We start from the raw sequence: 54,668 nt of genomic DNA on the forward strand, positions 1-54,668 counted from the left end.
ATTCCATCTAACTTCTATTCCAAGGCCTCCAATATAATACTAGTAATCACGGTACCCCTAAAGAGCATCTAGTCTGACCCCCATTCTATCCAACTTCTACTTCAAGGCCCCCAATATAATAATAATAATAATAATAATAATGGGACCCCTAAGGGGCATCTAGTCTGACCCCAAATTCCATCCAACTTATATTTCAAGACCTTCAATATAATAATAAAAGTAATAGTAATAAGGGGACCCCTAAAGGACATCTAGTCTGATCTCCAGCCATCTAACTTCTATTCTAATGACTCCAATATAATAATAATAATAATAATGGGACCTCAGTGTTCATCTAAATTTGAATTTAAATGGCTAGAATTATGTACGAGAACAGGATTTATAATCCCAGCGGATGTATAATGGCTTGGTTTTAAGCGCAATCGAGGGAATTCTTGCTCAGTCCTTAACATTTACCTCAGCGTTGGCCTGGTTTCTAGAAACTCGATTGAACCATTTAAATCAATGGTAGCCAGCCATCGTTCAGGACTTCAAATTTACCTCAGCGTTCATCTAAATTTGAATTTAAATGGCTAGAATTATGCACGAGAATAGGATTTATGATCCCAGCGAATGTACAACAGTTTGATTTCAAGCGAAATCGAGGGAATTCTTGCTCAATCTTTAACATTTGCCTCAGCTTGTGGAAATTGTCCAGGCCTAAGCTCACTTTGAAGCCTGACTCGAGTGAACCATTTAAATCCATGTTAGCCTTCACTCAATACTTAAAATTTACCTCAGTGTTCATCTAAATTTGAATGTAAATGGCTAGAATTTTGCACGAGAACAGGATTTATAATCCCAGCGAATTTACAATGGCTTGATTTTAACTGAAATCGAGAGAATTATTGCTCAAATCCTTAATATTTACCTCAGCTTTTAGGAAACCTAAGATCAGTTTGAAGCCTGACTCGATTGAACTATTGAAATCAATGGTAGCCATCACTTAGGACTTAAAATTTACCTCAGTGTTCATCTAAATTTGAATTTAATTGGCTAGAATTATGCACGAGAACCGGATTTATAATCCCAGCCAATGTACAACGGCTTGATTTCAAGCAAAATCGAGGGAATTCTTGCTCAATCTTTAACATTTACCTCAGCTTGTGGAAATTGTCCAGGCCTAAGCTCACTTTGAAGCCTGATTCGAGTGAACCGTTTAAATCAATGTTAGCCTTCACTCAATACTTAAAATTTACCTCAGTGTTCATCTAAATTTGAATTTAAATGGCTAGAATTATGCACGAGAATAGGATTTATAATCCCAGCCAATGTACAACGGCTTTTTAAGAAGTGAAATCGAGGGAATTCTTGCTCAATCCTTAACATTTACCTCAGCGTTGGCCTGACTTTTGGAAACTGTCCAGGCCTAAGCTCACTTTGAAGCCTGGCTCGACTGAAGCATTGAAATCAATGTTAGCTTTCACTCACGACTTCAAATTTACCTCAACTTTGGTCTGAATTTTGGCTGAAATGGTTTAGAATAGAATGGATAATCCTGCCCAGATTTGCATCCTTTCGCAATGGTCTCAGGAAGTAAGTAAAAGTACTGCAAATCCCATCGTCCGTGGCAAGTGTGGTCCAGATCCAACCTTGGTTGGGTTCACGGTGCTCTCTGGATGGGGGTGAACTACAACTCCTATAAAAATCAAGGTCAATTCCCCCCCACAAACCTTTTGTTCAGTTCCCAATCAATTCCTGTTCACTGTATGCCATAGAAAAGGGTTAACGGAGAGGCAGTGGGCGGGGTCATGCACATTCCACACCAATGGAGAGAGAAAGGAACCCTGGGGTGCCTGTGGTGGAGGAGACTGTCTATGTAATTGGGCACCTCTACCGCATACACATATTCACTTTTATTATGTATATATAGATTATGTGTGTAGATAGATAGATAATTAGATGAGCGGCAAGAATGGCTCACTCCGTCTTCGTTGGCCACTTTCTAGGATCTCTGGATGTAGGTGAACTACAACTCCTAGAAATCATGCTGAGTTCTTCCCAAACCTTTCCAGTATTTTTCGTTAAGGAACCCTGGGATGTCCAATCAAGGTCAATTCCACTTCAAACCTCTTGTTCAGTTCCTAATCAATTCCTTTCCGCTGTATGCCATAGGAAAGAGTTAACGGAGAGGCAGTGGGCGGGGTCATGCACATTCCACACCCATGGAGAGAGAGAAAGGAACCCTGGGATGTCCAATCAAGGTCAATTCCCCCTAAACCTCTTGTTCAGTTCCTGATCAATTCCTTTCCGCTGTATGCCATAGGAAAGTGTTAACGGAGAGGCAGTGGGCGGGGCCATGCACATTCCACACCCATGGAGAGAGAAAGGAACCCTGGGATGTCCAATCAAGGTCAATTCCCCCCCCCCCTAAAAAAAACCCTCTTGTTCAGTCCCTGATCAATTCCTGTTCGCTGCACGCCGTAGGAAAGGGTTAAGGGGGAGGCAGTGGGCGGGGTCATGAAAATTCCACAGCCATGGAGAGAGAGGAAGGAACCCTGAGATGTCCCATCAAGGTCAATTCCACCCCCCCCCCCAAACCTCTTGTTCAGTCCCTGATCAATTCCTCTTTGCTGTATGCCATAGGAATGGGTAGGAAAGGGTTAAGGGAGGGGCAGTGGGTGGGGTCATGGAAATTCCATGCCCAAGGAGAGAGAGAAAGGAACCTTGGGATGTCCAAGGTCAATTCCCTCCCAAACCTCTTGTTCAGTTCGCTATATGCCATAGGAATGGGTAGGAAAGGGTTAAGGGAGGGGCAGTGGGTGGGGTCATGCAAATTCCATGCCCAGGGAGATAGAAAGGAACCCTGGGATGTCCATTCTGGAGGGAAAACAGAACACCTAGAAGGAAATTGTCCCCAAATGAAAGTATTCCTTGGGTAATGGGTAGGTGAGGACACTGGCATAGAGATAGGTAATTGTATGATGATGATGATGATGATTGTTATTGTTCTTCTTCTTATTCTAGGGAGCGTCAAGAATGGGCGTCCCGGTCCTGGTTCTACCACGGTCTTTATTACGAAAGTCAGTCCTGGGTCTGCTCAGGGCTTCCGGTCTTGGCTCTTGTTGGCCGCCTTCCGGGATCTCAGGCTGGCGCTGGAGAAGGAGCTCCGGAACAGCGAGGAGATGCGGCTGCGGCTGCGGCTGGAGGCTGCGGAAGGAGAGAGACCGGAGGGGGGGACCCCAAAGGTCATCTTGACCGACCCACCTAGGTACCCCCATAACCCTGTAAATAATGGCACAAGCCCGTCAAGGGGGTCCCAGTGGTGACCGGCACACAGGGTGCAGTGCCTCAAGACCTTGGCCTGCACTTAAAAACAATCGGCAGTGACAAAATTATCACCTCCCCTGCGGTCAGTCTGCCCCTCAATCAGTCAATCAAGGGCAAAGAGGGAGGGTCTGAGGGTATGCTTCCCGTCCCAGGAGGCCCCCTTGGCATCATAATTATTGCTGTTATTATTATTATTATTATTATTATTATTATTATTATTCAAAGAGCTCCTAAACTCACGATTGTGGAAAAAGAAAGAGGGTATAAATAAATATAATAATACTATAATATATAATACTGATGATAGATAGATAGCCACTTGAAGTTTACTTCAGGAGAGATAAAGCAAGGTATAAATAAATATATTATTATTATTATTATTATTATTATTAATAATAATAATAATATATTAATAATAATAATAATAATATAAAATATATTAATTATAATAATGATACATGGCTGTTTTGAGTCCTCTTTCAGGAGAGATAAAGCAGGGTATAAATAATAATAATAATAATAATAATAATAATAATAAATATTATAAATATTAGAATAATATAAATATATTAATTATAATAATGATACATGGCTGCTGTGAGTCCTCTTTCAGGAGAGATAAAGCAAGGTATAAATATAATAATAGTAATAATAGTAATAATAAATATTATAAATATAATAATAATATAACATATAATAATAATAATAATAATAATGATAATGATACATGGCTGTTTTGAGTCCTCTTTCAGGAGAGATAAAGCAGGGTATAAATATAATAATAATAATAATAATAGTAATAGTCATAATAGTCATAATAAATATTATAAATATAATAATATAAAATATAATAATTATAATAATGATACATGGCTGCTTTAAGTCCTCTTTCAGGAGACATAAAGCAGTGTATAAATAAATATAATTAATAATAATAATAATAATAATAATAATAATATAAAATCTAATAATAATAATAATGATGATGATGATACATGGCCGCCTTCAGGAGAGATAAAGCAGGGTATAAATAAATATAATTAATAATAATAATAATATAAAATCTAATAATAATAATAATAATAATAATGATGATGATACATGGCCGCCTTCAGGAGAGATAAAGCAGGATATAAATAAATATAATAATAATATAATAATAATATAAAATCTAATAATAATAATAATAATAATAATAATGATACATGGCCGCCTTCAGGAGAGATAAAGCAGGGTATAAATAAATATAATAATAATATAATAATAATAATATAAATTATTATTATTATTATTATTATTATTATACATGGCCGCTTTCAGGAGAAATAAAGCAGGGTATAAATAAATATAATAAAAATAACAATAATAGTAATATAATTATAATTATATTTTATATTACTATTATTACTGTTATTTTTTATAACTATAGTGATACATAGCCACTTTGAGTCTCCTTTGATGGAGGTGAGATAGGATATAAATAAATATAACTACTATTATATTATATTATAATAATATGATAATATATAGTTGCTTTGAGTCTTCTTTGGGAGAGATAAAGCGGGGTGTTAATATATATTATTGCATTATACTATTTTTATTAAATAGTATTATTATATTATACAATTTATTATTATCAGGATATTATTATTGTTGTGTTATGGAAGAGGCGGATTCCATACCAATGGAGAGAGTCAGGGACACTGGGGTGTCTGTGGCTCAACGCTATGGACTCTGTTAAGGGATAATAATAATAATAATAATAATAATAATAATAATAATAATAATACATCACACAGTCCTAGACGCTTGGGAAGTGTTTGACTTGTGATTTTGTGATACGCAATCCAGCATAGAGATCTCGTTTGCTGTGATGTACTGTGCTTTTGCACCAATAATAATAATAATAATAATAGGAGATCCTAAAGGCCATCTAGACTCACCTCCTCATAGGTTGGAGCCCAAGCCCAATTACGTAAATAGCTCTTTAAAAGGGAAGCAAAGTGGAAGGAGAGAAAGAAGGGGAAGGTCTGGACGGAAGGACGTGCAGAATGCAAAGGGGACCCCAAAGGTCATCTAGACCGACCCAAAGAGGCACATCCATCGCCCAATGATTTCCCACCTCTCTTGGATGAATGACTCCGGCGCGATTTGCTGGACTTGCTCCTGGGGTTGTTTTTCCTGGAACGGAAATAAGATTATTATTATTATTATTATTATTATTATTATTATTATTGATGGCCCTTGCAGTTTCTTCCAATGGTGGTAATAATAATAATAATAATTGTCATATCAATAATGATTGTCATATCATTATTATGTGATCATTATTGTCATATAATTATTATAGTTTATTATTATAGTTTATTATTATACTTGTATTAATATTATATCATTAGATTGGACTATATGGACAGGATGGCCCTTGTGGAGATTATTATTATTGTTATTATTATTATTATTATTATTATTATTATTATTGTATTCATATAGACATAATGGCCCTTGTGGATTCTATTATTATTATTATTATTATTATTATTATTATTATTGATGGCCCTTACAGTTTCTTCCAATGCTAATAATAATAATAATAATAGTAATAGAATCCACAAGGGCCATTATTATATGAATATAATAATAATAATAATAATAAATAAATAAATAATTAATAATTAATAATAATAATAATCCTATACAACAGCCAAGCAGAGTGTCTGCTGTGGACTCATCTTGTTGTGTTTCAAATAATAATAATAATAATAATAATAATAATAATAATAATAATATCCACAAGGGCCATCCTGTCCATATAGTCCAATCTAATGATATCATAATAATACAAGTATAATAATAATAATAATAATAATAAAAACTATAATAATAATAAAATATAATAATAATGATACGACAACAATAAATATATTTTAATAAATAATAATAATAGTGTACAGTAATAATAATAAAAATATAATAATATTAAATAATAATAATGAATTAAATAATAATACAAGTATAATAATAATAAACTATAATAATAATAAAATATAATAATACGACAATAATAAATATATTTTAATAAATAATAATAATGGTGTACAGTAATAATAATATAAAATATAACAATATTTAATAATAATAATGAATTCTAACAAATAATAATACAAGTATAATAATAATAAACTATATTAATAATAAAATATAATAATACGACAATAATAAATATATTTTAATAAATAATAATAATAGTGTACAGTAATAATAATATAAAATATAATATTTAATAATAATAATGAATTCTAACAAATAATAATACAAGTATAATAAACTATAATAATAAAATATAATAATGATATGACAACAATAAATATATTTTAATAAATAATAATAATAAAGTGTACAGTAATAATATAAAATATAATAATATTAAATAATAATAATGAATTAAATAATAATACAAGTATAATAATAATAAACTATAATAATAATAAAATATAATAATACGACAATAATAAATATATTTTAATAAATAATAATAATAATAAAGTGTACAGTAATAATAATATAAAATATAACAATATTAAATAATGATAATGAATTATAATAAAATATTATAATTAATAATGAAATATAATAATATAATGATAAAACATAATAAAAATGTAATAATATAAAATGTAATACTGATATTAGATAATGATAATAAATTATAATAAAATATAATAATATAAAACATGATGATACTAATAATATAGTGATAATATAAAATATAATAATAATAAAATATCATTATAATCATATAATGATAAAATATTATAAAAATGTAATTATAATATAAAATATAATAATGGTGCTATAATGATATTAATAATAAAAGCAATATGATGATAATAATTATTAATATTAATAATTATTAATAATATAAAATGCAATAATAATTATATGATAATAATATATAATATAATAATAATGATGATAACATAAAAATGTAATGATAATGATAATTAATAATAATAATAATGATGATGATGTACCTGCTTGGGGGGGCCCGCTCCTTGGCCCACTGCATCTGGCTCTCTTCGGTGGGCAATGGCGGGGGCTCCTCCCAGGTCGAGTCCGAAACTATGTCTCCCGCCGGAGCCTCCATTAGCGGCAATGGGAGGCCCTCCTCCTCCTCCTCCTCCACCACCCCTTCCTCGTCTTCATCCTCTCTCCCTCTCTCTTCTTCTCCTTCTTCTTCTTCCTTCTCTGGAGGCGCGTCCACAGACAGGGGCTGGTAGAGAGGAAAACAAGGATAAATGCATCCCAGGATGGATGGCCATCTGCCGGGAGAGATCGGGTGGTCACTTTCCTTCATGGCAGGAAGAATGGGGTGGGATTGGGTGGCATCTAGGGGTCCCTTCCAACTCTAGGGTTCTATGGTTCATATTATTAATGTTATATTATTATTATTATTATTAATAATAATAATAATAATAATAATATATTTATATAATATTTATATTATTATTTATTATATTATTCTTACTATCATTATTTATTATTAATATTATTATTTATTAATTCCAGGATGGATGGGATGGCAGGAAGCTGTTGTTGTCGTCGACTATATTATATAGTAATAATAATAATAACCATTATTGTTATTTATATTATCATTATTACTATTACTATTATTATTATTATCATTATGGTTAATACAGAGTCTCATCACGGAAATATTTGACTCCTTCCTCCACCCTTGTGGCCTCTTCCAACTCTATATTATTGTTATTATTATCATTATCATTATCTATTATTATTTATATTATAATTATAATCATTTATATTATTATTATTATTATTAGTATTATTCACATTATTATTATTATCATCATCATTTATTATTATTTATATTATAATTATAATCATTTATATTATTATCAGTATTGTTGATATTATTATTATTGTCATCATTATCTATTATTATTTATATTATAATTATAATATTTATATTATTATTATCAGTATTGTTGATATTATTATTATATTATCATTATCTGTTATTATTTATATTATAATTATTTATACTATTATTATTATCATTATCAGTATTGATATTATTAATATTGTCATTATTCTTATTTATATTATATTATCAATGTTATTATCATCATCATTAATACATTTATATTATTATTAATATGTATAGTATTTATATTATTAATTTTTTTATTATTATCATTATTATTTATGTTATTATTGTCATTTATATTATTATTATTGTTTATATTATTATTTGTATTATCATTATTAGGGAGTCCCCAGTTGTAAAGGGAAAATCTTTACCTACATTTACCTATTATTTATGTTATTGTCATTATTTATATTAGCATTATTATTTATGTTATTATTGTCATTTATATTACTATTATTGTTTATATTATTATTTATATTATCATTATTAGGGAAAATCTTTACCTACATTTACCTATTATTTATGTTATTGTCATTATTTATATTAGCATTATTATTTATGTTATTATTGTCATTTATATTACTATTATTGTTTATATTATTATTTATATTATCATTATTAGGGAAAATCTTTACCTACATTTACCTATTATTTATGTTATTATTATTATTATTTATATTAGCATTATTACCTTTCATTATTGTTATCAATCATTATTATTTATATTATTATCATGAAGTAAGAGTAAACATTAAGTCCAGTCTTGTCCGACTCTGGGGATTGGTGCTCATCTCCATTTCTAAGCCGGCATTGTGCATAGACACCTCCAAGGTCATGTGGCCAGCATGAAGCAACCTTACCTTTCCACAGAAGCGGTACCTATTGATCTACTCACATGTTTTCGAACTGCTAGGTTGGCAGGAACTGGGGCTAAGAGTAGGAGCTCACCCTGCTCCCGGATTTGAACTACCGACCTTTCGGTCAGCAAGTCCAGCAGTTCAGCGGATTAACCCGCTGTACCACCAAGGGATCAATTATCATTATAATTATTATTTCTATTATTATTATTATTATTATTATTGTGATGATGATGATGATGATGATGTTGATGTTGATGATGTTGTAGAGGTTCACCAGGGGCGTGTGGAGGAGGCTGAGGCCGGCGGCGGTGGCCAGGTCGTGGGCCTTGGCCTCTTCCTCGGAGGGGTCAGCGGGGGGCCGCAGGAGGTGGACGACCTTGACCCAGGCCTGGAAGTCGGCGGAGGGGGCGGCGCCCTCGCTGGGCGGCGGGAGGAGCTGCAGGTAGAAGGTGCGCCCGGTGGCCAGCTTGAAGCGCAACTGCTGGCGCTCCCGGTCGTGGATGGAGATCTTCACAAAGCACAAGGGCAGCAGCCTAGGGAACCACAACCACAATCAACCACAAGGTCATCATCCTCATCATTTATTATTATTATTATTATTACATTAAATATTATCACTACATACCATTACTATTATTCTTACATAACAGTATAATTATGGAGATGGAGGTCATCATCATCATCATTATTATTATTATTATTATTATTATTTATTTATTATTATTATTATTATTACATTAAATATTACTACATACCATTATTATTATTATTACATTAAATATTATTACTACATACCATTACTATTATTCTTACATAAAGGTATTATTATGGCGATGAAGGCGTCATCGTTATTATTATTATTCTTATTATTATTACATTAAATATTATTATTACATATCATTACTAGTATTCTTACATAAAGGTATTATTATGGCAATGGAGGGGGTCATCGTTAATTATTATTATTATTACTATTATTATTTATTACATTGGATATTATTACATACCATTAGTATTATTCATACATAAAGGTATTATTATGGCGATGGAAGAGTCATCGTTATTTTTTATTATTATTATTATTATTATTTACTTATTATTATTACTATTATTGCATTAAATATTATTATTACATACCATTACTATTATTCTTACATAAAGGTATTATTATGGCGATGGAGGGGTCATTATTATTATTATTATTATTATTTATTACTTATTATTATTATTATTATTACATTAAATATTATTATTACATACCATTACTATTATTATTCTTACATAAAGGTATTATTATGGTGATGGAGGTGTCATCATTATTTATTATTTTTATTATTACATTAAATATTATTATTACATACCATTACTATTATTCTTACATAAAGGTATTATTATGGCGATGAAGGCGTCATCGTTATTATTATTATTATTATTATTATTACATTAAATATTATTATTACATACCATACTATTATTCTTACATAAAGGTATTATTATGGCGATGGAGGGGTCATTATTATTATTATTATTATTATTACTATTTATTACTTATTATTATTATTATTATTATTATTACATTAAATATTATTATTACATACCATACTATTATTCTTACATAAAGGTATTATTATGGCGATGGAGGGGTCATTATTATTTATTATTATTATTATTATTATTATTTATTACTTATTATTATTATTATTATTATTACATTAAATATTATTACTACATACCACTACTATTATTCTTACATAAAGGTATTATTATGGCGATGGAGGTGTCATCATTATTATTATTGTTATTATTTATTACTTATTATTATTATTATTATTACATTAAATATTATTACTACATACCATTACTATTATTCTTACATAAAGGTATTATTATGGCGATGGAGGGGTTATTATTATTATTATTATTATTATTATTACTATTTATTATTTATTATTGTTATTATTTATTATTACTATTTATTATTATTATTACATTAAATATTATTATTACATATCATTACTAGTATTCTTACATAAAGGTATTATTATGGTGATGAAGGCGTCATCGTTATTTATTATTATTATTATTATTATTACATTAAATATTATTATTATTACATTAAATATTATTACTACATATCATTACTATTATTCTTACATAAAGGTGTTATTATGGCGATGGAGGGGGTCATCATTATTTATCATTATTATTATTACTATTTATTATTTATTTATTATTATTGCATTAAATATTATTATTACATACCACTACTATTATTCTTACATAAAGGTATTATTATGGCGATGGAGGGGTCATCATTATTTATTATTATTATTATTATTTATTACTTATTATTATATTAAATATTATTATTACATATCATTACTAGTATTCTTACATAAAGGTATTATTATGGCAATGGAGGGGGTCATCGTTAATTATTATTATTATTACTATTATTATTTATTACATTGGATATTATTACATACCATTACTATTATTCTTACATAAAGGTATTATTATGGCAATGGAGGGGTCATCATTATTTATTATTATTATTATTATTATTATTATTATTACTATTATTTATTTATTTATTTATTTATTATTATTGCATTAAATATTATTACTACATACCATTACTATTATTTTTACATAAGGTATTATTATGGTGATGGAGGGGTCATCATTATTTATTATTATTATTATTATTTACTTTATTATTATTATTACATTAAATATTATTATTACATACCATTACTATTATTCTTACATAAAGGTATTATTATGGCGATGGAGGGGTCATCATTATTTATTATTATTATTATTATTTACTTATTATTATTATTATTATTACATTAAATATTATTATTACATACCATTACTATTATTTTTACATAAAGGTATTATTATGGCGATGGAGGGGTCATTATTATTACTATTACTATTTTTATTATCGTTATTATTTATTATTACTATTTATTATTATTATTATTATTACATTAAATATTATTATTACATACCAATACTATTATTCTTACATAAAGGTATTATTATGGCGATGGAGGGGTCATCATTATTTATTATTATTACTATTTATTATTTATTATCATTATTATTTATTATTCTTATTTATTATTATTCTTACTCTTATTATTATTACATTAAATATTATTATATAACATTACCATTATTCTTGCATAAAGGTATTATTATGACGATGGAGGGGTCATCATTATTTATTATTATTATTATTATTTACATTATTTTTTATTATTATTACATACCATTACTGTTATTATTATTACATAAAGGTATTATGATGATGATGGAGGGGTGGGTAGTACATAACAACAACAATAATAACCTAAAATATTATTTTAGATAAGATTATTTATTGTTACAGAAATTATCATTACATAAAAATGAAATATTACGTAAAATATTATTATTACAAAAGTTATTACATATAATAATAAAATATTATAATACCTAAAATTATTATTATTATTATTATTATTATTATTATTATTATGGAGAGCTGGGTAGTAAATAATAATCATAAATAATTATTGCATAAAATTATTATTATTATATATTATTATTTGAGGTTGTGTGGCCATAATATAATATAATGTAATATAATAATATAGTAATATATTATTATTCTATTATTAATAATATATTGTTATTGTTATTACAGAAAACATCATTACATAAAAATGTAATATTACATAAAATATTATTATTACAAAAGTTATTATTATATGACATAAGATTATTATTATTATTATGGAGAGCTGAGTAGTAAATAATAATCATAAATAATTATTGCAATAAATTATTATTATTATATTATTATTATTAGAGGCTGTGTGGCCCTAATATAATATAATATAATATAATGATATAGTAATATAATATTATTCTATTATTAATAATATAATAATCCAAAAAAGAATTTAATAATAAAAATAATAATATATTATTACATTATAAAATATAATATAATGACCGCTAAGAGTTTGGACTAGATGGCCTTTGGGGGTTCCTTCCAACTATAGGACTGTATGGATCATAATTATTTATTATTATTATTATTATTATTATTATTATTATTATTATTATTACTCATCCTCATCCTCATCTCCCTGCCTGACCGGATGTCCTCTGCTCACCTGGTCAGCTCGAACCTGGTGACTAGGTTGCTTCCGGCATTGTTGTTGCTGGGCAGCTTGTGGGGGGCCCGTGGGTCAGTGGCAGGGGTCAAGGGTCGGGCCAGGAGCAGGACGTTGGGCACCTGGAGGCTGGGGCTGGTGGCCACGATGGCCGCTCGGACCAGCTGCACCTGGTTGTGGACGTCCAGGGCGCCCCCCTGCTTGCTCACCTGCGGAGGGAAAAATAATAATAGTAGTAGTAGTAATAATAATAATAATAATAATAATAATAATAAAGTTGGAGATCTGCAGAACTCTGGACCATCTGGACCCACCTGGACGAAGTCGGCCTCGAACATGGAGGCCCACTTGAAGATGTTGTACTCCCCGGCACGCAGCTGGCGCTGGAGCGGGCCCATGGCCGTGTCAAAGAGGCCACGGGCGGCCGTGGTGGAGGAGGGCGGCACTGGCGACTGGGGGGCTAGCGGCACCTTCTCCGAGGTCATCGTCACAAATGTCCGGCCCGCCTGCGGAAGGAGGGGGGAAGGGGGGTGCTTGAAGAACTACGTCTCTCTCAGTATAATGCAATCGCAAGAGTCCATTCCAATGGGCATCAGGACCTTGCAATGGTCACTAAGGCCTTCCAATGACCATTTGAGTCCTTCCGATGACCACTAAGGCCTCCTGATGAACCTTGATAGCTCCCAATGACCACTAAGCCCTTTCGATGGCCATTGACCCCTTCTGATGATCCCTGAGGCCTTCCAATGACCACTACAGCCTTCCCATGACCACTAAGGCCTTCCAATGACCATTGAGTCCTTCCCATGACCACTTGATAGCTCCCAATGACCACTACAGCCTTCCGATGACCACTAAGGCCTTCCAATGACCACTAAAGCCTAATAACCACTGCACCCTTGCAATTACTACTACAGCCTTCCCGTGACCACAAAGGCCTCCCAATTACCATTGAGCCCTTCCAATGACCCTTGATAGCTCCCAATGACCACTACAGCCTTCCGATGACCACTAAGGCCTTCCAATGACCACTAAAGCCTAATAACCACTACACCCTTGCAATGACTACTACAGCCTTCCCGTGACCACAAAGGCCTCCCAATGACCATTGAGCCCTTTCAATGACCACTAAGGCCTTCTAATGACCCTTGATAGCTCCCAATGACCACTAAGGCCTTCTGATGGCCATTGACCCCTTCTGATGACCACTACAGCCTTCCCATGACCACTAAGGCCTCCCAATGACCACTGAGCCCTTCCGATAACCACTAAGGCCTCCCAATAACCACTAAAGCCTAATGACCACTACACCCTTGCAATGACTACTACAGCCTTCCCATGACCACAAAGGCCTCCCAATGACCATTGAGCCCTTCTGATGACCACTAAGGCCTTCTGATGACCCTTGATAGCTCCCAATGACCACTAAGGCCTTCTGATGGCCATTGACCCCTTCCGATGACCACTACAGCCTTCCCATGACCACTAAGGCCTCCCAATGACCATTGAGCCCTTCCAATGACCACTAAGGCCTCCCAATGACCATTGAGCCCTTCCAATGACCACTAAGGCCTCCCAATAACCACTAAAGCCTGATGACCACTACACTCTTGCAATGACTACTACAGCCTTCCCATGACCACGAAGGCCTCACAATGATCATTGAGCCCTTCCGATGACCACTAAGGCCTTCCGATGACCCTTGATAGCACCCAATGACCAGTAAGGCCTTCTGATGGTCACTGATCCCTTCCGATGACCATGAAGACCTTCCAATTACCACAAAAGTCTGATGACCACTACAGCCTTCCCATGACCACTACACCCCTGCAATAACTATTATAGCCTTCCCATGACCACGAAGGCCTCCCAATGACATTGGGCCCTTCCCAATGACCACTAAGGCCTTCCGATGGACATTGACCCCTTCCGATGGCCACTAAGACCTTCCAATAACCACTAATGCCTAATGACCACTACAGCCTTCCCATGACCACGAAGGCCACCCAATGACCATTGGGCCCTTCCCAATGACCACTAAGGCCTTCTGATGGCCATTGACCCCTTCCGATGACCACTAAGGCCTTCCAATGACCACTACACCCCTGCAATGACTACTACAGCCTTCCCATGACCACGAAGGCTTCCCAATGACCATTGGGCCCTTCCCAATGACCACTAAGGCCTTCCAATGACCCTTGATAGCTCCCGATCAAGGGTCATTGGAAAGGATCAATGGGTATTGGAAGGGCCTGACATGCATTGGGAGCTATCAGGGGTTATCGGAAGAGGTCAATGGCCATTGGAAGCTATCAAGGGTCATTGGAAAGTCCTGACATGCATTGGGAGTTATCAAGGGTCATCGGAAGATATCAATGGGTATTGGAAATTATTAGTGGGTATATGTCCATTGAAAGGATCAATGGACATTGGAAGGGGTCAATAAGTATAGGAAGGACCTGACATGCATTGGGAGCTATCAAGGGTCATTGAAAAGGTATTGGAAGGGATCAATGGACATTGGAAAGGGTCAATGGGTATTGGAAGGGCATTGGAAGGGATCAATTGACATTGGAAGGGGTCGGTAAGTATTGGAAGGGCCTGGCATGCATTGGGGGCTATCAAGGGTTATTGGAAGGGATCAATAGGTATTGGAAGGGATCAATGGACATTGGAATGGGTCAATAAGTATTGGAAGGACCTGGCATGCATTGGGTGCAATCGGGGGTTATTGGAAGTGATCAATGTGTATTGGAAGGGTATTGGAAAGGATCAATGGACATTGGAAGAGGTCAATGGGTATTGGAAGGACCTGACATGCATTGGAGGCTATCAAAGGTCATTGGAAGATATCAATGCGTATTGGAAGCTACCAGTGGGTATATGTCCATTGAAAAGATCAATGGACATTGGAAGGGGTCAATAAGTATTGAAAGGGCCTGGCATGCATCGGGAGCAATCAAGGGTCATTGGAAGGAACCAATTGGTATTGAAAGGGCATTGGAAGGGATCAATGGGCATTGGAAAGGGTCAGTGGGCATTGGAAGGGCCTGACATGCATTGGGGGCTATCAGGGGTTATTGGAAGATATCAATGGGTATTGGAATTGTATTGGAAAGGATCAATGGACATTGGAAGAAGTCAATAAGTATTGGAAGGACCTGACATGCATTGGGGGCTCTCAGGGGTTATTGGAAGTGATCAATGTGTATTGGAAGGGTACTGGAAAGGATCAATGGACATTGGAAGAGGTCAATGGGTATTGGAAGGACCTGACATGCATTGGGGGCTATCCAGGGTCATTGGAAGATATCAATGCGTATTGGAAGCTATCAGTGGGTATATGTCCATTGAAGGGATCAATGGACATTGGAAGGGGTCAATAAGTATTGAAAGGGCCTGACATGCATTGGGGGCTATCATGGGTTATCGGAAGGGATCAGTGGGTATTGGAAGGCTATTGGAAGGGATCAATGGACATTGGAAGGGGTCAATGGATATTGGAAGGACCTGATATGGATTGGGGGCTATCAAGGGTTATTGGAAGGGATCCATGGGTATTAGAAGGGTATCAGAAGGGACCAATGGACATTGGAAGGGATCAATAAATATTGGAAGGGCCTGACATGCATTGGGGGCTATCAGGGGTTATCGGAAGGGATCAATGGGTAATGGAAGGGTATCGGAAAGGATCCATGGATATTGGAAGGGATCAATGGACATTGGAAAGGGTCAATAAGTTTTGTAAGGGCCTGACATGCATTGGGGGCTATCAGGGGTTATCGGAAGGGATCAATGGGTATTGGAAGGGTATCGGAAAGGATCAATGGACATTGGAAGAGGTCAATGGATATTAGAAGGGCCTGACATGCCTTGGGAGCTATCCAGGCCCTTCTGATGCCCAATGACCCTTCCCAATGACCCTTGATAGCTCCCAATGCTTGCCAGGCCCTTCCAATACTCATTGATCCCTACCAATACCCTTCCGATACCTATGGATCCCTCCTTGGCCTGACCTTTGCTCTTTCCCGGCTGACCCCTGCTGGCCCTGGGCTCTGTCCTTCCTGATGCCCTGGGCCTGACCTGGCCAGGAAGCCACCCAATGACATCACTTCCTGCCTCTATGACCTCAGAGCCAGCAGGCAGGCCCCACAGACCCCATAGCCTGCATCCACACCATCCTTTGAATGCAGTTCACCCGATGGTCAACACCGAAACCAGATGGACTCCATCCTGTGCAGTCAAAGGTGGTGGAGATCCACCCAGTTGGTGAAAACAAGACCTGGAGCCGATTGTAGTTCAGATCACGGACTTCTCATTGAACTATTGAGATTCAAACTACAGAGATTATGGAAAACACACAGACCAGCGAATATGCAGTGGAGGGGAAGAATAGGTTGCCCTCCCAATGCCCATTGATCTCTCCCAATACCCTTCCAACACCCATTGATCCCTTCCAGTGCCCACTGATCTCTTCCAATACCCTTCCAACACCCATTGATCCCTTCCAGTGCCCATTGATCTCTTCCAATACTTTTCCAACACCCATTGATCCCTCCCAATGCCCACTGATCTCTTCCAATACCCTTCCAACACCCATTGATCCCTCCCAATGCCCACTGATCTCTTCCAATACCCTTCCAACACCCATTGATCCCTTCCAGTGCCCATTGATCTCTTCCAATACCTTTCCAACGCCCATTGATCCCTCCCAATGCCCATTGATCTCTTCCAATACCCTTCCAACACCCATTGATCCCTTCCAGTGCCCACTGATCTCTTCCAATACCCTTCCAATACCTATTGACCCCTTTCAATGACCCTTGATATCTCCCAATGGATTTCAGGCCCTTCCAGTATTCATTGATCCCTTCCAATGCCCATTGATCTCTCCCAATACCCTTCCAATATCCATTGACCCCTTCCAACAACCTTTGAAGGGTATTTCCCAATACCCTTCTGATACCTATTGATCCCTTCTGATATCCATTGACCCCTTCCAATGACCCTTGATAGCCTCCAATGCGTCTCAGGCCCTTCGGATAGCTATTGATCCCTTCCAATATCTTTCTAATACCCAATACTGATGGCTTCCAATACCCACTGATAGTTCCCAATGCATTTCAGGCTCTCTCTGTACCCATTGATTCCTTCTGATGCCTATTGATCACTTCCAATACCCTTCCAATACCTATTGACCCCTTCCAATGACCCTTGATATCTCCCAATGGATTTCAGGCCCTTCCCGTCCTCATTGATCCCTTCCAATGACCACTGATAGCTGTGAATGTGGATTTAACAGACCCCTGACAACTCAAATATAATATATAATATTATATATTATATTCTATATAATATATAGAACATAATAACCCAACAAGGACAATTTAATAATAATATAATATATTACATTATAAAATAGAATACAATAATATAATAATTTTAATATAATAATCCAACAGGAACAGTTTAATAATATTATAATACATTACATTATAACATAGTAATATTATTAGTGTTTTATTATCATTTGTTATTGTTGTTCTATTGCAAAGAATCCAATATTTCTATTTTTCTCCCGCCCGCCCGCGTGGCTTTTCTTCTTTTTTTCCTCCCGAGAACCACAAAGCCAACCTCCGCGGCGGGAGGGGGCGCCTTTCTGGGAAGAGCGGAGTCGCCGTTGCCTAGGAGACAGACAATGGGAGCTGCGGCGGGAGGTGCGCGCTTGAGCCCGGGAACAGCCTCCCTGTTTTCGCGAGTTCGAGGCCCGCTTGCGGCCAAAAAAAGCAAGAAAGGGGTTTCCGGGGAATTGGGCGGAAGGGGCTTGGTTTTTTTTTTTTTTTTGCAACCGCCCCTTCCTCTTTTGCAAGGCCGGGGACCCCTCGGTGGATTCGGATCGTTGCAATCCCTACCCCCTCCCTTATTTTGTATCTTGCATTTTCTATTTTTGTTGCAAATCCTTTTGTATTTATTTTGCAATCGGAAGGAGAAAGAAAGGAAGGAAGAAAGGAGCAATCTGCAAAAAAGGAAAAAGGGATTTTTCCTCCCCGGGAGGAACAAACAAAAGCCTCCCAAGAACAACAACAGAGAGAGAAAGATTGCAAAAAGGGTCCAAACATGCAAAGGTAATCCTGCAAAAATATGAATATATATATTTTGCAAAAATAGGGAAATTTCCCCTGTTTCTTGGTTTACTGGCCGCCCTTTTGTGTATTTCTTCCAAGGCTTTTCTCCTCTCTAAAATATTCCATGCAGTCTCTAAAAATATATTATTATTATTATTATTATTATTAAAAAAGATTTATTATGAATATTTAAATTATTATTATATATTGTTATGGAGTCTTTTGGAAATATATTATTATATTAAAATATTGCATGGTTTTTAGAAGTATATTATTTTTAACATATTATATATTATTATTATTATTATTTAAAAGATTTATTATTATTTTAAAATATTTATTATGAATATTTAAATTATTATTATATATTATAATGTTATGGAGTCTTTTAGGAATATATTATTATATTAAAATATATGGTTTTTAGAAGTATATTATTTTAAAAAAATTATATATTATTATTATTTAAAAGATTTATTATGAGTATTTAAATTATTATTATATATTATAATATTATGGAGTATTTTAGAAATATATTATTATATTAAAATATTGCATGGTCTTTAAAAGTATATTAAAATATGTATATTAAAATATGTATTAAAATATTATATTATTATTATTATTATTATTTCAAAGATTTATTATGAATATTTAAATTATTATTATATATTATAATGTTATGGAGCATCTTAGAAATATATTATTATATTAAAATATTACATGGTGTTTAGAAGTATATTATTTTTAAAAAATATTATATTACAATGTTATAGTGTCTTTTAGAAATATATTATTACTATATAAAATATTTTATTATTATATTAAAATATTACATTATTTTACATGGAGTCTTTTAGAAATATATTATTATAGAAAATATTTATTGTTTTATGTATCAAAATATTCATTGGGGGCTTTTAGAAATATATAATCATCGTTATTTAAAATATTATTATTATATATCAAAATATTACATGGAGACTTTTAGAATTTATTATTATTATTATTATTATTATAGAAAATAAATTTTGATTTTATATATTAAAATATTCCAGTTTTTTATTATCATTAATAGATAGATAAGAACACAATACTTTTACATAAATAAATATATATATAATTATTATTACTATATATATATATATATATATATATATATATATAAAATATTCCAATAGGCCCAAATTAAGAAATGATGCCTTTTCAAATATTTTACTATTATTATTTTATTAATAATTATTATTTTATTATATTATTATTATTATTTACTTTTTATTTTATTTCGTTATTTTTATTTTTATTATTTTTTATTATATTACTATTATTTTCAATGGGAAGAGCAAGGGGATGTAAGGAAGCATGGTTTGCATTGCAAGAAATATATATATATAATAATATAATATATATATATAAAATCAAGATGACTTGATGGGTTTGAGCCATCATTGCAGATTTGCAGCCTAATTAATTCATTTTAATATTATATTACGTATGTAATATGCATTATTTAGTTATTTCACATTATATATTTCATTATTCACTTATTTATTTAATTTTCGGTGTATTTTATGGCATATTGATTTATTATTTCCCTTTATTTTGTATTATTAAATATTAATTTTTATTTTATGTATGTATTTATTTCATTTATTATAGGAGAAAGAAGGCGTGGTTTTCTGTATTTCCCATAGAAAATGCAGAAAAGAGCCTTAATTAATAATACGTAATAATAATAATAATAATAAGCAAATAATAGTCATGAAGTTTAGAGACGTGTATAACAACAACAACAATAATAACAGATCTAGACACGTTTCATTATTTTTGAATGTATATTTTCTGATTATATATGAGATTGTTTGTGTCAAATAATTAATAAAAATAAAGAAAAAACAACAACAATAACAATAATAATAACAATAATAATAATAATAAGTATGACCAAGATAAGACTGTTAGCAAATAATAGTCACGAATGACAGAGGTGTGTATTGTCACCTTCCTACTGGTAATAATACTAATTATTGATTATAAGCAGTAAATAATAATAACAGAGCTGTGGATAGTGGTGTTGTTTTGTTATTGTACTTGATAGTGTTGTTGTTGATAGGGTTGATGATGATACTAGTGTTGCTTTGTTGATAGTGGTGTTGGTGATAGCGTTGTTGATGATGATAGTGGCGTTTTGTTGTTGTTGATAGTGGTGTTGTTGATAATGATAGTGGTGTTGTTGATGATGATAGTGGTGTTTTGTTGTTGTTGATAGTGGTGTTGTTGATAGTGATAGTGGCGTTTTGTTGATAGTGTTATTGTTGATGATGATAGTGTTGTTGATGATTATAGTGGTGTTTTGTTGTTGATAGTCGTATTGATCATATATATAGAGATTACAAATCATGTATATTATTGATCATCTATATATTATATCATATTGATTATATTTATATTGGTATTAAATTATTATTAAAATAGGAAGTTAAGAACCTACACCTCTATTAATATTTACCAGTCTTAAATTGCTCAACAGTTGTTGTTATGACCTCTGACCACTCATATTGGTATTATTATTATTATTATTATTATTATTATTATTATTATAGGAGAAAAAGAACCTCCTATTATTGACTATTAATATTATTATTATTGGAAGATGAGAATACAGAGCTATTATTTGAGGCCAGTCTTTTATTGCTCATCATTACACAATAATAATAATAATAACAACAACAATAACAACAACATCAGCAATACTATCAAGAACAACAAAACAACAACACTATCAACAAAACAACAACACTATTATCATCAACAACACTGTTGTTGATGATAGTGTTGTTGATGATGATAGTGGTGTTTTGTTGTTGATAGTGTTGTCGTTGATGATGATGATAGTGTTGTTGATGATGATAGTGGTGTTTTGTTGTTGATAGTGTTGTCGTTGATGATGATGATAGTGTTGTTGATGATGATAGTGGTGTTTTGTTGTTGATAGTGTTATTGATGATAGTGGTGTTGTTTTGTTGCTGTTGATAGTGGTGTTGATAGTGTTGGTGAAGATGATAGTGGCGTTGTTTTGTTGTTGATAGTGTTGTTGTTGATAATGATAGTGGCGTTTTGTTGTTGATAGTGTTATTGATGATAGTGGTGTTGATGATAGTGGTGTTGTTTTGTTGCTGTTGATAGTGGTGTTGATAGTGTTGGTGAAGATGATAGTGGTGTTGTTTTGTTGTTGATAGTGTTGTTAATGATGATAGTGGTGTTGTGGTGTTGATGATGATAGTGGTGTTGATGATGATAGTGTTGTTTTGTTGTTGTTGATAGTGGCGTTGATGATGATAGTGGTTTTTTGTTGTTGTTGAGAGTGTTGTTGATGATGATAGTGATGTTTTGTTGATAGTGTTGTTGATGATAGTGGCGTTGATCATGATAGTGTTGTTGTTTTGTTGTTCTTGATAGTGGTGTTGTTGTTATTATTATTATTATTATTATTATTATTATTATTATTATTATTGTGTACTGATGAGCAATGCAAGACTGGCCTCAAATAATAGCTTTGTATTCTCATCTTCCAATAATAATAATACTAATAGTCAATAATGGGAGGTTCTTTTTCTCCTATAATAATAATAATAATAATAATAATAATAATAATAATAATACCAATATGAGTGGTCAGAGGTCATAACAACAACTGTTGAGCAATTTAAGACTGGTAAATATTAATAGAGCTGTGGGTTCTTCCTATTTTAATAATAATTTAATACTAACATGATCAATATGATATAATGTATAGATGATCAATAATATAGATGATCAGTAATCCCTATTTTAATAATAATTTAATACTAATATAGAGATAATCAATATGATATAATATATAGATGATCAGTAATCTATATGATCAATAATACAGATTATCACTAATCTATCTATATATATATATGATCAATACGACTGGTTCTGAAATAATAACAACACATAGATGACCAATATGACTAATAATAATAATAATAATAATAATAGATGGTCAAGATTGGTAGGAAATAATAGTCATCAATAATAGTTCTGTGTGTTCTTGTCTGTCTATTTTAATAATAATAATAATAATAATAATAATAATAATAACGAACCAATACGATTGACATGAATATGTGAGTGGGGTGGCCCACCTTGACCATCCAAACACATGGGAGATGTTGGCCTGGTTTAACCCCGAATCTTTCTCTTCTTGGCTGGATGGCCATCTGTCGGGAGGGATCGGATGGTGTCTTCCTTTATGGCGGAAGGGGGTTCGACTGGATAGCCTCTACCATCCTATTTTATTATTGTTGTTATTGTTATTATTTAAAAATAGGGGTGTTTTCTTGATGTTATTATTATTATTACTTTTAAAACATTATTATTATTATTATTATTATTATTATTATTATTATTAAGCAGAGGGTGGATGGCCATCTGCTGGGAGGGATCGGGTGGTGCCTTCCTGACGTTAATGGGGTTGGCCTGGATAATGCTAAATAAATCCACCTAATTTTTATATTGCTACTAATAATAATAATAATGGAAATGATAAATAAATGCTTCTAATTTTTTAAAATAATACTAATATGGTAATGACAATCTTAATAAAGTAATCCTAATAATAATAATAATAATAATAATATAAAAGCTCCTAATTTTCAAAATAATATTAATATGGTAATGACAATCTTAATAAAGTAATCCTTATAATAATAATCCTAATAATAATAATAATAAATGCTCCTAATTTTCAAAATAATACTAATATGGTAATGACAATCTTAATAAAGTAATATTTCTAATAATAATAATAATAATAATAATAATAATAATAATAAATGCTCCTAATTTTCAAAATGATAATGATGATAAATAAATGCTCCTAATTTTTCCAATAATATTTATAATAATGGTAAATAAATGATGATGATAATAATAATAATAATAATAATTTCAAAATAATAATAATGATAAATAAATAAATACTAGTTTTCAAAATAATGATGAATTAAAGTTTATAATAAAAATAAATACTCCTAATTTTCAAAATAATAATGATGATAAATAAATGCTAATATTAAAAATAATGATGAATAAAAGTTCATAATGATAATGATAATAATAATAATGAAAATAAATAAATGATCCTAATTTTTCAAATAATAATAATGATAAATAAATGTTCCTAGTTTTCAAAATAATGATGAATAAAGGTTTATAATAATAATAATAATAATAATAATAATAATAATAATAATAATAATAATTGCTCCTAATTTTCAAAATAATAATGATGATAAATAAATGCTAATTTTAAAAATAATGATGAATAAAAGTTCATAACAGTAATGATAATAATAATAATACTAATAATGAAAATAAATAAATGCTCCTATTTTTCAAATAATAATAATGATAAATTAATGTTCCTAGTTTTCAAAATAATGATGAATAAAGGTTTATAATAATAATAAAGGTTCATAATAATAATGATAATAATAATAATGAAAATAAATGCTCCTAATTTTTCAAATAATAATAATAATAATGGTAAATAAATGCTAATAATAATAAATGCTCCTAATTTTCAAAATAATAATAATGATAAATGCTAAGTTTCAAAATAATGATGAATAAATTTTTACAATAATAATAATAATAATAATAATTAATGCTCCTAATTTTCAAAATACTAATAATGAAAATAAATAAATACTAGTTTTCAAAATAATGATGAATTAAAGTTTATAATAATAATAAATACTAATTTTCAAAATAATAATGATGATAAATAAATGCTAATATTAAAAATAATGAAGAATAAAAATTCATAACAGTAATGATAATAATAATAATAATGAAAATAAATAAATACTAGTTTTCAAAATAATGATGAATTAAAGTTTATAATAATAATAAATACTAATTTTCAAAATAATAATGATGATAAATAAATGCTAATATTAAAAATAATGATGAATAAAAGTTCATAATGATAATGATAATAATAATAATGAAAATAAATAAATGATCCTAATTTTTCAAATAATAATAATGATAAATAAATGTTCCTAGTTTTCAAAATAATGATGAATAAAGGTTTATAATAATAATAATAATAATAAATGCTCCTAATTTTCAAAATAATAATAATGATACATTCTAATTTTCAAAATAATGATGAATAAAGGTTAATAATAATAATAATAATAATAATAATAATAATTGCTCCTAATTTTCAAAATAATAATGATGATAAATAAATGCTAATTTTAAAAATAATGATGAATAAAAGTTCATAACAGTAATGATAATAATAATAGTACTAATAATGAAAATAAATAAATGCTCCTATTTTTCAAATAATAATAATGATAAATTAATGTTCCTAGTTTTCAAAATAATGATGAATAAAGGTTTATAATAATAATAAAGGTTCATAATAATAATAATGATAATAATAATGAAAATAAATAAATGCTCCTAATTTTTCAAATAATAATAATAATAATAATGGTAAATAAATGCTAATAATAATAAATGCTCCTAATTTTCAAAATAATAATAATGATAAATGGTAAGTTTCAAAATAATGATGAATAAATTTTTACAATAATAATAATAATAATAATAATAATAATAAATGCTCCTAATTTTCAAAATAATAATAATGATAAATGCTAAGTTTCAAAATAATGATGAATAAATTTTTACAATAATAATAATAATAATAATAATAATAATAATAATAAATGCTCCTAATTTTCAAAATAATAATAATGATAAATGCTAAGTTTCAAAATAATGATGAATAAATTTTTACAATAATAATAATAATAATAATAAATGCTCCTAATTTTCAAAATAATAATAATAATGATAACTAAATGAAAAGTTTAAAAATAATGACGAATAAAGATTTATAATAATAATAGTAATAATAATAATAATAATGGGAATAAATAAATGCTCCTAATTTTTCTAATAATAATTATAATAATACTGGTAAATAAATGCTAATAATAATAATAATAATAATAATAATGGTGAATGGCCTGGGTCTCGTGAAGGCCATGAGAAAGAGAGAGTGGGGGGGGAGCCTGTCTTTTGCTCGGGGTCTCTGGAGCGGAGATAATGAGTCGGGCGCCTTGCCCGGCTTTCAAGGGGGGCTCTGGGCCAGGGACACCCCCCCTCCTCCTCCTCCTCCTCCTCCGGCCTCGAAATGGAGATCATCCCCCCCCCCATCCTCCCCCAAAGGGAAGACTGAATGGCCGGTCGCCGGGGAGAAAGAGAAAGGAATGCCCGCTGGGCCCCTTCCCATTTTGCAAAGGACCCCGCAACAGCCAGGCCGGACCAACCCCCCCCCCCCCCGCCTTCTTCCCAAGGCCTCTCCTTGGCTTTTGCAAAAAGGGACCCAGACAAATATTATGATGATGATTATTATTTTATAAATTAGGACTAGTTTATTATTATTATTATATACATATTTTATAAATTAGGATTAATTATTATTATTATTATTATTATTACGTGTTAATATTTTATAAATTAGGACTACTTCATTATTATTATTATGTATTACTATTTTATAAATTAGGATGATTTTATTATTATTATTATTATATACATATTTTATAAATTAGGATTATTTATTATTATTATTATTAAATATTACTATTTTATACATTAAGACTACATTATTATTATTATTATTATTACGTGTTAATATTTTATAAATTAGGATGATTTTATTATTATTATTATTATATACATATTTTATAAATTAGGATTATTTATTATTATTATTATTATTATTATTATTAAATATTACTATTTTATACATTAAGACTACATTATTATTATTATTATTACGTGTTAATATTTTATAAATTAGGACTACTTCATTATTATTATTATGTATTAATATTTTATAAATTAGGATGATTTTATTATTATTATTATTATATACATATTTTATAAATTAGGATTATTTATTATTATTATTATTATTATTATTATTATTAAATATTACTATTTTATACATTAAGACTACATTATTATTATTATTACGTGTTAATATTTTATAAATTAGGACTACTTCATTATTATTATTATGTATTAATATTTTATAAATTAGGATGATTTTATTATTATTATTATTATATACATATTTTATAAATTAGGATTATTTATTATTATTATTATTATTATTATTAAATATTACTATTTTATACATTAAGACTACATTATTATTATTATTATTACGTGTTAATATTTTATAAATTAGGACTACTTCATTATTATTATTATGTATTAATATTTTATAAATTAGGATGATTTTATTATTATTATTATTATATACATATTTTATAAATTAGGATTATTTATTATTATTATTATTATTATTATTATTATTAAATATTACTATTTTATACATTAAGACTACATTATTATTATTATTATTACGTGTTAATATTTTATAAATTAGAGGACTACTTCATTATTATTATTATGTATTAATATTTTATAAATTAGGATGATTTTATTATTATTATTATTATATACATATTTTATAAATTAGGATTATTTATTATTATTATTATTATTATTATTATTAAATATTACTATTTTATACATTAAGACTACATTATTATTATTATTATTACGTGTTAATATTTTATAAATTAGGACTACATTATTATTATTATGTATTAATATTTTATAAATTAGGACTACTTTATTTTTAATTATTATATATTACTATTTTATAAATTAGGACTACTTTATTATTATTATTATGTATTAATATTTTATAAATTAGAACTACTTTATTTTTAATTATTATATATTACTATTTTATAAATTAGGACTACTTTATTATTATTATTACACATTAATATTTTATAAATTAGGACTACTTTATTTTTTATTATTATGTATTACTATTTTATAAATTAGGACTGCTTCATTATTATTATTACGTATTAATATTATATAAATTAGAACTACTTTATTTTTTATTATTATATTATATATGACTATTTTATAAATTAGGACTGCTTCATTATTATTATTACACATTAATGTTTTATAAATTAGAACTATATTATTATTATTATTATTACTACGTATTAATATTTTATAAATTAGGACTACTTTATTTGTAATTATTATATATTACTATTTTATAAATTAGGATGATATTATTATTATTATGTATTAGTATTTTATAAATTAGGACTACTTTATTATTATTATGTATTAATACATAATAATATAACAAAAATATAATATATTATACTAATATATTAATATTTGATAAATTAGGACTAGTTTATTATTATTTATTAATATTTTATAAATTAAGACTAGTTTATTTATTATGATTAATACTGATCTATACTAATCTTAATATAAATTACTGGACGAATGTACACCAAATTTGGACACAAGACACCTCTCAGGCCAATGAGAAATACGGCTAGTATTTTATAAATTAGGACTAGTTTGTTTATTTATTTATTATGAGGAGGAGGAGTTTATTTATATATATTTATATAATAATAATAATGGGTTGTTGTAGCATTCTCTCCTAACGTTTCACCTGCATCTATGGCAAGCATCCTACAAATACCGTAGTTATATAACAGCATTTGTAGGATGCTTGCCATAGATGCAGGCGAAACGTCAGGAGAGAATGCTACAACAACCCATTATTATTGTTATTATTATTATTACTACTATTAAATATTATTAATTTCGCTGTTTTTTCCCATCAGTTGGGTGGCGACCTGGGGCTGACCCCGTCCGGATGCAGACGCCGCCGCCTTGGCCGCCTTCCCAGTCGGTGAGTTTCCTTATTTTCCCATTGATTGCATTATTATTATTATTATTATTATTATTATTATTATTATTATATTACATTATTATTACGTAACATTATTTATTTTCCCATTGACTGGCACTGGAGAGGGATTGGAAGGTGCCTTCTGCTGGAAGAAGAGCACTTTGTTTCTCTTAAGGTTCAATGAGAGGCTGAGCTTCTCGTAATCTTCTGCAAAGGTGGCTTGTAGGTCTTCTGGATGCACACAGACTACGTTATCATCGGCATATTGGAGTTCTATAACAGATATTGTAGGTCTACAATATGTTATCGGCATATTGGAGTTCTATAACAGATGTTGTAGGCCTTCTGGATGTGCACAGACTACGTTATCATTGGCATATTGGAGTTCTATAACATATTGTAGGTCTTCTGGATATGCACTGACTACGTTATCATCAGTATATTGGAGTTCTGTAACAGTTGTGGTAGATCTTCTGGATGTGCACAGACTATGTTATAATTTGCATATTGAAGTTCTATAACAGATGTTGTAGGTCTTCTGAATGCGCACAGACTATGTTCTCATTGGCATATTGGAGTTCTATAATATATTGTAGGTCTTCTGGATGCGCACAGACTAGGTTATCATTGGCATATTGGAGCTCTATAACAGATGTTGTAGGCCTTCTGGATGTGCACAGACTACGTTATCATTGGCATATTGGAGTTCTATAACATATTGTAGGTCTTCTGGATATGCACTGACTACGTTATCATCAGTATATTGGAGTTCTGTAACAGTTGTGGTAGATCTTCTGGATGTGCACAGACTATGTTATAATTTGCATATTGAAGTTCTATAACAGATGTTGTAGGTCTTCTGAATGCGCACAGATTATGTTCTCATTGGCATATTGGAGTTCTATAATATATTGTAGGTCTTCTGGATGCGCACAGACTAGGTTATCATTGGCATATTGGAGCTCTATAACAGATGTTGTAGGCCTTCTGGATGTGCACAGACTACGTTATCATTGGCATATTGGAGCTCTATAACAGATGTTGTAGGCCTTCTGGATGTGCACAGACTACGTTATCACTGACATATTGCAATTCTATAACAGATGTTGCAAGTCTTGAATACGCACAGAATACGTTATCATCGGCATATTAGAGCTCTGTAACAGATGTTGCAAATCTTTGGGATGCGCACAGACTACGTTATCATCGGCATATTGGAATTCCATAACATGTTGTTGTGACCTTGTTTTTGGCTTTCAGTCTGCTGAGGTTCAAGAGCTTGCCATCTGCCCGAGATATGATTTGGAGGATGGTATTCATGGGCACGACCCATAAATATAATAATAGTAGTAGTAGTAGTAGTAGTAATAATAATAATAATAATAATAATAATAATAATAATAATAGAAACATAGTTGCTTTGACTCCTCTTTGTGGAGAGAAAAGCAAGGTATAAATAAACATAATAATAATATAAACAATAATAATTATAGTAATAGTAATAATAATAATAGAAACATAGCTGCTTTGACTCCTGTTTGTGGAGAGAAAAGCAAGGTATGAGTAAGCATAATAATAATATCAATAATAATAATACTAGTAATAGTAATAATTATAATAATAATAATAATAATAATAATAGAAACATAGCTGCTTTGACTCCTGTTTGTGGAGAGAAAAGCAAGGTATGAGTAAGCATAATAATAATATCAATAATAATAATACTAGTAATAGTAATAATTATAATAATAATAATAATAATAATAATAGAAACATAGCTGCTTTGACTCCTGTTTGTGGAGAGAAAAGCAAGGTATGAGTAAGCATAATAATAATATCAATAATAATAATACTAGTAATAGTAATAATTATAATAATAATAATAATAATAATAATAGAAACATAGCTGCTTTGACTCCTGTTTGTGGAGAGAAAAGCAAGGTATAAATAAACATAATAATAATAATATTAACAACAGCAATAATAATAATACTAATAGTAATAATAATAATACTAAATCCTAAGCCTCGCCTTTCCTTCCTTTGAAAGCGCTGTCTCTCCTCCTTCTTTGGCTTCACGGTCCATTGCACATTGAGGGCACTTTCCTCTCTTTCATTCTTTCTTTCTCGTTCCCTTTTTCTTTCTCTCTCCGTTTTCGGTTGCTTTCCTGCTGTTTCGGGGCCTTTGTTGCCTCCGCTTCCCTTTCGCAAAGGCTGCTCGGCATGCGTTTAACTCTACACATCCCTGAAAAAGGAGTCAGACTAAATATATACAATAATATAATATATTATATATATAATATATAATATAATAAAATATAATATTTATATGTATTTATATAATATAAATATTATATTTATAAATATTATATAATATAAATTCAATTTGTCTTTCGGGCTGAATAGGTCAACAGCAAGCTAGACTATTAATAGTCGGGAGCTCACTCCGACCTGGGCTGGCTTCGAACTCATGACCTCTGGTACATACATATAATACTGATAATAATATTATTATGTTATGCAATGTAATACTAAATATATATATTTATTTATTTATATACATACACCCATATAATACTGATAATATTATGTCACACAATAATAATATTATAATGTCACACAATATAATACTAATGATAATATATATACATACATATAATAAAGATAATAATAATAATATTGTCACGCAATATAATACTAATAATATATATACATACAATGCTGATAATATTATTATGTCACGCAATATAATACTAATGATTATATATACATACATACATATAATACTTATAATAATATTACATCATGCAGTGTAATACTAAATTCACTATATATATATATATACACACACATACATACACACACAAACACACACACGTGATCTACTATATATATACATCATGTGTATGTGTGTGTGTGTGTATATATATATATCTACACACACACACATATGATATATAGTACATCATGTGTGTGTGTTTGTATGTGTATGTATGTGTGTGTATATATACTATATATATATCGTGTGTGTGTGTATATATATATATATCTACACACACACACGATATATAGTATATCACGTGTGTGTGTTTGTGTGTGTATGTATGTGTGTGTATATATACCATATATATATCGTGTGTGTGTGTATATATATCTATATCTATACACACACACACACACGATATATAGTATATCACGTGTGTGTGTGTGTTTGTGTGTGTATGTATGTGTGTATATATACTATATATATATCATGTGTGTGTGTGTGTGTATATATCTACACACACACACACACGATATATAGTATATCACGTGTGTGTGTTTGTGTGTGTATGTGTGTGTGTGTATATATACTATATATATATCATGTGTGTGTGTGTATATATATATATCTACACACACACACACACACGATATATAGTACATCACGTGTGTGTGTTTGTGTGTGTATGTATGTGTGTGTATATATACTATATATATATATCGTGTGTGTGTGTGTGTATATATATATATATCTACACACACACACGATATATAGTATATCACGTGTGTGTTTGTGTGTGTATGTATGTGTGTGTATATATACTATATATATATATCGTGTGTGTGTATATATATATATATACACACACACACACACAATATATAGTATATCACATGTGTGTGTTTGTGTGTGTATGTATGTGTGTGTATATATACTATATATATATATCATGTGTGTGTGTATATATATATATCTACACACACACACACACACACACACGATATATAGTATATCACGTGTGTGTGTTTGTGTGTGTATGTATGTGTGTGTATATATACTATATATATATCATATGTGTGTGTGTGTGTATATATATATATCTACACACACACACACGATATATAGTATATCACGTGTGTGTGTTTGTGTGTGTATGTATGTGTGTGTATATATACTATATATATATCATATGTGTGTGTGTGTGTGTATATATATATATACACACACACACACAATATATATAGTAGATCACGTGTGTGTGTTTGTGTGTGTATGTATGTGTGTGTGTATATATACTATATATATAGAGAGAGAGTATATTTAGTATTACACTGCATGATGTAATATTATTATAAGTATTATATGTATGTATATATAATCATTAGTATTATATTGCGTGACATAATAATATTATTATCAGCATTGTATGTATGTATATATATTATCATTTTTATTATATTGTGTGACATAATATTATATATGATAATATTATTATAATGTCATGGATAATGATAATAATTTCCTGGCAAAAAATATTGGTGGAAACATGGTTTCAAGATAAATATATTATTTTAATAATAATAGTATTAATCATTTGTTTTAATGAATATAAATAATAATGAACATAAAAGCTGTCTTTATGTCTCTGCAAAAATATTGGGGGGAAATTAGTACGCAGTTTCAGGATCCATATTAATCAATAAGCTATAATAATTAATGATCTGGGGGGGGGGGTGAATGCCCAGACGGGGTGGGGAGCGGACAGATGGCCCTAATCCGGCTGAAAGGGGTCAAGGTCTGGGCCGAGGAAGAAAGAACGAAGGAAGGAAGGAAGGAAGGAAAGAAAGAAAGAAAGAAAGAAGGAGTGGGATGGGATGGGATTATAAATTTACAGATAGATAGAGAGATAGAGAGAGAGAGAGAAATAGAATAGATAGAGAGAGAGATAGATCAATCAATAGATAGAGAGAACGAGAGAGAGAAATAGAAAGATATATAGAAAGAGATAGATGGAGATAGGTTGTGAGAGAGAGATAAATGGAGATGACATAGAGAGAGATAAATGGAGAGAAAGAGATATAGAATAAATAGAGAGATAAATAGAGAGAAATAGATAAATGGAGAGAAAGAGATAGATATAGAATAAATAGAGAGAGAAATAGATACTTGGATGGATGGATGGATGGATGGATAGATAGATAGATAGATAGATAGATAGATAGATAGATAGATAGATAGATAGATAGAGAAAGGATGGGATGGGATGGGGCCCTTTTGGGATTATACAAATAGAGAGAGAGAGAGATAGAAAGATATAGATAGAGAAATAGAGAAGTAGATAGATAGAGTGATAGAGAGAATGAGAGAGATAAGTAGAAAGATATATAGAAAGAGATAGATGGAGAGATAGATAGATAGAGAAAGAGATAGATCAATCAATAGATAGAGAGAATGAGAGAGATAAATAGAAAGATATATAGAAAGAGATAGATGGAGAGATAGAGAAATAGATAGATAGATAGATGATAGATAGATCAATCAATAGAGAGAGAGAATGAGAGAGATAAATACAGAGAGAGATAAATGGAGATGACATAGAGAGAGAGAGCAACAGAGATAAATAGAAAGAGATAAATGGAGAGAAAGAGATAGATAGATATAGAATAAATAGAGAGATAAATAGATGGATAGATAGATGGATAGATAGAAAGGGATGGGATGGGGCCCTTTTTGGATTATACAAATAGAGAGAGATAGAAAGAGATAGAGAAATAGAGAAGTAGATAGATAGATAGAGTGATAGAGTGATGGAGTGATAGAGTGATAGAATGAGAGAGAGAATGAGAGAGATAAATAGAAAGATATATAGAAAGAGATAGATGGAGAGATAAATAGAGAAATAGATAGATAGATAGATAGATAGATAGATAGATAAAGAGATAGATCAATCAATAGATACAGAGAATGAGAGAGATAAATGGAGATAGGTTGAGAGAGAGGGGGGAGAGAGAGAAAGATAGAAAGAGAAAGAGATAGAGATAGATATAAATAGAGAAATAGAGAAGTAGATAGAGAAAGAGAGATAAATAGAAAGATATAGAAAAAGATAAATGGAGATAAGTTGAGATAGTGATAGAGAAGTAGATAGATAGATAGATAGATAGATAGATCAATCGATAGAGAGAATGAGAGAGATAAATGGAGATAGGTTGAGATAGATAGATAGAGATAAATGGAAAGATAGATAAATAAAAAGATAAATAGAGAGCTAGAGAGATAAATAGAGAGAGATCGATGGACATAGGTTGAGATAGATATAGCAATAGATGGATAGATATATATAGAGAGAGAGAGATAGAAAGAGATAAATAGAAAAAGAGAGAGATAAATAGAAATAGATAGATAGATGGATAGAGATGAGATAGAGATATAGAGAGGTAGAAAGAGAGAGAGAGAGTTAGATAGAGAAAGAGATAGATAGATAGAGATATATAGATATATAGATAAATAGAGATAGGTTGAGATAGATGATAGATAGATAGAAATAGATACATAGATAGATAAATACATAGAAATCAATCGATATATTAGTAGATATCAATAGAGATTGAAAAAGATAGAGATAGATACAAATAGGGATTGATATATTGATAGATATAAATATAGACAGATGAATACAGAGAGAGATTAGATAGAGAGAGATGAACAGGGAGGCAGACAGATAGAGACTGAAAGAGATCGTCTTGGGGGGTCGTCCTTTAATCCCGTCCCCTCCCCAATTGACCCCAATGAGGTCCTGGGAACGAGGCCAACGCCCCCCCCCCCCCCCGCCTCCAAAACAAACAAACAAACAAACAACCCAGAAATAGGTCACAACAAGGTGGGAGGAAAGACCTGGGACAAAACACGGGGAAGGAGGGATACGCCATTCCACTCCGGGTTTTAGTCCAAACTTCAAAGGGGGATTTCCCCATTGGGCAGTCAATAATAATAATAATAATAATAATAATAATAATAATGAGGCCACAAAGGTGATGACAATGATGATATTATTATATTTATTCATAGCCCACTTTTCTCCCAGGACTGGGATCCAAAGCTGTTACTGCAATTATTATTATTATTATTATTATTATTGCATTGCTTTTCTCTCAGGACTGTGACCCAAAATAACTGTTGCAATTATTATTATTATTATTATTATTATTATTATTACTATTACTATTATCATTATTGCCTTTCTGTCAGGACTGCGACCCATAATAGTTGCTGCAATTATTATTGTTGTTGTTATTGTTGTTGTTGTTGTCTTGCCTTTCTCTTAGGACTCAGACCCAAAATAGCTATTATTATCATCATCATCATCATCATCATCATTTTTGCCTTGCTTTTCTATTTGGACTCAAATCAAAATAGCTATTATTATTATTATTATTATTATTATTATTGGCTTTCTTTTCTCTTCAGACTTAGACCCAAAATAGTTATTATTATTATTATTATTATCATCATCATCATCATTTTTGTCTTGCTTTTCTTTTTGGACTCGAATCCAAATAGCTGTTGTTGTTATTATTATTATTATTATTATTGCCTTTCTTTTCTCTTCAGACTCAGACCCAAAATAGCGATGATGATGATGATTATTATTATTATCATTATCATTATTATCATTATTGCCTTTCTTTTCTCTTTGGACTCAAATCAAAATAGCTATTATTATTATTATTATCATCATCATCATTATCAATATTTCCTTGCTTTTCTCATAGAACTGGGACCTAAAATAGCCGCTGCAATTTTTATTATTACAATTATTATTATTATTATTATTATTGCCTTTCTTTTTCCTCTTTGGACCCAGACCCAAAATAGCTATTATTATTATTATTATTATTATTATTATCATTATTCCCTTGCTTTTCTCATAGAACTGGGACTCCAAATAGCTGCTGCAATTATTATTATTAGTATTATTATTATTACACCTTGCCTTTCTCTTGGATCTGAGATCCATAATTGCGGCTGCTGCTATTATTATTATTATTATTATTATTATTATTATTGTGATACACAACAAGATGAGTCCACAGCAAACAAGATCACTCTGCTGGCTGTTGTAATGTATCACACGTCGGACACTATTATTATTATTATTATTACCTTGCTTTTCTCCCAGGATTGGGGCCAAATCTTCTATTATTATTATTATTGTCTTGATTTTCTCTTTGGACTTGGATCCAAAATTGCTGCTATTATTATTATTATTATTATTATTATTATTATTATTATTGCCTTGCTTTTCTCCCAGCATTGGGGCCAAATCTTCTATTATTATTATTATTATTATTATTTTATTATTTTGATACACAACAAGATGACACGTCTGACTGTGTGATGTATTGGCGAATAATGTGTACAGATCCCAGTAAGATGGCAGGTCAGTGCTGGTTGTGTTTAAGTGCAGGTCAAGGTCTTGAGGCACTGCACCCAGTGTGCCGATCACCACTGGGACCCTCTTGACTGGCTTGTTTGTGGATTTTGTCAGTGCTGATTGTTTTTAAGTGCAGGCCAAGGTCTTGAGGCACTGCACCCAGTGTGCCGATCACCTTGACTGGCTTGTGCCAGAGTCTTTGCTGTTCTGTTGTTGTTGTTGTTGTTGTTGTTGTTGTTGTTGTTATATAACCTGGTACTGTTGTGCATGCAAAACCTTGATCAGCTGTCCATTTTATAGAGAGATATAATAATAATAATAATAATAATAATAATAATAATAATAATGGCAATCATCTGTCACGTCTGCATTTCCTTCACCTGGGATCCCCATCGAATCCGCATTTCGTTCCAACGTGTTTGAACAGAAACCCGAAGCGTCTCGTTGGAGCCTTGCATAATTAACGCATTCATTGACGGGCTGCTTCCTCCCAGAGGCAATTAAATATGGAGAGCGGAGCTTTAATGAACGCATAAATCATCCCAAACGTTTCGTGCCGGCGGTTGCAACGGGGAAAACAACAACCTGGGGAAAAGGGTCAGGCGAGAAGAGGGAGTGTTCTGCTCGGGAAAATTGGGGAAAAGCCAGTCTTCGATGCCGTTGTTTACGAATGCTCCCATTAGAAAATGCATAAGGATGTGGGTGAACTACAACTCCCAGAATCACGGGTCAATCCTCCCCGAACCAGGGCTGTATGCACAGTTGGCCCCGTTGGGTGTGTGGGCCAAGTTTGGTCCCGATCTGTCATTGTTTGGGTTCACCGTACTCTCTGGATGGAGGTGAACTACAACTCCCAGAATCACAGGTCAATCCTCCCCGAACCAGGGCTGTATGCACAGTTGGCCCCGTTGGGTGTGTGGGCCAAGTTTGGCCCTGATCTGTCATTGTTTGGGTTCATCGTACTCTCTGGATGGAGGTGAACTACAACTCCCAGAATCACAGGTCTATCCTCCCGAAACCAGGACTGTATGCACAGTTGGCCCCGTTGGGTGTGTCCGCCAAATTTGGTCCTGACCTGTCATTGTTTGGGTTCACCGTACTCTCAGGATGGAGGTGAACTACAACTCCCAAAATCAAGGTCAATTCCCTGGTCGTGGGGGTTTTGTGTGCTAAATATGGTCCTGATCAATTATCGAAGGGGACCTGGTGCAGGGTGAACTACAACTTCCATCCTGTAGAGGTGGAGATTGTGGGTGTGGCATTCCATAGCTCCTCCTTCCCGTTTGTGGGTGGGGCCTAATCTTGTCCCGCCTCTTCCTCCTCCCTGCTGCAGGTGTATTTCTTCTTTACCCGGCGCCCGACCCGCCAATCAAAATAGAGTCCCTCAAGGTGAAAGTTGACTTCCTGACGGCGCCCCTGGGCCTGAAGAAGAAGAGGAAGGGGAAGCCGGCCCCCCCGGCGGCCCTGAAGAAGGAGGCGGCCTTGGTCTTGGCCCCCGGACGACCCCGGGGCCCCCCCTCCGTGGCCGACCTCCGACCCCGCCGCCCCGACAACATGGACAACGAGTCGCAGTACTCCGGGTATTCCTACAAGTCGGGACACTCCCGCAGCTCCCGCAAACACCGGTGAGTGACCCCCCCCTTGACCCCCAACACCGGCCGGGGTCACTTCCTCCTCAGCTGACCACATTGCCCATGGTCCTCTTCGGCCAATCAGGTCGTCAGGGTTGACTCGTCAGCTGGTCGCACAGTCAATATTTCCTTGTCAGCCAATTCAATCTCATATATACACATATATGTGTGTGTGTATGTGTATATATATATATATGAATGTGTGTGTGTGTGTGTGTGTATATATATATATATATATATATATATATATTCCTCTTCAGCCAATCAGATCAATATTAATTTGTATTTATATATTATATATAACAAATTCTATATTGGATATTGAATATATTGTATGTGTGTGTATGTGTGCGTATGTATATATGTATATGTGTGTGTGTAGATATATATATATATATATATATATATATATTCCTCTTCAGCCAATCAGATCAATATTAATTTGTATTTATATATTATATATAACAAATTCTATATTGGATATTGAATATATTGTATGTGTGTGTGTGTGTGCGTATGTATATATGTATATGTGTGTGTGTAGATATATATATATATATATATATATTCCTCTTCAGCCAATCAGATCACTATTTATATATATAGAGAGAGAGAGTATTGCAGATATTAGATATTATTAATATATATAATAAATAATTTATATATAATATATTATATATTTATATATTCCTCCAACCAATCAGATCAATATTGATATTGTATTATATGTGTGTGTGTGTAATATATGTTGTATTATATATTATACAATAATATATGTATAATATTATATATTATATATATCTCTTCAAACAATCAATATTTCCTTGTCAGCCAATCAGATCTTCTGGATTTTGTCAGCCAATCACATGATTAATATTAATTTATATTTATTCATATGTGTGTGTGTGTGTAAAATGAATATGGAAGCCTTGGTTAAATAAAAACCTTGGTTAATACCAAACTTTATTGAAATGGAGGACTTCCTGCCCAGGAATACCATCAAGTTGAGCTGGAGGATGTTGAAAAGGCCTAGAGGGACCCTGTTGTTTCTCAATGGGGTTAACTGTAGATTCCGGTCCCACAGATATGGAAGTTCGTTGTAAATATACATTGGGACCCCACCTGTGTGGAGGATACGTTTTTGAACTGTGGATCCTAGGAGGCCCTGTTGAAATGAACTACGTCTCTCTTTTTCTGAACACAGGGACCGACGGGAGCGCCACCGCTCCAAGAGCCGGGATGGGAGCCGCGGGGATAAGTCCGTCACCATCCAGGCCCCCGGGGAGCCCCTCCTGGACAACGAGTCGACCCGTGGAGACGAGAGGGTGAGCAAGTGGCAGGGACTCCCAAGCAAGGGCCAGGGGTTCCCCCATAAGAAGGCCCAGAAAGGTCCCTGGAATAATGTCCAGAAGGGCCCCCACAAAACAATGACCGGAGGGTCTCCCATAATAATGTCTGGAAGGTCCCCCAAAATAATATCCAGGAGTTCCTCCATGAGAACGTCCAGAAAGTTATCTAAAATAATGTATGAAAGGGCCCCTAAAGTAATGTCCAGAGGAACCCCAAAAGTGATGTCCCCCCAAAGTAATGTCCAGAGGTTCCACCATAAAAAATGCCCAGGCCATCCCCAAAAATAATGGCTAGAAGGTTCACTCAAAATAATGTCCGGAACATCCCCTACAATAATGTCCAGAAGGTCACCCAAAGTAATGTACCCCTAAGGTAATATCTTGCCAAAGTCATGTTCCCCCAAAGTTATGTCCCCCAAAGTCATAAACCCCCCCCCCCCAAGTTATGTCCAGAAGGTTCCCTAAAATAATATCCAGACAGTCCCCTAGAGTAATGTCTGGAAGGTCTCCCAAAGTAATTACTCCTAAAGTGATATCTCAGTAAAGTCATGTGTCCCCAAAGTCATGACCCTCCCCCAAGTTATGTCCAGAAAGTTCCCTAGAATAATATCCAGACTGTCTCCTAGAATAATGTCTGAAAGAGCCCCTGAAGTAATGTCCAGAGGAACCTCCAAAGTGATGTCCCCCCCCCCCCAAAGTAATGTCCAGATGTTTTGTCATAAAAATGCCCAGGCCATCCCCTAAAATAATGTCTAGAAGGTCCCCCTAAAGTGATGCCTCACCAAAGTCATGTTCAGGAGAAGGTTCCCTTAAATAATGTACAGGCGGTCCCCCAAAGTCATGTGTCCCCAGAGTCATGACTCCCCAAAATTATGTCCAGAAGGTTCCCTAAAGTAATATCCAGATGATCCCCTAGAATGATGTCCGGAAGGTCTCCCAAAGCAATGTCCAGAAGGTTCCCCAAAGTAATGTACCCCTAAAGTGATATCTCAACAAAGTCACTTGACCCCAAAGTCATGACCCCCCCCCCCCCCCAAGTTATGTCCGGAAGATTCCCTAAAATAATATCCAAACGATCCCCTAGAATAATGTCCAGAGAACTTCCAGAAAATTCTCTAAAATAATGTCCAAGAGGACCCCTCAAAGTTACGTCTTCCCAAAGTAATGTTCAGAAGGTGACCTAAAATAATGTTCAGAGGAACCCCCAAAGTGATGTCCACCCAAAGTGATGTCCAGATGTTTTGCCATAAAAATGTCCAGGCCATTCCCTAAAACAATGTCTAGAAGGTCCACCCAAAGTAATGTCCCTCTAAAGTGATATCTCACCAAAGTCATGTCCAGAAGAAGGTTCCCTAAAATAATGTACAGAAGGTTCCTCAAAGTCATGAACCCCCCCCCCCCCCAAGTTATGTCTGGAAGGTTCCCTAAAATAATATCCAGACGGTACTCTAGAATAATGTCCAGAAGGTCCCCCAAAGTCATGTACCCCTAAAGTGATATCTCACCAAAGTCATGTGTCCTCAAAGTCATGACCCCCCCCCCCCAAAGTTATGTCTGGAAGGTTCCCTAAAATAATATCCAGATGGTCCCCTAGAATAATGTCCGGAAGGTCCACCCAAAGTAATGCCCGGAAGACCCCTGAAGTAATGTCCAGATGTTTTGGCATAAAAATGCCCAGACCGTCCCCTAAAATAATGTCTAGAAGGTCCACCCAAAGTAATGTCTGGAAAGTCTCCTACAATAATGTCCGGAAGGTCCTGCAAAGTAATATACCTCTAAAGTTATATCTGGAAGGTTCCCTAAAATAATATCCAGACGGTCCCCTAGAATAATGTCCGGAAGGTCCCTCAAAGTTATGTACCCTTAAAGTTATATCTCACCAAAGACACGTCTCCCCAAAGTAATGACCCCCCAAGTTATGTCCGGAAGGTCCTCCAAAGTAATGTCCAGATGGTCCCCTACAATAATGTGCACCCCCCCCCCCATTTCTCGGTCTTCCTTAGGACGACAACTGGGGCGAGACAACTACAGTGGTGACGGGGACGTCAGAGCACAGCATCTCACACGAGGACCTGACGCGCATCGCCAAGGACATGGAGGACAGCGTCCCGCTGGACTGCTCGCGGCACCTGGGGGTCTCCCTGGCTGCGGGGCTGGCGCTGCTGTGCTTCCTGACCCCGCTGGCCTTTGTGCTGCTGCCACCGGCGCTCTGGGGGGAGCGGCTGGAGCCCTGCGGGACCCCCTGCGAGGGCCTCTTCCTCTCGGTGGCCTTCAAGCTGCTGATCCTGCTGCTGGGCAGCTGGGCCCTCTTCTTCCGGCGGCCCAAGGCCTCCTTCCCGCGGGCCTTTGCCTTCCGGGCCCTGCTGATGGTGCTGCTCTTCCTCCTGGTGGTCTCCTACTGGCTCTTCTACGGCGTGCGCATCCTGGACTCCCGCGACCCCAACTACCAGGGCATCGTCCAGTACGCCGTCTCCCTGGTGGATGCCCTGCTCTTCGTCCACTACCTGGCCGTGGTCCTCCTCGAGCTGCGGCAGCTCCAGCCCCACTTCACCCTCAAGGTGGTCCGCTCCACCGACGGCGCCAGCCGCTTCTACAACGTCGGGCACCTCAGGTCAGGACAGACGCTGGGGGGTCATACACACCCTCATTAACGGGGTACCGTAAATATGGCCGAGTGTATGGCGGAATATGGGGTCATGTGGCCCCTTCTAAGAAAAGGATATTCCAGATATGGCTGAATCCTCTCCAATAAGGATGTACCACAAATATGGCCAAATTTGGAGTCGGTCATGTGTTCTCCAAGAAGGGAATACTGCAAATAATGGCTGGATACGGGATTAGTTGTGTGCCCCTCTCCAAGAAGGAGGTACTGCAAATATGTCCAAATTTGGGGTCAGTCGTGTGTATTCCTCTAAGAAGAGGGTACTTCAAATAAGAAGAGGGTACTTATGGGATTGGTAATGCCCCCCCCCCATAAGAGTGAGCCATAAATATGGCCGGATACGGGATCGCTCATGTGCACCCCCCTAAGAAGGGGGTTTTGCAAATATGGCCGAATATGGGGTCAGTCATGTCCCCGTCCCCCCCATAAGAGTGTACCATAATTATGGCCGGATACGGGATCGGTCATGTGCCCCCCTCTAAGAAGAGGTACTGCAAATATGACCGAATACGGGGTTAGTCATGTCCCCGCTCCAATAAGAGCGTACTGCAAATATGGCCTAATATGGGGTCAGTGGTGTGCTCCTTTCCAAGAAGAGGATACCGCAAATATGGCCAGATACAGGGTTGGTCATGTGCTCCCCGCTAAGAAGGAGGCATCACAGATGTGGCCAAATACGGAGTCAGTCGGGTGTTCCTCTCCAAGAAGGAAGTACTGGAAATATGGCTGAATATGGGTTCAGTCATGTGTCCCCCTCTAAGAAGGGGGTACCGCAAATATGGTCAAATTCAGAGTCGGTCATGTGCCTTTCAATAAATATGGCTGGATACAAGGTCATAAAAAGGGAATACTGCAAATATGGTCACCTCGCCCCCGCCCCGCCCCGCGATAAGAGAGTGCCACAAATATGGCTGAATTTGGGATCAGTCATGTAACCCCCGATGAGAAGTGGTACAGCAAATATGGCCAAATTTGGAGTAAGAAGGGGATATTGCAAACAAGGCCAAATACGGGGTCAGTCATGTGCCCATCTCCAAGAAGGAGGTACCCCAAATATGGAGGATATGTACCCCTATTGAAGAAGGGGAGACTGCAAACATTACAGGATATGGGGTCGGTCATGTGCCCCCCCTTCAATAAGGGGGTATCACAAACACAGTCTCATAAAGGGTCGGCCATGTCCCCCCCCCCCCCAATATAGTAGTACCATCGACATGGGCTTGTATATGGGGGTCTACCATTTGTGACACCAGAGGTCACGTCCCTCCCCCAAGAAAAGTGCCACAAACACAGTTGCATATGGGTCTGTGATGTACCCCCCCCCATGAAGGGGATACTCCAAATATGGCCGAATACGGGACCCTCCTTCCAATAAGGATGTACATTGAATATGACCGAACACGGGGTCAGACATGTGCTCCTTTCCAACAAGGGGATGGTGGTCCTGGGGTCAGGGTTGGCCACGTGCTCCCCAGATATGCTCCCCCCCCCCCAACACAAAGGCCTTGGCCTTTGTAAACCGCACCGAGTCCTTTGGGAGATGTTAGCGGGGTACAAATAAAGTAAATAAATAAATAAATAATAAACACGGTCTCACATGAGGTCTACCATTTGGGGAAGGTTCAGTAAGCCTCACATGATTGGGATGAAGAAGAGAGGTGCCACAAACACATGCAAAAGACCCCCCCCCCTGAAGATGGTACCATCCAGGATCCATCACATGTAGACGGCCATTGGGATCAGGTTCCAATAGGATTTTCCTCTGCTTGCGTTTCCCGGCAGCATCCAGAGAGTGGCGGTGTGGATCTTGGAGAACTACTACCAGGACTTCCCCGTCTCCAACCCGGCGCTCCTCAACCTGCCCAAGTCGGTCCTCTCTAAGAAGATGTCCGGGTTCAAGGTCTACTCCCTCGGAGAAGGTGGGTCTCCCCAGAGATCCTCAAGTCTCTAGTCATCATTTCTGTCTCCTTGCTGAGAAAAGTGGGTCTTGAGACCTCTCTAGGAATTTGCCAGATCCTTCAGACCAAAGCCCGGTGTACTATAGAATTACCAGGACGACCTAAGGAATTTCTAGACAAAACAATTTCCTCAAATAGGTTCTTGTGGGTTTTTTCGGGCTACAGGGCCATGTTCTAGAGGCATTTCTCCTGACGTTTCGCCTGCATCTATGGCAAGCATCCTCAGAGGTAGAGGATGCTTGCCATAGATGCAGGCGAAACGTCAGGAGAAATGCCTCTAGAACATGGCTCTATAGCCCGAAAAAACCCACAAGAACCTAGTGATTCCAGCCATGAAAGCCTTCGACAGTACAATTTCCTCAAATGTTTAGCACCTTCAGCCCAACCCTGATGTTCCTTCTAGTAGAAACGTACCATAGAATTGCCTGGAAGACTTGCAAAATTTTTAGAGAGAACCTTCTTTTGATTTTCTAGCTCTTCCGGAGCAACTCTATAGTAAGCACCATAGAATTACCTGGAAGACCTAGGTAATTCCTAGAGAAATTCCATTTTTGTTGAATGTCCTCCACAGCAATTCTTTAGGAATACTACCATGGAAAAACGAGATTATTCCTAGTGAGAACATCTTCCTCAGATTTTTAAGTCCTCCAACGCCACTCTATAATAACTTTCTGTAGAAGTGTACCATAGAATCATCTGAAGGATCGTAATAAATCCCAGAGAGGATATTTTATTTTGAATGTGTAGGTCCTACGAGCAACTTCTATGGCATTTTCAGATGCGTGCTATCAGAATTGTCTGGAGGACCTTCCTGTAATGTCTCGGTCCTCCAGCAGCACAACTCTTTGGTGACTTCTACTGAGCTTGTACCATAGAGTTGCTTGGAGGATATTCCTAGAGAGAACACTTGTTTCTTCTTTCCTCCCTCCTAGAAAACACGACCAACAACTCGACCAGCCAGTCCCGTGCCGTGATTGCGGCGGCTGCTCGTCGGAGGGACAACAGCCACAACGAGTATTACTACGAGGAGGCGGAGCATGAGCGCCGGGTGCGGAAGAGGCGGGCCAGGTGGGTCCCGTGATTTGGGAATGGGTGGGGCTTCCACTCGGCGTCCCTCGACCTTCATCCGCGACCCTTGACCACCCTCCTTTCCCTCGGTCACCCCACAGGCTGGTGGTGGCTGTTGAGGAGGCCTTCACGCACATCAAGCGCCTGCAGGAGGAGGACCAGAAGAACCCGCGGGAGGTGATGGACCCCCGGGAGGCAGCCCAGGCCATCTTTGCCTCCATGGCCCGCGCCATGCAGAAGTACCTGCGCACCACCAAGCAGCAGCCCTTCCACACCATGGAGAGCATCCTCCAGCACCTGGAGTTCTGCATCACCCACGACATGACCCCCAAGGTGCGACCCAGAATCCTCAGAAGGGGGGAATGGGGCCCTTGGGTGGGTGGATCGGACTCATCCTGGGGTTTCGTCTGGTCTTGAGGGGGGTAATAGGGCCGGTGAGTGGGTCGGGTTTCATCTTGAGGAGGCAATGAGACCAATGAGTGGGTCCAACTCGTCCTGGGGTCGCATCTGGTCTCATCATCTCAAGGGGGTCAATATGGCCAGTGTGGGTTGCATTCGTAGTGGGGTCTCGTCTCAAAATCGTCCACAGCAATAGGATCTCTTTGGACCTATTAGAGTTGGGTTCCTAGATGACATCTAGACCACCTTCTACTCTGTGAAGGATCTTCTACTGAAGACGCTTGGATAGAGGGAAGAATATTGGACCCATGGTCTCATCTCAAGAACATGCATAGTGATAGGTTCCACTGGAATCAAAAGATGGGGTCCTAGAATGAAGGGGGGCAGAAGCTGTGGTCTCATCTTAAAATGACCTACATCAGTAGATCCTGTTTAGACATATTGAAATGATAGGGTTGGGATGGGTCTCTGGAGGACATCTATCCATAGTGATAGCTTCAATTAGAATCATAGGATGGGATCGTAGAGGACATCAAGTCCACCTTCTGCTCCATGTAGGATCAAGACCATTATCTCCCAACTTGGAACAATAGGAGGACATTGGACTCATGCCTGGATCTCACCATGGTCTTGTCTCGAGAACATCCGTAGTGATAGGTTCCATCAGAATTGTAGGATGGGTTCCTAGAGAACATCTAGTGCGCCTTCTACACCATGTGGGATCAAGACCATTATCTCCCAACTTGGACATTGGACTCATGGCTGGGTCTCACCATGGTCTTGTCTCAAGAACATCCATAGTGATAGGTTTCATCAGAATTGTAGGATGTGTTCCTAGAGAGCATCTAGTACACCTTCTAAACCATGTAGGTCTACTGAAGACAAGACCAGTATCTCTCAACTTGGGTCAATGGAAGGACATTGGACTCATAAAGGTGTCTCTTCATGGTCTCATCCTGAAATCATCTACATTGGGTAGATGCTGTTTGGGCCTGTCAGAATCATAGAGTTGAGATGGGTGATGCTGTTTGGGCCTATTGGAACCATAGAGTTGGGGTGGGTCCCTAGAGGCCACCTAGTCTACTTTCCGCTCAATGGAGGATCTCTATCTAGACTATTGAAACTCTGCTTCCATCTCCTTGCAGGCCTTCCTGGAGCGCTACCTGACGGCAGGCCCCACCATCCAATACCACAAGGACCGCTGGCTGGCCAAGCAGTGGACGTTGGTCAGCGAGGAGCCGGTGACCAACGGCTTGAAGGACGGGGTGGTCTTTGTCCTTAAGCGCCACGACTTCAGCCTGGTGGTCAGCACCAAGAAGATCCCTTTCTTCAAGCTCTCGGAGGAGTTTGTGGACCCCAAGTCGCACAAGTTTGTGATGCGGCTCCAGTCGGAGACTTCGGTGTGAAAGGAAACCCGAGGCCCGAGCAAAGGACTTCGGGGGCCTCCGTTTGCGGGGAGCACCATACCCGTCCTTCGGGGCGGTGACTGCACCCGGAAAGCAGCCATCTTGGAGTTTACAGTTCCGTCTCTACGCATCTTCAGGTGCCCACGTTGACCACTCCGTCCCCTCGACCTTTTTTTTACAAGTTCTTTCAGGACAACATTGAAGCGGTGAGACAGTTTTGGGGTCCCATCACCCCTTCCACTTTTCTACTTTCCAAAATCCCAATTTCCTCATATCGGACATCTCCAGAGCTCTGAAATTACTACGTATCAGGGCTACAGAGAACTCGCAAATTGAAAACGCCCGTGTTTCAGTACCGGAGATCTCTTGTTCGTAAATGGAAAACATAAGGTTTCAGTGCTAGAGATCTCGTCACACATACATAGAAAACATGGAATTTTGGTGCCTGAGATGTCTTCACTCGTAAATAGAAAACATGAAGTTGCAGTGCAGAATATCTCTCCTCTCATAAATATAAAAGATTGAGTTTCGGTGATGGAAATCTCTCTCGTAAATAGAAAACATGGAATTTCGGTGACAGAGATCTCTCACTCGTAAGTAGAAAAGATTGAGTTTGGCTGCTGGAGATCTCTTCATTCTTAAATAGGAAACATGGCGTTTTGGTGCCGGAAATCTCTTCACTCGTAAATAGAAAACATGGCGTTTTGGTTCCGGAAATCTCTTTACTCGTAAATAAGAAACATGGAGTTTCAATGCTGGAGATCTTGTCACTCATAAATAGAAAACATTGAGTTCATAAATAGAAAAGATTGCGTTTCGGTGCCAGAGATCTCTCTCGTAAATAGAAAATGTGGAATTTCGGTGCCGGAAATCTCTTCACTCGTAAATAGAAAACATGGAGTTTCGGTGCTTGAGATCTCGTCACTCGTAAATAGAAAACATTGAGTTCGTAAATAGAAAAGATGGAGTTTCGGTGCCGGAGATCTCTTCACTCGTAAATAAAAAACATGGAGTTTTAGTGCCAGAGATCCCGTCACTCGTAAATAGAAAACATGGAATTTTGGTGCTGGAGATCTCTTCACTCATAAATCTAAAAGATTGAGTTTTGGTGACTGAGTTTCCGAAACTTTTACAAGTTTCGGTCACTTGTAAAAAGAAAACATAGAATTTTGGTGCTGGAGATCTCTCACTTGTAAGTAGAAAAGATTGAGTTTGGCTGCGCGAGATCTCTTCACACATAAATAGAAAACATGGAGTTTTAGTGCTGGAGATCTCTCACTCGTAATTAGAAAAGATTGAATTTCAGCGACGGAGGTCTCTTCGCTCATTAACAGAATATATTGCGTTTCTGTGCGGGAGATCTCTTCACTCCTAAATAGAAAACATGGATTTCATAAATAAAAAAGATTTTAGTTTCGATGCCGGAGATGTCTCTCTCATAAGTAGAAAACCTTGAGTTTCATTGCTGGACATCTCTTTACTCGTAAATAGGAAAAATGGAGTTCGTAAATAAAAAAAGAGTGAGTTCCGGTGCCTGAGATCTCTTCACTCGTAAATAGAAAATATTGAGTTTTGGTGCAGAAAATCTCCTACTCGTAAATAGAAAACATTGAGTTTCCGTGCTGGAGGTCTTGTCACTCGTAAATAGAGAAGGCTGAGTTTTGGTGCCTGAGATCTCTTGTTTGTAAAAAAAACATGGGAGTTTCAGTGCCAGGGAACTCTTAACTCTTAAATAGAAAAACTTCCGAGTTCGCTCTTCACTCGTAAATATCTCTCGTTCGATTAAAAAAAAACACATGGATTCGTAAGAAAAGAAAACATGCCGTTTTGGTACCAGAGAGCTCTTAACTCATAAATAGAAAAACTTCCGAGTTTTGGTGCCGGAAATCTCTTCACTCGTAAATATCTCGGATTTGTAAAAAAAGAAAACATGGCGTTTCGGTACCAGAGAGCTCTTAACTCGTAAATAGAAAAACTTCCAAGTTTTGGTGCCAGAGATCTCTTCACTCGTAAATATCTCTCGTTGGTTTAAAAAAAACACATGGAGTTTCGGTGCGAGGGAGCTCTTCACTCGTAAATAGAAAAACTTCCAAGTTATGGTGACGGAGATCTCTTCACTCGTAAATATCTCTCATTCGTTTAAAAAAAAAACACATGGAGTTTTGGTGCCAGAGAGCTCTTAACTCGTAAATATCTCGGATTCGTAAAAAAACAAAACATGGCGTTTTGGTACCAGAGAGCTCTTAACTCGTAAATAGAAAAACGTCCGAGTTTTGGTGTCGGAGATCTCTTCACTCTTAAGTAGAAAACGGACAGGTTTCGGTGCCAAATGTTAAGGGCTAATTCCGTTCACCAGCATCTCCAGGTTTTGAGGGACTTTTCTGTGAATGTTCTTTCTTTACACAAACACACACAAACGCACACAAAAAAACCAGTGAACCTCAACAGTTCTGGCCTTCGAAACTTCACTCGTTTTCCCGCAAACTCCAGCTGGACTTGCACAAAACTTTTTTTTTTTTTTGGTGGGGAGCATTTTAGGGATAGATAGATAGATTATATGTAAAAGAAAAGAAAGAAAGGAAAGTTGGGATTGTAGCTGCTATTTTTTAAATTGACATCTTCATCACATGTTTTTTGTATTTCGTCCCGTTCACACACAAAAGAAGGACATTTTGGGAGGGTGTTGTTCTGCTTCCAAGGGAAGGCCCTAACTTGGGAAGAAGTTCATCTTTTGTCTCCGTTTGTAAATAATCGCTGTTCGAACAACGTGGATCGCATTTCGGTTTGCGTCCACTGTCTTGAGGTTTCTCTCTGTGGTATATCGGACTTGTGTTGACGTCTGTTTGTGTCTTTCTTTCGGGATTTGAGTGTGCAGATCTGGGGTCGAAGTTGCCCTTTTTCGTTCGATGAGAAGCGATTCCCACACAATTCCCCTTCGGATGAATTGAGCGTTGTTGTCCCGTTGGTTTGAGTGAGATTTCTCGTATTCCGCTCGCAAAAGTGAAGGAATAACAACATTTGGGGGGTTTTCTTGGTTCCCGTCCCCCAATTCCTCGCTATTGTCGTACTGTCTTCACCAGTGTTTCTCAACCTTCCTAATGCCGTGACCCCTGGGTACAGTTCCTCATGTCGTGGTGACCCCCAACCATCAAATTATTTTCGTTGCTACTTCATAACTGTAGTTTTGCTAGTGTTATGAATACTAATGCAAATATCCAATATGCAGGATGTATTTTCATTCACATTTGGCACAAATACCCAGTATTTGAATTTGAATACTGGTGAGGTTGGGAGAGATTGATTTTGTCATTTGGGAGTTGTAGTTTGCTGGTATTAATAGTTCACCTACAATCAAAGAGCATTCTGAACTCCACCAACGATGGAATTGAACCAACCTTGGCACACTGAACTCCCATTACCAACGGAAAACACTAGAAGAGTTTGGTGGGCATTGACCTTGAGTTTGGGAGTTGTAGTTCATCTACACCCAGAGACCACTATGGACACAAACAATGATGGTTCTGGATCAAACTTGGCATGAATATTCCATATGCCGAAATGTGAACAGTGGTGGAGTTTGGGGAAATAGACCTTGAAATTTGGGAGTTGTCGTTGCTGGGATTTACAGTTCACCTATGATTAAAGAGCCCCTTGAATCCCACCAATGGTAGAATTGGGCCAAACTTCCCACACAGAACCCCCGTGACCAAGAGAAAAAACTGTGTTTTCTGATGGTCTTTGGTGATCCCTCTGAGACCTCCTCGTGACCCCCCCAGGGGTCCCGACCCCCAGGTTGAGAAACACTGGTCTTCACTGTCAGAAATCCTGCCGGCTATGCCACGTATGTCGTGAATACAGTGTTCCCTCACTTATTGCGGGTGTTACGCTCCAGGACCTCCTGCGATAAGTGAAAATCCGCGAAGTAGGGAGGATGATGATGAGGAGGGGATGGGGAGCCAAACGCTGGGTCTTACCCCAGAGCGTTTCTCTGGGCCGGGCCTCGGCACAACCCTCTTCGACAGCCGCCTCCTCCTCCTCACCTTCTCCGCTGCTCCCCGCTCCTTCCTGGACTCATCTTGTTGTGTTTCTAATAATAATAATAATAATAATAATAATAATAATAATAGTTTAATATTAAATGTGATTAAATCACGCTCAATTGCAAAAAAAAGCAAGATAGAAATATAATAATTTTAAAAGCATGCGGATATTTATTTATATACCGCTTTTCTCGCCTGAGGGCTGAGAAAAGCGGTATATAAATAAAGTAAATAATAATAATAATAATGTATTATTATTATTATTATTTCCTGCTCAATCAAAATAAAAGCAGGAATAGAAACATAATAATTATACAATATTGGTGTGGTTTTAAAATTATTATTTTTCTAGCTTGCTTTTTTCGCAATTGAGCGGGATTTAAACACATTTAATATTAAATAATTATTACTACTAATAATACTATTATCAATAATAATAACATTTCTCTTTTATTTGCTTTAGTTATTTTGGGGGTCTCTTCTTTTAAAATGCTCAGAAATGGGGAATTGAGTGACATCACTGTGACCTTTTTAATAATAATATTAATAATTTTTAAAAGAAAATATTTTTGGAAACAAGGGAAGCCATCTTTAAATTCCCGTATGAAACTGTGTCTGAAAAATATAATACAGGTTGAGCGTCTTTTATCCAAAAATAATAATATGCTATATATACAATAATCTCCAGGCGATTAATATTATATATGGATCCCATTTCCAAAGATGCATATGCAAATATTTCAAGTATTGTATGAAATATTCCAAATATTGTGAAAAAATTTCCAAATATTTGTCATGACCTTATTTCCTGGTTTTGTGTGAAGCCAGGAAATTAGGCCATGCCTTAGATCTGGCCTTAGATCAAACGCATACATTGGGTTACGAAACAAAATTCCAACTGACAGTTTACTTCCCTCACACCTCCGATCTCTCATGAAACATGGGTGAGTATTGCCATGGAAATGGGAGCAATGAAGGGTCAGCATGAGAGATCGGAGGTGTGAGGGAAGTAAACTGTCAGTTGGAATTTTGTTTCATACCCTAATGTATGCTTTTGAATACAGCCTTCCTACTTTATTCGTGAGGTAATTTTTTTCACCAGAAAGCTACAGATTCGGATAATATTATAGAAAATATTCCTAAAATTACAAAAAAAATCTAAACATTGTAAAAATATTCCTAAATGTTTTTTACAAAAATATTCCAATTATAGAAAATATTGGCAAAACAATATTTCAAATATCATAAAATCTTACAAACATTATACAAAAATATTTCAAATATTCCTCCAATTGCAAAAAAATTCCACAAAAAATATTACAATTATTATAGAAAATATTCCGAATATTGCCAAAAAATTCAAATATCATAAAATCTTACAAAAATTATACAAAAATATTTCAAATATTCCTCCAATTGCAAAAAAAAATTCCACAAAAAATATTACAATTATTATAGAAAATATTCTGAATATTGGCAAAATAATATTTCAAATATCATAAAATCTTGCAAATACTTTACAAAAATATTTCAAATATTCCTTCAATTGCAAAAAAAAATCCACAAAAATATTACAATTATTATAGAAAATATTCTGAATATTGGCAAAACAATATTCCAAAAATTGTTTTAAAAAATCCTATAATTGCAAAAGAAATATTCAGATAGTCCACAAAAATATTCCAAATACTGTAGGTTTCCAAAAATATTTAAAAATTAGAATAATATTAGGAATATTGTTAATTTTTGGAGTAGGGTCAGTATTCCAAAATCTCAAATTTCAGATAAAGGAAGACTCAACCTGTATTATAAATATTTGTAAAAATAAGTGAATCTAATGGGACCAATCAATGACATCCTGCTTCGTTTTGGATTAATTGTCAATTTTATTTTCTAAATTTATTTTTTTTTAAATTTGTTTTGCAGGGATTTGTGGTCTTTGTAGTCCTTTGTGTCAGATCCGTCCGTAATTGTCTTATTTGTGGCCTTCCCAACATATCACTGCCATTTTTTACATCCAATTTTGTACAGTTTTGTCTCATTTTTTTATCATGAAAAATACCCATTTTTTAAATTTTTAATGTGCAAAAATTTACACTGAATTTAGAGAAATTTTTTTCTTTTTCAATGTTTGGTTATTTTCTTTTTAAATAAAAATTTAAAAAATAGTAATAAAAATAAGGGCAGAATGAGGAGAAGAAGAAGAAGAAGGGGAAACGTTCGCGTGCATGCCTGTAGAAAGCTGTAAAGTGTAAAATTGTTTGTTTTTTTAATATATATAATGTTTCTGTTTTCACCGTTTGCCGTGGGACGAAAACCGTTCAGAAATACTAGGAGTCGTTTTTTTCATAAAATAATAGGAGGTAAAACTGTACATTTTTTTCTTAAAAAAAAGGAAAATAAAGAAAAATAAATACCTTTCCAGATCTCGTTTTTCTCCTGTCTTTCCACTATGACCTGCAATGTCGTGGGGGGGAGGGCCTTCGGGGTCTCCCGGGGAGTGGGAGATAGGGCACCCCGGCCACACACATATACATACATACATATTCTCACTTTTATTATGGATATAGATTTGTCAAATATATATAAACATTTTAATATATATAATATATCTACTTAAACAAATGTATAAATATATGTCATTAAGAAATATAAAGTTAC

The 54,668-nt window shown here is 34.6% G+C and overlaps 2 protein-coding genes across 2 annotated transcripts; one reads left to right on the forward strand and one right to left on the reverse strand.

Moving 5' to 3' along the window:
* Positions 1–3,287: 3,287 nt before the first annotated feature.
* Positions 3,288–13,800, reverse strand: LOC132764544 (Golgi-associated RAB2 interactor protein 6-like). The gene is made up of 5 exons (XM_067472623.1): positions 13,616–13,800; positions 13,302–13,510; positions 9,401–9,668; positions 7,344–7,582; positions 3,288–3,348 (listed from the first exon to the last, which is right to left on the reverse strand). The coding sequence occupies exons 1-5, from the start codon at positions 13,784–13,786 to the stop codon at positions 3,288–3,290; spliced, it is 948 nt and encodes a 315-aa protein (XP_067328724.1). The 5' UTR covers positions 13,787–13,800.
* A 5,316-nt stretch (positions 13,801–19,116) lies between these two features.
* On the forward strand, positions 19,117–54,431 carry VANGL2 (VANGL planar cell polarity protein 2). Its single transcript, XM_067472593.1, has 9 exons — positions 19,117–19,426; positions 29,230–29,297; positions 38,828–39,119; positions 40,330–40,450; positions 42,478–43,085; positions 44,919–45,055; positions 46,027–46,162; positions 46,264–46,495; positions 47,707–54,431. The coding sequence occupies exons 3-9, from the start codon at positions 39,049–39,051 to the stop codon at positions 47,965–47,967; spliced, it is 1,566 nt and encodes a 521-aa protein (XP_067328694.1). The 5' UTR covers positions 19,117–19,426; positions 29,230–29,297; positions 38,828–39,048; the 3' UTR covers positions 47,968–54,431.
* The last annotated feature ends 237 nt before the right edge of the window (positions 54,432–54,668 follow it).

The sequence above is a fragment of the Anolis sagrei genome, chromosome 12 (assembly GCF_037176765.1).
Source record: "Anolis sagrei isolate rAnoSag1 chromosome 12, rAnoSag1.mat, whole genome shotgun sequence".
In the NCBI taxonomy this organism is placed as follows: Eukaryota; Metazoa; Chordata; class Lepidosauria; order Squamata; family Dactyloidae; genus Anolis; species Anolis sagrei.

Bases quoted from the DNA above. Each gene is read 5' to 3' on its own strand.
- LOC132764544 (XM_067472623.1), bottom strand. From the start codon at position 13,786: ATGACCTCGGAGAAGGTGCCGCTAGCCCCCCAGTCGCCAGTGCCGCCC. The intron at 13,511-13,615 runs GTGGGTCCAGAT...TTCCCTCCGCAG, and splicing joins TCGAGGCCGACTTCGTCCAG to GTGAGCAAGCAGGGGGGCGC. The intron at 9,669-13,301 runs GTGAGCAGAGGA...ATTGTGGTTGTG, and splicing joins ACCAGGTTCGAGCTGACCAG to GTTCCCTAGGCTGCTGCCCT.
- VANGL2 (XM_067472593.1), top strand. From the start codon at position 39,049: ATGGACAACGAGTCGCAGTACTCCGGGTATTCCTACAAGTCGGGACAC. The intron at 40,451-42,477 runs GTGAGCAAGTGG...GGTCTTCCTTAG, and splicing joins CGACCCGTGGAGACGAGAGG to GACGACAACTGGGGCGAGAC. The intron at 45,056-46,026 runs GTGGGTCTCCCC...CCTCCCTCCTAG, and splicing joins GGTCTACTCCCTCGGAGAAG to AAAACACGACCAACAACTCG.